Genomic DNA, 72089 nt, shown 5'->3' with positions numbered 1-72089 from the left:
CCGTAAAATTGAACACTATTTTGGATCATTTGTAATAAAGCAGGTTTAATCTCAAACTGGTTAGCATTTACCGGTGGACGTACTACTCCTTTTTGTGAACCATTTAAACTTGGAGTGACATATTCCATCAACCTCTGTGGTGGATTTCCCTCAGCCATAACTCTTGAATTTCTTCTTTTTTTTTTCTTCTTCTGTTGTGAAAGAAACTGTTCAATCTCAGGCTGATAATCCTTTAATTCACTGTTCGAAGATCTGGATATGAGGTATGTAAATTATGTGTTCCTGCAAAATTTTGAATAAAAAATAAGTATCTTAATTAAAATAAACTGTAAATCACATATAAGAATATTTCGTTAAATGACAGAACACCGTTCCCCGGCAACGGTGCCAAAAACTTGTTGCGTCTCTTTTGAGTTCCCGCAAGTATACGGATCGCAACGTAGTAATAAAAAATCAATCCCACGAGGAACGGGTTAAGTCCACTTGCTACTTTACTCTTAATGATATGTTTACAGAAATATGAATATAGAATAATTTTATTTAATTTCTAGTTATACTAAAACTAATTATTATTTAATTCTAGAGATAAGTGTGTAGTAATATACTTAGAATAATTAATCATACACAGGATTTTCTCCTTCTATGCTAAAGCTTGTAACATACAATAAATAATTCTTTAATTACATATGGTAAGATATAATTCAACCTCTCGGTATAGAATTATTCTATCTATTATATATATTTCTACTTATAATAGATACCTTATCTTGTTAAATATTAAACCTAGTACTTATTCTTTGATTATTTCAATAAGACAAATTCAACTTTGACAGAAATAAGTGAAATATGCATATGTAAATTCAACTAAGTGAATTAAATCTCTTTGATCTTTACTAAACTATTTCCTTCTGAGAATATAATTTAGTAACCTTGATTAAACAAAGATCAAAAGATAACTTAAGGAACTTTTATTGAATGATACCAATTGAAATTGTTGCTTTGCATAGAAAGGTTATGAAGAACAACATACAACAAGTCTATAAAACAAGAGAAAGAAGTAATCAAACTCAAGCCTCCGGAGGATATCACACCTCGAGGAACTTCTTGAGGTTCTTGGCACAATCAATAACAAGTGACTCTCTTCAACTTGCTCTAAGTACTACTATCACACTTCTCTCTTTTATACAATCTAATTCTTCAAAATATTAATCTGAATTTGTATCTGAATCTGAATATGAATGCTTTCTTCCTTCACTTGGATTGCTATTTATAGAGGAGGAGAGTGATGTTGGTTATGATGGTGATTGGTTGGCCAAAAGGTGCTTGAGGTGACTGCTTTTGGGAAGAGTCTCGACCCATGCATGGGAAGACATGTATTTCTGATGAAAGGACAGCAATTACGTCTCCTGGAAAACACGACTCGCGCTCGCGAGGTTAAAGGTCACGCTCGCGACTTTTGCTTCAAATGTCTCTACCTCTCAGGAGTGCTTCTCGCGCTCGCGCATATGGATGTCTCGCTCGCGACTTGCGTTTTGGTGCCTGCTGAGTCTTCTGGGGTGTAGGTTGCACGCGCGCGACCTCAGGTAGCGCTCGCAACTGGGCATTCTTCTTGTTGCGACCTCCTTCGCATCGCGAAGGCTGGTTTAGGAACTTCTTCTATTTTTTATCAACTTGTTTTGGTCTCTTTTTCTATATAAAGCAAGCTTTTTTCATTCCTTTGCTTCAATTGTGTTCCTAAAATTACTTTGAAACAAAAACAACACGAACAAATGTAAAATATATAAAAACATCATGCATTCATGCAAATTATATGAAAATAACATAACAAAATTTGCCCGCTTTGCGAGGCTATCAACAACCCATATTATTTTCTGAAATTTCATGTTTCAATTTATTTTTGTTATTTTTGTTACAATTTTCCCAAATTTCTCCATAATTGTTCCTCTGTTTCAGTCAGAATTCTTTCAGGTTCGAGTTGAAGTCCACAAGATAGCACGCCCTAGCCGTTCTCAGTAACACAGTCGTGGTTCACGGAGGTGAAAATCACTCTTGAAGGTCAGAGGATAGCATGCCCTAGCCGTGCCCTCCGGCACGCCCGTGCCGCAAAGAAGTAGGAATATCCTTGAAGGACGGAGGCTAGCATGCCCGAACCGTGCTACAAGACACGCTCGTGCGACAAGAATGGAGAAAATCGCTTCGCAAGTCAAAGCCGCGCACGCCCAAGCCATTCCCTCCAGCACGCCCGTGCCAGGTAAGTCAAGTTTTCCTCTACAGGTCAGAGCCGCGCACGCCCCAGCCGTGCTTCCCAGCACCCCCGTGCCAGCAAACCGCCTCAGAGAGTCAGAAGCGCGCATGGCCAGGCCGTGCCAGGTAGCACGACCATGCCACGATCAGATCTGCGCATTAAAACGCACCTCTATTTAAAGCGCACGCCCTCATCCCCTCTTTTCCCACAACGCACGCCCTAGCCGCCTATCCTCTTTCCTCTGTTTTTCCCTCTTTTTTTTCTCTCATCGAAGCACACCAAACACCAAATTCCTTCACCTTTCTCCTTCACCATGCCTCCCCGATACAAGCGCAGCCGACCTGCCTCTTCAGTGGCCGCTCGACAATGACCCATTGCTCGACCTTCCACTGCTTCTCCTCCACTCGTTCCACCTCCTACGACTCCAGCTCCTCCTCCATTTGAAATTGGCTCACCAGAATAACAAGAAAGGTACACCAAACTTTCTCTTCGCCCTATTTTACCCAATCGTTTTATTGATGAGAATGCATTAGCACAAGTGGGGCTTAGGGATGCTATTTTAGAACCCCTTAGGCGTATTGGGTGGGAACAATTTATCAACATGAAAGACCTTGTTTATGCAGCTCTCACTTTAGAGTTTTTGAGTTCTTATTCCTCCCTTATTCGCCTGTTTGATTTCCCTAGCAAAATTGGATTCCGATTGTTTGGGAGAAATTATGAACTTTCTGTAAATAAGGTTAGTCATATATTTGGATTTCCCACTGAAAATGCTCATTATCGAATATCTACGGAATTTAATGATCGCAATACATGGAATGATCTGACTGGGGAACATAATTATAGTCCTAGGTTTTCGAAAGCCTCAAAATTGAGAAACCCTGCCCTGAGACATATTCACAAATTCCTAGCCAGCACTATTTTTGGGTGAAATGAGAGTGATGGGGTATTGAGCTGCACGAATTATACTTTTTATGGGCAATTGATCAGGGGATTTTATTACATGTTGGTTATTGGTTATGTTTGCGATGGGTGAGGGTTGCACGAGCAGATAAGGGAGCTATTATGATGGGGTGTTTTGTAACCCGGATTGCAGCATATCTGAGAGTTTGGAACCCCTCTAGACCAGTTTATGCTAGTGTGGGAGGAGGAAGAGGCACTAGATTAGACTTAGATGTCATGATTCATATGAGGCTGGTTGAAAAAGTGGGAGATTCATATCGGATAGTGGGTTCTCGAGATGAGAGTTCTGATGATGAGGAGGCTGAGGATGCCGGTGATGCTAACATGGAGGAGGGTAATCTGACTCCTTTTGGTACTTTTTCTGGTGCAGGTACTTCTGGCGCTGGTCCATTTTTTCAGGGAGCGTCAAGCATGTCCAACGATGAAGTCCTTGCACGGATGATGTCCCGAATGGACATGTTCAACATGCACCTTAACGGAATGGAATCCATGATTGCTGACAGGTTCCAGTCCATAGAAATTATGCACGGGAGCCTCGACTCTCGTATTGATACTTTGCAAGGCCAACTCCACACTGTTATTCAGTTATTACAGCCACACCCGCCTCCACCACCGGAATCTTGATAGATTTTGACTTCTTCTCGTTTGCTTTCTATTTCGATTTTTGTTTTTATATATTGGATATTATATCTTGAATTTTTGTTTCCTTTTGTTGTTGTTTCCATTTCTTTGAATATTATATATTCTCGTATTTTTTTTCTTTTTAGTGTTTTTCTGATTTTCTAGCTATGCTACATTCTAACACCCAGCTCTATTGTATTTTTCAATACAATGATGGTAATGCTTACTACACTCTCTTATTCTTTTCTATTGCTAATATGATAAGTTTAGGGAAGTAGACTTATTTTTGAACACATTGGAGACAATGTGCTACATTAAGTTGGGGGAAGGAAAATTTTAGTTAAATTTTTATTTTAATTTTTTTTATTTTCTTTAGCTTAACATGGTTGGAATAATTGTCAGCAAGCTTGAAAATTATCATAATTTAGTAACTTGTGATAAATTTAGTTGATTTTCTAGTCTAGTATGTTTGAGCTTTATTTTAATTTTTGACTTAACATGATTCTTTGGTTTAACTATTTGTTTCTAAGATTATAAAACACTAATTTTTGTGAATTTTATGATATATAGATATGTTTTAATCAAAATTTATTTAACCTTGGCATTCCTAGAACAAATTAGAATTCATTTTGAGACAAAATTTTCAAAATGCTTACATTTAGAAGGAGATGATTTAGGCATTCTTTGTTGAAACCTTTATTTAGCCTAGGCCACCTAAGTTAAATTATAACATTTGCAACCAATTTGAAGCCTATATCCAAATTTTATTGTTCACCCTTATTAAGCCTAGCCATTAAACCAATTTAATTTCCTACTCTAAGTGCAATAATGTATAATTGAAGGATTTGATTTCTGTTAAAAACATAGCAACAAAAGGGAGAAAATTTTCATTAATGTGAAGCAAGTAGAAAAAAAAAACAAAGAGAAACACCCCATGAAAAAAGCAATCAATCAAAAATTTAAGTTTGGGGAATTAAAGCAAGGAAGAGATTATCAAAGTATTATAAAAAGACCTTGCCAAAGTATCTCAAATTTTGAGCTAGTGAAGAACTTCAAGAATTAATCTCTCTTTACAAAGAAAATTTAGTTTTGATATAATGAAAATCTTGATATTATACATTTTTTGTGCTCTTTGTCTATCTTCCTATCTTTTTTCTTTGATCGCTAAAAAAGTAAATCCTTAATACCCCATTACAACCTAAATAAAGACCTTTTGACCTTTTTAATTGTATGCATTTCAATTGTGGAGAAGGGATGACTAATTTTGCATATGGGAATGTTGAACTTAAAAAGGTTAAATAATTTTTGTAAAAATTCATATTCTACTTATCATAGGTTGAATAAATATTGGTGTTAAAAAATCTTTTTGACTTATGTTTAAATTGAGGAATGTGTTTCATCAAAAATTGAATTTTTGCTTGAATATAATTAGCATAGAAAACACTTGATTTATTCGCATATTAATAATTTTGATATCTTTTTGAAATAGTGAATAATTATCTCCAACCATAGTAAGCTAGTTTTGATAGTTGTTCTTTTATTTTAGTTTTGTTGCTTGAGGACAAGCAATGGTTTAAGTTTGGGGAATTTTGATAGGTGTTATTTTTACAGTATTTTTAATATAGTTTTTATTTGGAATTTTAGAAATTTTAATCACTTTAACTAATTTTCACTTCGTTTTATTTATATTTTTGCTCAAAGCTTCCTTGAATCATAATTCACTTGATCTTAAAGAAATTTGCAGGGTTTTGGCACAAAAAAGAGCATTATAAAGCAAAACACTCCGGCTCTGCACGCCCAGCCCGTGCACATTAGCACGCCCGTGCTAAACTTAAGGAAAAACAAGTGGAGACTCAGACTCTAGCACGGCCAGCCCGTGCTATCTGGCACGCCCGTGCCTGAAAGGACCTCAGGGCGTGCTTGCTTAAGCATGCATGTGATGCATTTTATCCTGGAAAGTCAGAGCCTAGCACGCCCTGGCCGTGCTATGGAGCATGCCCATGCCATAAATACTTTTCTGAACGTGTCGCAGAGCACGGCCCGTGCTGAATCATCCATAGAACTCAGACTCTGGCATGCCCTAGCCGTGCAGAACAACACGCCCGTGCTACGAATTTAATGCTGTCTTGAATTAAAAACGCCAGCCAGTCTCTCTAACTTACATGGGCCCACCTCAGATATTTTCCTGACGTGCAAATCAAGATCTAAACCTATTTAGGAAGATGAAAGAGTCCTAATTGAGAAGAAATCCAAGCCTAATCAGTGTGATCTCCAAAAAGATTTCATACTTAATAAGGATTCTATTTCCTAAACGGAGTCGGATTTTCTTCCAGGAGGTCTATGTAAAGAGAAGAGCCATTCAGTGTAGAGGGATCTCTTGTTCTATTATTTTTCTATATAGTTCTCTCTCTCTCAAAGACTTCAAGCATTCAAGATTCCTGCCAAGATTCAAGGAAGTCACCCACATATCTGTTATCTAGTTTTTATTTCTAAACTCTTAATCTTGTTTTACCTTTCATTATTCATATTGATTATGAAGTTTTATTCAAGTATTATTGAGTTTTATTTAATTAATATGTCGAACTAAATCCTCATACTAGGGATTTGACGTAGCTTGAATTCTTTTCCAATTTATAATATTAGATTTGTTTTTCTTTGTTCAAAGTATAATTTATTATTGAACTTAATGCTTCTAGGCAGAGTCTCTCCCCTAGATTGATTTATTTCATTAATCACTATCGGGAGAAGGGTTTTTGATATGAAAAAGGTAATAAATTACATGAGAATAATAACTTGATGCGGAAGCTATATGGTTTGACTCATGGGGGGTTTTCATAAGTTAATGACCTTAGGTTATGAATTCACAAAACAAACCATAAAACTTAATGATTTAATTCATGTTTGATTGCGCTATTGGAAGATAGGTAATTAGATCGGGTAAAATAGCTAAAAATACATCGGGAGAGCTTGTTAGTGATTTTTGGGTTGTTTCCCCTACTTGAACAATTAAAATTGATTAACGAACTAATAAAATAAATTGGATAGAATTAAATGAATTCAAAATCCCTAGTTGCTTTAAATCCTTGATTTCTTTTCGTCAAATATTGTTGCTTGATTTCTTTTTATTCTCTTTTATTTGTTTAATTTAATTTCTTAAAATAATTCCCCTTATTGCTGTTTAAATAATAATAGGTTAACATAATTTTGGTACTTGGTATACAATCCCTGTGGAGACGATATTCTACTCATTCTATATTCCTTGTTGCGATTTTCGAATACTTGCGAAAAATCACTGTCAGGTTGCTTACCAATCAAACTTGGACTGAACTTGAACTTCTTTCATCAACCAGTTGTTGGAAACTTTTGGGGGTTCAAAAATGACTATAGCAGAAATAATGGCAGTATGAACAAAGACAGCTTGCATAAGCTTAGCATTTGGGAACTCAGAAAAAAAAAAGTTTGTATTCATTTCTAATGTACTGAATGTTGAGTCAGATTTTAAGCAGTTTTTTAGATTATGCTTAGGCAATTTCAAAATTTCTTAAAGACTTAGATAATGTATAAGCAATCCTTTAAATAATAGTTAACAAGGAACCTTGGCTTAAAGACACAAGTCAATTGTTCCTATAAAGAAATTCTCACCCTTGTTTTTCTCTGTTATGCCATTTTTCCCTTTTCCTACGAAGAAATTCTCAGCATTTTTTTTAATGTATAATTTCCCTCATTTTACTTCCTCTCAGTTGCATTTTCCCATATAATACCATGCATTTTCTCCGGCAACGGCGCCAAAAACTTGACAGCTTATTTCGTAAGTGTACGAATCGCTACAAGTAATATATGATGAGTAAGAAATCGTTCCCACGAAGATTGTATTCCACCTACCAAAATTATGTTATCTCGTTATTATTTAAACGATAATTGAGAGAATTGTTTTATAAATGTAAAATAAACAAGAGTCAAGTAAACAAAATTTGATTAAAAGAAATCAAGGAATTGAAACTACTAGGGTTTTGATTTCACTTAATTCTATCCAATTTATTTCATTAGTTCATTAATCAATTTAATTTTTCAAGTAGGGGAAACAACTTTGAATTCACTAACAAGCTCTTTCGATGTATTGCTAGCTATTTTAATTCCATTTAATTACCTATCTTCCAATAGCGCAATCAAATATGAATTAAATCATTAAGTTATATAGTTGTTTATGAATTCATAATTTAAGGTTGATAAATCATGAAAACCCCCCATAGTCAAACCATATAGCTTCCGCATCAAGTTATTATTCTCATGTGTTTTATTAACCTTTTCATATCAAAGATCCTTCTTCCGATAGTGATAATTGAAATAAATCAATCCAAGGGAAAACTCTGCCTGGAAGCATTAAGTTCATCAATAAATCATAACTTGAATAAGGAAAAATAAATCTAATTGCATAAATTGAAAAAGAGATTAAGCTACATCAAACCCCTAGTATAAGAGTTTAGTTAGACATGGCACTTAAATAAAACTCAATAATGCTTGATAAGTATTTCATAATCAATAAGAATAATGAAAGAAATAAACAAGATTAAGAGTTTAGAAATAAGAACTAGTAACAATTGGCTTGGATGGCTTCCTTGAACCTTTGCACAACTCTTGAATACTTAACTTCTAAAGAAGAATAAAACTATATACAAAGCTATAAAATGAGAGATGGGAGAAGAGATATGGAGTGGAGTGTTGTGTAGTAGTGTAATGTGTGTCTTTGGAATGGTTTCTTCTCCTCTTTATATAGACTTCTTGGAGGAAAAGCTCTAAACCAAGCCATAAATTTCTCTCAATTATGGCTTTCCATGTGCATATGTTTGAAGCTTGACTGGCATGTAAAGAAAGTATCCAAAGTGAGTTATGAAAATGGTAGGAATTAGTTGGCAACTTTTGACTCAATTTAGGATCCCTTGCTTGGCACGGGCGTGCTGAATGGCACGGTTTGGGGGGTGCCAGGCTCTGGAAGTCTGGAGGTCTCAGCACGGGCCGTGCTGTCTAGCACGCTCTGAAGAGGGTCTTGTGGCACGGGCGTGCGCCTTAGCACAGTTTAGGGCATGCGCACCTCTGGAAGTCCAGGGCATGTGTAGCATGGGCGTGCTTCAGCGGCACGGGCCAGGACTTCATCTCCAATGCGGGCACGGGCGTGCGCCTTAGCACGGTTTAGGGCGTGCTAGGCTCTGGAAGTCCAGGGCAAATGTGGCACGGGTGTGCGGCTCAACACGGGTTGGGGCGTGCGCGCCTCTGACTCTTTGCTTGTTTTGCCTTGCTATTAGCACGGGCGTGCTGATGAGCACGAGCTGGCCGTGCTAAATTTTATTTTGCCTCATTTTTGTCCTTTTCTTGCAAAACTCTACAAATTTTCTCAAGATCAAGTGAGTTGTGTTCCGATGAAGCTTTTAAGTAAAAACATAACAATATTACATAAAAACTAATTTAAATAAAATAAAAATACTAGAAATCTTAGTAAAAATTAAAATAAAAATACTATAAAAATTAACACTATCACTATGCATGCTGTTAGAAGCACAAGACTCTTTGTATATTGACTGGTTTTGACCTCCATGTTGTTTTACAATCTATTATGAACATGTTAATTCATGGATTGAAAAACTTATAATGGTTGATTTTTCAAAAATAATTATGTGAATATGTTGTTGATGTCTAATACATTGTAAATATATATTCTGTATAATTAGTACATTTCTCAAATTTAATGAAGTTAATTTTTTTTATGACATGGTTATAAACTGCAGAACCAAAGTTAAAAATGGTGTTTAATATATATATATATATATATATATATATTACTCTCATATCATGTCATTGTTTATGGATAGAAATGAGAAAATATTCTTGGAGGCCATTTTCATGATTCAGCAAATTGATAATAGATGCATGCATGGTTGTTTGATGTGATGAGATGACTACAACTAGCCACATGCCTTGCCTAAGACACAAAATCAAATACTTGAATAAATCCAACCTATTAATAATCTAATTAATTCTATAGGTCTCGATCTATCTAAAGCAAATTTAAATATAAACATATTTTTTTGAAAGATTTGGAACTGGTATATAAATGTTAAACTATTTAAAGAATTTAATTATAAATAATTTAAAATAAATGAATACACGCTACACTTCCATTCCATCCCTATTAATATACATTGCTTATCAGTCACTCCTATTTTCTTACCCCGTTAACTTGTTATTTCAACTCTTTTGTCTTCAGTTGAATTGAAACTATTTATCTTATGAAGCCAATAATCAAAATCCACTAATATTATCTCTTCTAATTTTAATTTTCTTATTTAAAAATATAAATAATTTTTTTATTTATTAAAAAATTCTTATGAGAGTAAATTTTATGTCAAATTTAATTGAGCATTTATAATATTTGATATTATTATGAATAAGTTATATTAAAAAAAAAATTCACTTGTAAAATTATAAACAGTTTTATACAGAAATATGTCTTATCTTTAACTTGTGTGTGCGTATTGTGTGTTTTTAATTTAAGTATTTAACCAATAAAAAAAATCAACTATAAATATTTAATTGTTAATAAATAAAAATATTAAAAATAAATTCCAATTCCTAAACCAAAGAAACTAGTTAGTAGAAACAAGATCGTGTGGGTGGGAATTGGAAAATGGGAAGTGGGAATGTGCACTTTGTATGGTGAAAGGTGGACATTAACAACAGTCTTTCAATTTTTTATTGATTATGGTGTAATAACAAAATAGTTATTGACTAACATGTAATTGATTTTTTTGCTGCTTACTTTATCGCTACATCCATTCCACTAAAACTATCAAAATTTTAATTTTTCTCACTTCATTTTTCATTTTAGAAAATTAAAGAATCATTAATTATTTTTTCAAACTTTATCCTTATACGTTTAAGTCAACATCACTTATTTAAAGAAGGAAGAAAATTCAAAATGCCCCTTAAACTTAACACCAATATAAAAATTAGGGGCGAGTAACAACCAAGTCAGGTTAAATAAGAGGGAATGATTTCACTGACTCAACCCCTTTAAAAATTGAATCGGGTCATTCGAGGCCTGTTTAACCCGATTTTTAATTAAATATTTTTCTATGAGTTGAATACATTTTTTTTTTTTTTTGACATTGAAATATTGTTCATATATTATTAAGAGAAGAAACGAGCAATACAAGCGGGAACAATATCCCAAGTTCGAAAACAAGCCCCACTAGGAACTGATTTAGCCAAAACATGAGCTATATCATTTGCTTGTCTTCTAATCCAAGCCAACGTGACATTAGGCATTTGGACTAAGAGCAACTTACATTCAGAGATGACAACTCCAAACTCAGATAAGTCTTGGACAGAACTCCTCATAGCATAGTAAACTTGCAAGCAATCAGTTTCAATCTGAAACGGCAAACTAGAGTAGTCCGACAGCAACCAGGACAAAACATGTCTTAGCGCTTGAGCTTCTGCTAATGCTGGAGAAGAACAACCCTGTAATGATGATGCTGCTGCTGATACAAATCTGCCATGACAGTTTGAAATTACGGCACCAAAAGCTCCATGGCCAACAGAGGGGAGGAGTGCTGCATCAAAATTTATTTTAAAGGTGCTAGCAGGTGGTGGGAGCCATAGATTACCTGCAAAAACACCTATACCTGAATCAGATGACTTCAGCTGGGCTTTCTTCCAAGAGGCTAGCATGCTTCTGGCTCGAGTAATCACATGATAAGGTCCTTCTGCTACTTGGTTCCATTTCAACTCATTACGGCTCAACCAAACACTCCAAAGTCCCATAAGAAAACTCTCAAAGGACTCAATCTCCCACACCTTGTGGAAATGTTCCAACATCTGTATGAAAGTTGGAAAAATTCCAATATTGAGCTGAACACCAAAAAACTGCCAACAAAAGCTTGCTCTTGGACACTCAACAAGGGCATGGGCTAATGTTTCAGCAGCACCACAGTAATCACATCCTATATCAAGCTCCAATCCCCTTCTCTCCAGAGTTGCTTTAACTGGCAGAATGTCTCTACAACACCTCCAGAGGAAATGCCTCACTTTCATCGGAACTTTCAGTGACCAAAGAGCTTTCCAAAAACCTGACCTCCAAACCTCTTCAGGTTGCACATAATGAGATGCTATTAACCTGTATCCGGATTTCACAGAATATATCCCCGAGTCTGTCCAATGCCATATAAGGATGTCGTCCTGAACGGTTGTAGCTAAAGGAATAGAGGTAATGGCTTCAGCAATTGAAGGGTCGAAAAGACCATTTATCAGTGGCAAATTCCAAGCATGATCCCCTTGTGCCAAGATAAGATCTGAAACCCTTATATGTTCAAAACCAGGAAGGATAGGCAAGTTAACCCGAAACTGATTATCCCTCAGTAGCCACGGTTCAGTCCAGACATTAACTGATTGGCCATCTCCAATTCGCCACCGAAAACCTGAACAAATAGCATCCTTAGCTGCACAAATTCCTCTCCATACAAAACTTGGATTTCTGCCAGCGCCTGCACCAAGGAAATCCCCACTTGGGAAATATTTAGATTTGAAAGAACTATAAAAGAGAGAATTTGTATTGTGTAAAAGTCTCCAGCAGTGCTTTCCTAGCATGGCTAGATTGAAGCTTCGCAAATGTTTAAAACTCAAACCGCCTTCTTCCTTTGCTACGCACAGCCTTTCCCAACTCAACCATCTCATCTTCCCTCCCCACCAATAAGAATTCATTAACCTCTGTAACTCCTCTAAAATAGATACCGGTATAAGGAAAGCACTCATACAGAAGGAAGGAATAGCTTGAGCCACAGCCTTTATTAGCACCTCTTTACCCGCTTTGGATAAAAGTTTCTGGTTCCAACCACTAACCAACTTCCTCACGCGATCCTTTAAAAAAGAGAAAATACGCCTCTTGTCCCGACCTACTAAGGAGGGCAGGCCGAGATATCTTCCATGGTTCAAAGGAGCAATCACATTAAAAACCCCTTTAACAGCATCCTTATCCACTTCAGAAGTATTAGAGCTGAAGAAAATACCTGATTTTTTCCAATTTACTGCTTGACCCGAGGCTGCTTCATAAGAAATTAGAGTATGTTTAATCTCTAGAGCTTGAATTCGTGATGCCTCAAAAAAGAACAAACTATCATCTGCAAACAACAAGTGAGATAACCGAGGAGCAGTTCTCGATACTCTACAGCCTTGGATACGACCTTCATTTTCAGACCTACTAAACAGCTTTGACAGGCCTTCAGCACAGAGTATAAATAAATAGGGAGATAATGGACATCCTTGTCTCAATCCCCTTTGTGGGATAATTGGACCAACCTCATCACCATTCACTCCAACCCAGTATTTAATAGAGGAAACACACAACATGATCAAGTCAACCCAGCGTTGACTAAAACCTAATCCCTGCATAACAGCCTGTAGATAGCACCAATTTACTCTGTCATAGGCTTTAGAAATATCTACTTTCAGTGCACAAGCTCCTTGTCGACCTTTCATTCTTGTTTGCATAGAGTGGATTAACTCGAAAGCAACTAACACATTATCTGAAAGCAGTCGGCCCGGGATAAAAGCTGACTGAGATAACGAAATAAGACGAGGGAGAATGGTCTTCAGCCTGTTCGCCAGTACCTTAGCAAAGACTTTGTAAACGACATTACAAAGTGAAATAGGTCGGAGGTCCTTCACTGCCTCTGGTTCCTCTACTTTCGGAATCAACACAATTAAGGTATCATTTAAATTGTCCGGAAAAACACCTGTATTGAACCAGTCTCGACAACCTTGAACAACATCATGGCCCACAATATCCCAAAACCTCTGATAAAATCTAGGATTTAGTCCATCCATCCCTGGGCTTTTATCCGCATGCATTTGTTTCACTGCTAATTTAACCTCATCCACTGAAATATCTCCAAGTAGCATAGTATTATCATTATCCGAAACCAAAGGAGAAAATAAATCCACAACAGGACTTAAGTTGACATCTCCTGCCTCGAAAAGATTAACAAAATAATCCCTGACCATACCTGTCAACAACTTGCTGTCATTTATCCACTCGCCAGTAGCATCCTTCAGCCAAAAAATCTGTTGAGATTTCTTCCGTTTTTTAGCAGTGGCATGGAAGTACCTAGAGTTCATATCCCCAGATTTCAACCAAAGGGATTTCGCTAGTTGAGACCAGAAGACCTCTTCACGGTGCAGAACATCATCAAGTTGACGCCGCACAGTTTCGAACTGTTCAATATTCCCACTGAGCCGAAGGTTCTCAAGCTGCACAGTCAACTGTTTTGCATCCTGTCTAAATCGAAGCTTGAGTCGCCTACCCCAACTCTGTAAATGGTCGCCACAAACCTTTATCTTCCCTGTTATATCAACACCATCAGAACTATTCCAACTCTCTCTAACCACAACATCCACATCAGATTCCTCTAGCCAGATATTCTCAAACCGAAAACGTTGAGGCCTTCGGTTTTCAATTCTTGGGGAAGTAAGAATTAAAAGAGGAGAGTGATCGGATTTACTGGAGACTAAATTCTGAACCTGATAATTAGGAAAGTGATTCTGCCAAAAGACATTTCCCAAAGCTCTGTCTAATCTTTCCTCCACCCGATGTTGACCACGGCCGTGAGCCCAAGTATAAGGATATCCCGACATTCCCAAATCAACCAGACCACAGTCAGCCACAGTGTTCGAGAAACCCTGTAATAAAGATGGAGGATGAGGAAGACGCCCTTTCTTTTCTTCAGCGTACATTAGGTCATTAAAATCTCCACAAATGAGCCAGGGGAGATTGTCCAACCGAGCTAAGGAGCGAAGAACATTCCATGAAGCTTGTCGACGGTATCTTTCCGGCATTCCATAAAAGCCAGTGAGGCGCCAAATAAAACCTTCAGTTGCAACAATTTTCATATCAATAAAATTTGGAGAATAACGGATAACTTCTAAATTAACAGGAGAATTCCATAAAATGGCTAAACCACCACTGTGTCCCATGGCATCCACAGCAAAACAACAATCATAATGAAGTCGGCAACGGATCTGTTCTATTTTATTCAAAGCAACTAAAGTTTCAGATAAAAAAATAACAGTTGGCTTATGACATCGAATAAGTTCATTAAGTGCATATACTGCCCGAGGGTTGCCAAGTCCTCGACAGTTCCAACAAAGAATATTCATGGTGTGTGGTGGGCCTGGATTTCAGGTCCCACCGGAACAAGGATAGCATCTGAATGAACTCCAAGAACATTTTCTTCAAGAGAGTCATCCGCAACCTCCATATTTGTTTCTGCAGAGTCATGTAAAATAATCACATGGTCAACCCTGGCCCTTTTTTTCCTTCTGCCACAAGCATCATTTCATCTTCATTTAAATTCTGACCCACCAAATCAATTACTCCACCTGCAGAGTTCTTTGACACAAGCCCATCATTTGGTCCATTTTCAAATAAATTAGCTGTGGTTGAAAATGGTAAGTTGACTTTCAAATTTAAAGGATAGTTATGATCATTGGAACCACTAGGAGCATGCAACTGCACAGAAGCATCAATCACTGAACCAGCATATGGGTTATCTGAAATTTTATTACCATATTTGTCATGGAACCAACGCCGATCATCAGCTGCAGCACCTCCTTGCCGGACATTCGCCCTGAGCCAAGGACCCCAACCCCTCTCCACTTCGCCGTCGACTTGAAATAACACTTCACAAATACTGTCACTATGACCTAAACGACCGCATATGAAACAAAACGTGGGAAGTCTTTCATAGGAAAAAGTCACAGTGAAAATATGTCCGTCTACCCTCCTCATCTTCTTCCACCTTTTGATCGGTTTTCGAATATCTATAGCAACTCGGATTCTCATATACTCCCTCCTCTCCCTGTTTGGTTTACCAGTGTCAAATGAAATAAATTTACCAATGAAATCACCTATCTGTTTTCCAAATTTCTCAATCATCATACCCACTGGAACTCCTTTGATTTGAGCCCAGACCTCCACAAAAAACAATTCGACAGATCGAGGATCTTGTCCGTGTTTGATCTTTTCAAGCATAAAAAGTTGGTTGTTGAACGTCCAAGGCGACCCATTCCAAACTCTATTAAAATCCACGTTATGGAAAAAACGAATCAAAAATACCTTTGGATCAATCTCCTCAAAATGGATTCCTCTACCTGGTTGCCAAATTCCAGCCAAGGTGGACTTCATAGCACCCAAATTTACTCTTCGATCGGACAAAAGACGACCCACCAAGCACAGTGAATAGTCAACTGGTATCTCCTGTATTACTGGGGCATCAATGATAGCATCCTCATCATCCTCAATTGTTAATGCTACAAGGTTCGGAACCTCATTTGGAGACACAGAAGAAGTAGCCATAATTTGAAATAAAAGACTGCTACGCAAGAGACGCAAGACAACTCTGATCAAATAAAAGCTGCTCATGCGAAAAATACGCAAGACAGCTCACATGCGAAAAATACGCAAGACATAATGATGAGAAAAAGAAGACCTTTTGCAAAAAGAGAGAAATTTTGTCAAAAGAGAAAATGATGATGTTGACGTTACAATAAGCTTTTTCAATTTTATTTCCTTGGATCCGTTACTAGGTGAGGTAAGTGAGGGAAAAAGTGAAACTCACTTTTTTCAAACGGGAAAATTTCTTCCTTACTATTACATTCCCACCACACAAATTCCAAAAGAAAGTCAAAAAAGTAGGCCGCCAGTTGTGCGCCATGAATTCAACCCTATTGTAGCCTACGTGATGAAAATTGACAGCACTACAACTTCCCCTGTGGCTCCACTGCTACTGCAACTGTACACACCGGCCGGAAAATCGAACCACCGAAGATTCTAGCAGCAAACACTCCATTCTTCGTGTTCTTCTTCTATCGTCTTTGGTACCTTCAATGTTCCTCGGTCGTGATTGAATACATTTTTTAATATGGCTTTTGCACAATCAAAATTTTTATTTGGATCCTACACAATTAAAAAAGTTGTGTAGAAAAATAATTGTTGCTCAAACAACCATAATAAAGAAATCATAAAATAAATCAAACCATAATCAATGTCAAACATTCGTAATGAAAAAAAATATAATACAATCAAACCACAATAATCACAAGTGCTAGAAGTGCTAGTTCAAGACAAGATTAGGTCAAACATGTCTCTTCTCTTCTATTATCTTCTCCTTCTTCATCTCTCTCTTCTGATCATTGAAAAACCCAATCTGGCCTTTTTTTACGAACCATAAAAATACCTTCTAGTTTTGTTGTAGCTTTTATTAAAGAGCTGGAAACTCATTCACAATTGATAAACAATACACATTTTGTCACCCACTACTTTAGCTCTACGATTCCAATGTTTTAGCCAAATGTCACAATGACTTTACTCAAAACGACTGTATCCTCTATTTTGCCGCTTGATACACAAAGCTCCTCGTCGCCTCCCTTCTCGTATTTATTTCAATGGGTGCTTTTTACGCTACAATAAATATAATTTGTTTAAAGGATCAGTGTCTGTTTCTTTTTACATGAGATTTTCTTCACTAGCACTTCCCATGTCAGAACATTACTGTAAGCCTCTTTCCTTCATTGTTGCCCATCACAAAGTTAATTTTTTTAATGTCATAAACTTTTTAACATTATGAAAATATAGAGTTTAGTGGGTCCAAGTACAGCCAAAATGTTTTTCCTATTACCTACATTAATAATTAAAAAAAATATATGAAAATGAAATAACAAGCAAAAAGTTTATGGATTTTGTATATATTTCGTTTTTCTTGGACTTGCAATTTCCCTTCCCCTTTTGATCTACATTATGGTTGCTGCCTTGAATTTGAGAATCAACATTAGCCTGCAAAGCCTCAATTTTGCTCTTACCAGACTTGCTGCCATTATCTTCCTCATCACCTTCACCATCCAATGCAATTCTGATATTTGAAGCCTCTCCTTTTAATTGCTCGTCTTTCTTTGAGAACATTTGAATCAGGAAAGGTTCCATGCTTGGCCTTCTTGACTGCAACTTGTTGACAAGTTCTCCAATTGCTGAGTTGTCATTCCGAAGTTTCACCTCACTGAACAGAAAGAGATAATTATAGTCTAATGCATGCAAAATTATAGCTTTCATATTAAAAGTGAAAAAATAGACAAGGGTATTGGAAAGTGAAAAGTATTTTAGGCAGGGAAGTGAAAACTTGAAAAATATAGTCAAATACCATATCGTCGCGTTTGAATACACTTTACATTGTACTTGAATACTTTATATAGAATATGCAAATATATACACTAGCAAAAATACATAATAATCCAAAAATGAATTCAAAAATACGGTATAAACAGAAAAACACAACATAGAAAACAAATAGTCACAAGCCAGTCATGTGGCACCATCTATGGCAGTATAGCCACAGATGGTGTACATACCTAGCACTGCTCTGGATATTACCATCTAGCCTTATTTTACCCAGCAGCAATGAAGAACATTCAACTATTTAGAGCCAAAAGGACTGCTTGTATTAAATTGAGCAGTACATTTCTAGGCCACTTCAAGATTTGCCTATGGTGAATGGAAAAGGAAGGAAAAATAATACTATTGACAGTTAGGAATTGGAGAATGTACAAGAGTTTAGATTTACCTCACATCTAATGCAGTATTTAATTGTTTCAATTCATCAAGCATGTTTACAGCTTCTCTAAACAGACTTTCATTTTCACCATCAGGGTTACTCAATATCCCATGATCACTTAAAAGTTGAATAGTTTTCTCTATGTCTTCCTGAAAGATAAAATCACAAGAAGATAAGCCTGAATATAATAAAATGTAAGCAGAGAGAAAAGAATTTGACATTACCTTCACTTTTGGATCATTTATTAAATGTTTTGCTGATTTTAAACTTTCAAATAGTTCCCAACTATGGCCAAGGGTCAAAGGATGGGTAACATTGGATTTTGCTTTAATGTTTGAATTCCTGTCTGCAGCAAAATTGATAACAGAAGATGAACTGGTAGTGCCCACATCAACTGATCCTCTGTTATCTACAGAATTTTCATTTCTCTTTGGAAATAAGTCTCTAAATATATCCTGAATGATCTGATTGGCCTTCATGTATACAAAAATAGCATCCGGGCCAAAATTTCTTGGATAACTTTTACCCAAACTGACAATTACCAGATTATTGTCAATCTTCTTCAATGCTTCAGCTAACACATTTACATCCAGAGTAAGAGAATTACGCTTCCTTCTTTTCTTAAGAACATTACCAAATTCCCGAGGTAATTGTTCTGTTATGTCGTTCCTTCCCAGCAAGTCATGAAGCATGTTTTCGCACCAACCAAAATTCAAAAAAAGCAAACACACTATCACAATCAATCTCAACATGACAATTGCATAGCCATCCTTCATATTACTGTGACATTTTCTGATCCACTCCATTGTATCTTTCTTATTATAAAGAAACTGATGGATGATGTCAACTATACGTTTTAGCATACCTTCTATAGATTGTGGGGCTTGTTCCGCTAATCTAGAAGTTTGGTTGCCATTGCCTTCCTCATAGATAAGCCATTCAACAAAAGAAGATTTTGTAGTGAGGAAGTATCCACGGAAGCAAGATAACAAAATCAGTTGGCGGTCAACAAGGTATAAGAAACAACCTGGTGAGATGTAGTCATATTCTTTACGCCAGTTGGCACTGTAAGCATCCACCAGAGCTTCCTGCAGAAACCACTTGAGAGACAGCTCTCCAGGTACTTTAATGTTATTGCTTGAGACATTCCTGCAGAGATCCTTAATCAAATTGTTCCAAGAATCATTCCATTCTAATCCACCCATGATTTTCTCATAGAATTCATTACATAGCTTACCAGAACCAAGAATCACTAATACTATCTTTCCAAGTTGCCCATGAGACAGCTTACCCTTCAAGCTAACATTTTCAAAAATCATTTCTTTGAAGAGATTTCTGAAAGTCTCAGTTCTTCTGAAAGAAATCATATTCTGTTTCAATGATTCTCTACAGTCTAGAGGATAAATGCAGGCAAAGGATTGTTCAACTGACATGCTAATTAATTTCTGCAGCTTATTGTTATCACGATAATGTCTGTCGAGAAACTTGGAATTCAAAAGAAATTTTGAGACCTCATATATATGAGAAAGAGACCTGCTTTGGCAGAAGAGAGAAAATGAATTCTTAACTGAGAATTTATATAGGGATTCAAGATTAGTCAAAACCTCCATGCCAACAGATATTAATTCAGAAGACCAATAACTACGAGAAGCAGAGATAAACTGGCGAATATCTACATAGCTGAGCTTTCCAATCCTTTTTATATATCTGCTGTCTATTTCTCTCAACCATTCTGCATCAGAGTTTATAAGGACATATATGGCATTTAGATTATTTAAATGTCTTTGCACACCCAAATAATTCAAGCAGAATTCTCCATAACTTGCATATGCACTCAGATCGTGAGTTTCAAGGCATTCGAGATACTCAAATACATGAACAATCTTAGCCTTCCAAAATATCCAGGAGTACATCAGAGTTTCAATGGAAGCCTCATCTTCTGATAGTCTCTCTTCCAACAAGTTTTCTAGATCAAGAACCAATTCATTTTCCCACACATACTTTGAGCTATTTACTTGAAAATGGGCATCAAGAATCTTTCGAGCTGATAACATTTCACCTCTGATACTCTTAAGTCTCTGAGAAGCATTCAGATGTTGTTTCATCATGGACAAGTTACCTAGATCATGCAACAAAATTTCAGATTCCAGACATACAAGCTCATAAAATTGGCTTGACTCGGTCTCTGCAAATGACTTTGCCTTTGCCAAGAGCTCTTCCTTTTGTGGAAAACGCTTTAAAGGCCAGCCTTTGCTCCCAGATGACCACAGAGAATTCGCAAACACATAACATATAATAAGCATAGCTGCACGCTTAAGATCTCCAGCCCTTCCAAGTAGATCAGCCTCAAGTAGAAGTTCACCTTTCAACTTTGCAATCTTTGCTGCCTCCATAAAGTTGCCTGATTCTTCTTCCAGTGACAGAAGCTCATCAAGGCACTCTAAAGCATTCAAGAAAGTTCGAATTGAGTCCATAGAATCAAAGGTTCTAACATATCTCATCATGGCTCTATTATCATTGAGCTTATGATAATGAAGAGCACATTTCTCCAGAAACTCTTGTTCAATTTTGGCCATTTCTTTGCTTCTTTTAACCATATATTGATCCGCAGTCACTTGTTTCCAGCATTGAATATATTGCAAGCCCATGTCAAAGAGTTCTCCTTTCAAACATGCAGACAAGCAATCTGAGAAATGGTTACCTGTAGCATATACTTCTGCTGCAAGCTTACAACATCCAGCAAGACTGAAACATTCTCCAGCTCTTTCAATAGCAGATTCCCCACATTGCAAATAAATTTGACCTACAATGGAAATAAGTTAAGAAGTAGAATGCCTATGAATATCAGAATGGAACATAATGATTATTTGTCAAGATCTTAGTGATAAACTGCAGTTTCAGGACAAGAGCATGATTATTTGTTAATTTTACCTGCCCGCTCATACTGCTTTAAAATAAAAAAACATTCTGCAGCAAGCTCCACCTTGCCAATGGATTCGAAAATTTCAGCAGCCTGCCCACGGGCTACAGAAGCCTCTTCAGGGTTTGAAGCATGCATTCTGTCTGCAGTTGCTTTAAGCCCAGCAGCCTTCGCTACTTTTTCACCATATGTATCTCCTGCTCTTACAAAACACATTGTTGCCATCTCATAGTTACCCTCACGTAAAAGCTGTGTGCCAGAATGAAAAGATAGATAAAAGTTACACTTACTCAGATAGATCAGAAAGACATAGTGTCCTTATCCATAAAAGAAAAACCTGATGGCAACTAATATTATAGTTAGATAAAGGGGAAAACATTGTACTCAACACCTCCAAGTATAGGCTCTCAAATTTGCATAAATTTAGTGGACAAGTTCATTTACATCAATCTGAAAAATCTCCCATCATTATGACCAACATTATCAAGCAACAGCTTTCGCATAAAATGAATTATCTAGTACTAAGAACATTAATGACAACAACAACTATGCTAGCTACAAGTGATTCAGATAAAAATCACAGAAACAAGATGCAGCTACCTTGTAACCCCTGGACTTCCACTCTTCTGGACTGCTGCTAACTTGCATTGCTTGTGCAAGTGAGTCATCCAGTGTCCTGACTTGGATAAGGGCTTTCTTCTTCCAGTAATCAAACATTGGTTTGGACAACTCTTCTAAATTCTCACAAATCCATAGTCTTTGTCTTGTACGAGTGATTGCAACATATAACTGCTTCAACTCAGAGCATAAGACATTGTGTTTTGCCATATTGAAAACAGGAGAGGACTCATCAAGTAAATTTTGCTCCTTCATGTACTCATAGACAACTCTCCATTTATTTCTTAGAGGTGATGAGCCGAAAAAGTTGTACAACAGTACATCCTACAAAAGATAACATTACAAATTATAAAGTAGATAACAAATAGGACATAAGGAATTTTGAATATTTCACAAGAAAATGATTATTCAGCACTGAGTGTAACACAGTTTAGTTTGTATCAATATGACCAACAACAAGTAGAAAGCCAAAGCTGTAATGAGATAAAGAGCACCATAGGACTTCTATTCACTTTTTCATTATGTTACATTTTATTCTGGTCCAAGAAATATTACTGTTGAAATCTTTGTAATTAAAGTCAATATTGTCTTTCCTAGTTTAGGTTTATTGTCTTTCCTAATTTAGGTTTATTCCTATTTAGATTTCTTCCTATATTGGAACAATCTTGTGTATATATATAGTGGTGTAGAGATTGAAAATATAACACACAATAAAAAGAAATTCGAAATATTCTTTCAACATGGTATCAGAGCCATTGCCGTGAATTTTTCGGCAACGGTTTCGGTTTGAAACAGGGCTGAGATATACACAGTGCCGCCGGAGTTAGGAGTTGGCCGTCACCGCCCAGCTCAGAAGGAAGAGGGACCGCCGATCGGCCCTCCGTCCAAGCCGCGTCGCCGTCCAACCACGCGCGTGTGCACACGCGCCGCCAGAAGTTTTCGGCCGTTCTTCACGCGCCGGCGCGTGCGGCTGTTTCCGGTGAGCTCCGTCGACGTTTCTTGTTCCGGCGGCCTCGATTTGTTGTGGCGTTCTTCCCTTGCTGGTTCTTCAGCACCAGTTTTTGCTTTTTTGCAATTTTTTCTTTTTTGGTTTATTTCTGCCGCTGCTAGTTCTTCGCCACTGCTGCTCAAAATTTTTTTTCTGACAATATGGCTGATGGAAAAAAGGTAGATATGGGTTTTCACTCAGAGAGCCCCTCTCTTCAGATTAGTCCAGTGAAGTTAGATGGAACAAACTACCTGGCTTGGTCTCGATCTTGCTTATTATTCATTGAAGCAAGAGGTTTGCAGGGATACCTTGATGGTGGCGCAACTAAACCAGTTTCGACAGATCCAGGCTTTAACAAATGGAAATCCGAGAATTCTCTTATTATGTCTTGGTTAATAAATTCCATGCAGCCAACTATTTCCCGAGGCTATTTGCTTCTTGATACAGCTAAGAAGATATGGGATGCCGCTTCACAGACGTATTCGCAAACTGGAAACTATGCTCAGAAGTATGAATTGCGACAGAAAGTTCATGAAACCAAACAGGGAGATCTAACTATCGCTCAGTATTTTGCTGAACTTAGTGGGTTATGGCAAGAACTGGATTATTACCAAGACTTTCAAGCCAAATGTACTGATGATGCGACTCAAGTTCAGAAGTTGATTGAAGCAGAACGTGTGTATGATTTTCTGGCTGGCCTAAACAACGAGTATGATCAGATTCGAGTCCAAGTTCTTGGACGAGATCCTTTTCCATCCTTGCGACAAGCATATTCTTTTGTACAGCAAGAGGAGACTCGGAGGAATGCAATGGTTCACAGATCTACAATTGATAAAGCAGGGTTGATTGCTAATTCTGCAAATAAACATATACAGGCTGCCAAGAACGGTTCTTCAGACAGAGATCAATTATTTTGTGACTATTGTGGTAAGAACAGGCACACTAAGGAGTTCTGCTGGAAATTACATGGACGCCCAACTAAAGGGCGTGGAGGAAAGCGGGTTAGTTCTTCTAGACTGCAGGCACACATATCTGATGGTGGAGCTTTATGTGAGGAAACATCTACTACTGGTAGCTTTTCTGATAAGGAAATTCAGTCCCTGAAACGATTGTTGTCACAACTTGATTCTTCCTCAACTCAGACTGCAGCTTCTAATTTTGTTAATTCAGGTAATGCTTTTCTTACCTTTCTTGCAAAAATTGCAAAACCCTCTTGGGTTATAGATTCAGGAGCAAATAAACATACAACAGGCTCTATAAAACATTTCCTCACATATTCTAAGTATCAAGGCACAGAAAAAAATTCGCATTGCGGATGGCTCCTTAGTACCCATTGCTAGCACAAGTTCTATTAACTGTACTTCCAATATTAAACTCTCCTCTGTTCTTCATGTCCCTAGATTCCCTATTAATCTGTTATCTGTTAGCTTAATCACAAAAGCGCTTAATTGCAAAGTAACCTTTTACCCTACTCATTGTATATTTCAGGAACTGAACACGGGGAGAATGATTGGCAGTGGTAGCTTGCGCGATGGACTATATCTGTTGGATGACGTTTGTCGTTTTTCAAATTCGGATACCGGTCAAGCTTTGTTAGGAACTTCTAGAAATCCTTCCCATGAAGTTATTCAATGGCATAGGAGATTAGGACATCCCTCTTTTTCTGTTTTAGGACGTTTATTTCCCACTTTATTTGCTAAGTGTGATTTCGATTCATTAGTATGTGATGCTTGTGACCTTGCCAAACACATCAGGCATTCTTATTCTCAAATTAATAATAAAAGCTTGATTCCTTTTGCTACTATTCATTCTGATGTATGGGGTCCTACTAAAACTATCTCTCTTTCTGGTTATAGGTGGTTTGTGACCTTTATTGATTGTTGTACTAGATTAACTTGGGTTTATTTGATGAAAACAAAAAATGAAGTTTTTTCGTGTTTTCAGAACTTCCATAGAATGATTTGTACTCAGTTTGATGCGCATGTTAAAATCCTAAGAACTGATAATGGTACTGAATACATGAATGCAGTTTTTCGTACCTATTTAGATTCTAATGGTATTATACATCAAACTAGTTGTGTCAATACTAGTGCTCAAAATGGAGTCGCGGAAAGGAAAAATAGGCATTTACTGGAAGTAACTAGGTCTCTTATGTTTACTATGAATCTTCCCAAACCATATTGGGGGGATGCTATTTTGACTGCTGCTTACCTTATCAATCGTATACCTCTTCGTACTTTAAATTTTAAAACTCCATTAGAGGTTCTTCAAGGAAAAAACTCTTATATTGTACCTCCTAAAGTCTTTGGTTGTGTTTGTTTTGTTCATCAGAATGGTCTAAGCAAATTAGATCCTAGAGCCTTGAAGTGTGTGTTTGTTGGTTACTCTGCTACTCAAAAAGGATACAAGTGTTATCATCCTCCTTCTAGAAAATATTTTGTGAGTATGGATGTTACCTTTCGGGAATTTGAGTCTTATTTTCCTTCCCAATCACCTCTTCAGGGGGAGAAATATCAGATGGAAGAGGTGATGAATGACGTTCCTTTCCAGGGGGAGTTTCCTGTAGACATAGATAGTAGGAGAGAACAACCCAAACCTCTAGAAAGATTGGATAGACCTGATTTGAAAACCTACACACGACGAACTAATACAGATACAACCATGGAGCATGAGACCTCTGATCAACCGTCTTCTCCAATTTCAGGCTCTGAAAATACAGCTGAACAAGAACTTGGTGAGTCTTCTTTAATTCCTGATGATTCTGATCCTAATCTTGATTCTAGCCCTTCTGACAATGACCTTGATATTCCTATTGCTCTTAGAAAAGGAGTTAGAACATGCACTAAACATCCCATCTCCCATTTCATCTCCTATAATGCTCTGTCCCCTTCCTATAGAGCCTTTGTTTTGTCTGTTTCTTCTGTTTCTATACCGCAGGATTGGCAAGAGGCATTACAGGACCCAAAATGGAAGGCTGCAATGGTTGAGGAGATGAGAGCTTTGGCAAAAAACGAGACATGGGATCTTGTAACTCCTCCATCAAGAAAGAAGCCAGTTGGATGTAAATGGGTGTTCACAGTTAAGCATAAGGCAGATGGTTCCATTGAGAGGTACAAGGCCAGATTGGTAGCTAGAGGGTTCAGTCAGACCTATGGAGTTGATTACCAGGAAACTTTTGCCCCTGTAGCCAAAATGAATACAATTAGAATTTTGTTGTCTTGTGCAGCCAATCTTGACTGGGAATTACATCAGTTTGATGTTAAAAACGCTTTTCTACATGGTGATTTGAAAGAAGAGGTGTATATGGAGATTCCTCCTGGATTTGATGATGACAAGACCAGAGGAAAAGTTTGCAAGCTGAAGAAGTCATTATATGGGCTGAAGCAATCACCAAGGGCATGGTTTGAAAGGTTTAGTAAAGCTATGCTTTCTTTTGGGTACATGCAGAGCGATGCTGATCATACTTTGTTCATTAAACATCATAAAGGTAAGATCACATTGCTTATTGTTTATGTTGATGATATAGTGATGACTGGAAATAATGAAGAAGAAATGACTCACTTGAGAAATTTGTTAGCTAGGGAGTTTGAGATTAAGGATTTGGGAAAGTTGAGATATTTCCTTAGGATAGAAGTTGCTAGATCAGAAAAAGGGATTTTTATTTCTCAAAGAAAGTACATCCTTGATCTCCTTAAAGAAACTGGTATGTTGGGATGTAAACCCGCAGAATCACCTATTGAAGCCAATCATAAGCTTCAAGCTGGCGTGGGAAGTTCAGTTGATGTTGGCAGGTATCAGAGATTGGTCGGGAGGTTGATTTACCTTGCCCATACTAGACCAGATATTGTCTATGCTGTAAGTTTAGTGAGTCAGTACATGCATGACCCTCGGGAGTCTCACTTAGAAGCTGTGCATCGGATTCTAAGATATTTAAAATCAGCTCCTGGTAGAGGACTTTTATTTTCTAAACATGGCCATTTGACAATAACAGGCTATACAGATGCGGATTGGGCTGGTTCTCTTGATGATAGGAGATCAACCTCAGGATATTGTGTTTTTGTTGGAGGAAACCTTGTCACATGGAGAAGCAAGAAGCAGGCTGTTGTTGCAAGGTCCAGTGCAGAAGCAGAATATAGAGCTATGGCACAAGGAATATGTGAACTCCTATGGTTGCGCAGATTAATGGAAGAGTTAAAGTTGATTGAAACAACAAATATATCATTGTTTTGTGATAGTAAAGCAGCCATCAGTATTATGAATAATCCAGTCCAGCATGATCGAACTAAGCACATAGAGATTGATCGTCACTTTATAAAAGAGAAGGGTTTGAATAGCAAACTGTTTCATCCTTTGGTTTGCAAGTTGGGCATGAGTAATATCTATGCACCAACTTGAGGGGGAGTGTTGAAATCTTTGTAATTAAAGTCAATATTGTCTTTTCTAGTTTAGGTTTATTGTCTTTTCTAATTTAGGTTTATTCCTATTTAGATTTCTTCCTATATTGGAACAATCTTGTGTATATATATAGTGGTGTAGAGATTGAAAATATAACACACAATAAAAAGAAATTCGAAATATTCTTTCAACAATTACCCTGGAAAAATCCTACAATAGTTGATCGATAACTGAATTATCAAAACAATGCATTATGATTTCAGGACATACAAAAGCAAAAAGTATAATTCAAAACGAGAACTCAAAATGCCAAATGATTGTAAACAGAATAAGCAAATCCTCTAACAGCATTAACAAGTAAAATAGGAAAAAAAAAGGAAAAAAACTAATACTGACCTGAAACTCTAGGCCCTTGCACTCCATTATAGTCAAGACAAGGGCGTGTTTCCCAACATAGTCATGCACTTCTTTCTTTGCCGAATCATCACGTACTAATATGACTTGTTCTGCTCCAAACCCAACAAAATTGGTCACTTCGTTCCCACTGCCCCCAAATATAGTCACAATTGCATTTTCATCATTTGTCGCTTCAAACCAAATTGGGGCTTCACCAAATATAAGACTAGTTTCATGGCTTAAAATATCAACAAATGAAGGGAAAAAACGATAAAGAAGGTCAATAACACTTTGAGCTAACTTGAGAATACCAGCATGGGTACGAAAGTTCTGGCTCAAATGAAAAATTTTAGATACTTGACCTTTCTCCTTTCTTCTGTCATATCCTTCACTTTTTGATCCTAAAACAAATTCACTGTAGAACACAGATCTTATGTCTTCAAACCTAAAATCAATGCCCCTTGCAATGGTTTGTGCTGTGTCACCAGAAAAAATGAAGCCCTCAGTAACGTTTCTGCAAATGTGCTTGAAAAGAGCAATCTGTCTCATTGTAAGATCTTGAACTTCATCAATATAGACAAAATCCATTATGTCACCCTCATATTTTCCATTGCTAAGCCTGAGATGAAGATCAATCACAAAATCAGCTGTATCAAAATCTCCATTTGCTATCTTCATCTTTTCATAATCTTCATAAATGTCATATATCATTTCTCTCTTCTCCCTACTTAAAGTCGACAGACGACCCTCAGAACGAGTAACATAATCTTTTCTTGCAAGTCTACCGTCACAAGATTCACCTGATTGCAAACCTCCTTTTATGTGAGACATTATCTCAGTAAAGACTCTAGATGAGTCCAGCTTCTTTGTCATCTGTGTATTGAAACGAGGCCAATAAATTGAACAGAACTTATCATAGTTAACTTCCCTTGTTGTTATGAAAGTTTGTAGGGCAAAGGATTCCAGACTTCCCATTTTTCCATGTAAAAACTGCCTCACATCAGGAAATCTTTCAAAATATGAATTGCCTATTGTTCCATCAAGCATCATCAAAAATTTGTGGAAAGTTATAGTAAGAGGATATAAATTGGAAGGAATATCGATAAAAGAATCTGGGATGTCCTTGAACGGTGCTATACCATCAATATCTTCCATATCAACGGAATTGCTTTCTGCCATATATTTCCCCCCCGATGCAAAGCTGTACGCATACAATAAAGCTTTTGTAATAAAACAAATCTCCCTGTAAAAAACTTCTTCATGTATTCACAGGTAACTAACCTATGTAAGAATTTCATCAATCTAGATGTCTTAAAAAATGAATACAGAAATTTATAGAATCTCTTGTAAATATTAGATGAAATTTTAGTCATTTCTGTATTCTGAAATCTTAGACAACCAATTAGTCATGTTAGAGAAAAGAAAGATATATATAAGAAGAGATTGACACATCTAACAAATATAGAAATGTCTAAGATTTCATTTAATATTTACAAGAGATTCTATACAGAAACAGTATCAAGCACATCCACGAAATAAAGAAATGCAAACTCGTATTTTAAAAGTATTTGTTCTACTAGTTAAATATGTTTACGCACCTTTTCAGCTGTGAAACATGATGTTTTACAGCATAACAAAGTGTAGAACTGACTGTCACAAAAAGCTGGTGCAAGACGTTCTTATTATCTTCTCTAACGCTGTCCTCAACCTTTTTTTCATCAGAAACATTGTTTCTCCAGCAGGCATCCTTTGACAAATTGCCAATGTCTTCACCAAATCCTTCAGTTGCCATATGGAACTGTTGCTCTTTCTGAAACAACTTCATTGTTAAAACAGTTGTTTTCCCAGTCCCTGACCGTCCTAGAATAAAAGTAGTTCTTTGGAACACAATTACTTCCAACTCTTCATCTGTCACTTCAAAAGGGAGTTCTAATTCTTTACCGTCACGGTCAGAAAGCAAGTGTTTCACAACTCCAGATGACAAGGAGTAGAATTTCATTAGCAACAAACTATCACTCACTTTGGAGTTTTCCACATAGCATCTAGAATCAGAAGCACCAAAATTTGAATCATTCCCTGCTTCATTGTTGATAGGACTCTTATAACGGACAATATCAAATGAGGTTGACCAAACTTTGGGAACTTCCAAGTCTCTAGACAAAACAAAATAAAAATAACACAATATAAGGAAATAATGCTTATTTGGTTTGTTCAGAAAGGAGTTCACATAGATCAAGGAAAATGACTGCAGGTTGAATTTAATGTCAACAAAAACATACCCTTCCAAACATTTCGCATTGCAACGATTGATGAAATCATCTGTGTGTCTTTCAAAGATCCCACTGAGACGTTTAACCAAACTCGGAATATCTTCCAAGGGTAATATATCCCAGACCTTCAGAACTTGAATGTATTTTACTTCCTTCACTATATCAACTGAACAGATCACATACAGTTCTTCAACCTTGAACTGTTTCAAGATTTGAGAAGAGCTTTCACAAGTTAAATCCACATTTATTTTCTTGGGACGCCATCCACTAGAAAGTCTTAGCAGAAGGTTCAAAACAGAAGGCTTTGTCCGTTTTGCTCTCAGCTTTCCAAATGATCTTCTAAAGTATTCACTGAAAAGAACCTGGGGATGCAATGAATTGACATGAAAAACATTTGCTCTGATTAATGCAAAACACATGGATGTTGGAGATGAGATTACACAATAGGAAAAATGTGAGGAATAGAATAGGTTTGACTACAGGTAAGTACCTTCCACCTGGCACATTTGAAAAGCACACTATTTCCATTAAGCAAATCATCAAGTTGATCAAACTCTTTCTTGACGTCTAGAATGGCTTTAGCCAATTCTTTATTTTCATCAGCATTAAAGAAACATTGACGATGTTTTGCATCACGAATTAGCATTTCCCAGATAGATCTACTTCTAAAAAGTGTTCTTTCATTCCCTAAAATCCAAAGGCAATGCCTGAATGGACAAAAAAAAAATGCTAAGATATTCAGTAACATACACTACACTCACTACCATTTCAAATTAGCATTTTTAGTCCTAAAACTATTATTAATGAAACAAGTTAAGAGTTTGAGGGAGCATAGTTTTCATAATAGAACAATTAAAATACTGAAGTGCGACTAAATTTTAAAATTTCAATGACTCAAGTGGATTTCAATTTAAATTGTTTTGAGTGTAAATTGCAAAGATAAAATCTATAATTTTACAATCAAGGACTAAAGTGCAGAATTGTTAACAAACCATAAGGATCAAAATATCTATTTTGAGAAGCTTACCCAGGGAGAAAATGAATACCAGTTAAATGCTTTTTATTGACAGTTATTATTAGAACTAATAAAGAGAAAGGTAGTAGAAAAAGAGTTGATCTGAAGTGCTACCTAGCCCTTGTAAGAGAAACATTAACTCTTCGAGGGTCAGACACAAACCCAATACCACCACTACTATTTGATCTCACTGTTGATATTATTACAATATCTTCCTCACCACCTTGGAATCCATCTATTGACTGGACTTTCACTGAAAAGCCATCAACTTTTTCATACTTGGAACTAAGTTTGTCTTGAATTGCAACTACCTGAGCAGCATAGGGAGATATAACGCCGATGCTGAGATTCTGTTTTAAGCCATTCCATGCTGTACATAAATAACAGGCAAGGATTCCAAATGAGAATCAATCTAAGACTCACTGCATGTTTTTCAACAGATCAGATATAGTATTAGCACAAAAAAGTTGCATAGAAGCAAAATAAATATTATCAACTTCATGGCATTATTTACTTTTTTTTTTTTTTAAATATGCATTATATCCTTGCTGCACTCTTCGACTTCTCACACAAGATGAATTTCTACATTATTGTCAACTATTTTACTCTGCATGTTTCTCCTTTATTGGATAAAACAAACATTGAGGTTCCAAATACAAGAAGAAATAATTGGTTAAGGATTAACTGGTTTGGCATATAACCTCATGTAAGACTTTATTTAAGAAATCAGCAAAAATTGGCTGACGGCATATTTTGCATAAAATATTGAATCCAAAATATCAGAAACAAGAAGAGGATGTTAAATGCCACCTACAGTGAGTACTCTTACTTGAATTACCAACTTCTGAAGAAAAAGGAAAAACAAAAACGAAAGGGCATTCAAAACTACTGGTAGATAAAATGAATAGCAGAGTATACAAAACTTGTGACTCGTAGATAATTTTTCCATTTGTTAAAATCAAGCAAATAGCAGGACAATGCTCGCTGCTAGTGATTCAAAAAAGATCTAGTTTAGTTCATAAATTTACAGAAAATTATAACAAGTAATCAAACTAGTTGTTGCATATAACATGGTCATTAAGTTTGTGAAATATTAGGCCATACAGGGAGAGCGAAGTTAGCATTTCAATGCAGTGTAAACTATTTCTTAAAATGTCAGTATTAAAAAATGTAATAACAGCATAAGCCAAGCAGGAAAAATATGAATTTTATAAATCACGAATAACAATTTCCAAATCAGGATACAAATAAAATATCGGACTCCCACTTATCATACCTTTGTATAGGCAATGAATTAATTTCAACACAACAGCTGCCTCAGCCATATTTCTTTGGCTACGTCCAACATCATCCACCTCTTCTCTTCCACCAGTTACATTTATGAATGAATAGGGACCAAACATTTGCCCTGGAAGATAACATTTCTCATAACTTCTTATCTTAACATTTGGTGCATCGATGATCTTATTAGAGTAGAAATTTGAATTTGGGAAGCTACTAATTGATGGATGCATTCTGTACTGCATTTTTAAAAGGTGTTTCGGATGACCTAAGAAGCTCAACCTTTCAAATAAGCTTCTTCCAAAGCCAGCTTCATAAGCAAGCTATAGAAAAAAAAAATGACATTAATATAACAAAACAGGAGTTTTTAAAAAATAAGAAATACAAAAAAAAGAAAAAGAATAAGAAAAAGTTAGGAATTATATCCGTACATTGCTCTCAACAGTAGCTGGTAACTGGCATTCATCACCAATAAGAATGGCATGTTTAATACCGGGAAGCTGAAGGGGAATTATCGATTCACATTCTTTCAACTGGGCTGCTTCATCAATAACCAATAAGTTCAATGGTTGCATTGCCAATGAATAGAGTTTATATGAACTAGATGCTGTGCAGAAAATTAAGGAAGCTGTTTGAAAGCAGAATCCCTCTATAGAATACTTGCTCATACCACTTGGAAGCTCAAGTTCACTGAAAGAACTATAGAGAGTTTCTAAAGTGGAAAGGCATTTGGTTCTATGCAAGTACAATTGTAATGAAATATCTGCAAAATATTCAGAAGAATCCCCATCTAACTCCTCCTGTGCAAAAAGCTTCTCAAGTTCTTCAGAAATTACATCATCACGAAAGAGCAAATTTTCAAAAGAGCCCAGTAAAATAACAAGGGTTTTTACACTTTGAATATTATGTTTCAGAATGTAGCTTTCAGGTATATGAGTGCATAAAGTAAGGACACATCTTTTCAGTTGTGATACAGTAGAGCAGAATCTTTCTCTCATGAATTCAAGAAATGATTTATGCTTTCCACTGCAAACCTCAGCCCCATTACTGCAACTTTCATCTTTTTTCTTATTTTCCTGATCATAATCCTGCTCTTTGATCAATTCATTTTGCAAGAAAATATAGTACTGACAAACACAATCTTCAAAAAAATTTATTGTCGCAGTGAAACAGTACCGCCAACCAGTCGAAGGTGCAAAGCACTCTGTAAGCCTCTTAACACGATAATCCAAATATATGTCTTCAATATCTGAGTTGACTTTGAGCCTGTCTTTATGCCCGAATAAAAGAATATTTCCTAAAGAACAAAACAAAGCATCAGTTGCTGAGTCTGTTTCAGAGGATTCTGTCACCAGCTTTAGGACCCTAGAAGCCAATTCTGTTATAGCAACATTGGTTGGGGCACAAATCAGGACCCTACATTTCACCCTTAAGAGGGTAAAGAGAAACATACTAATGGTTTTAGTTTTCCCTGTCCCTGGAGGGCCCCAAATAAGTTCCACAGCAGACCTGTGATTGCACTGCGTTCTACAAAGACAAGCCAAAATTGCCTCAGTTTGAGATTCATTCAATGTAGATGATAGATTCATAACGATATTTTCATCCCAGGTTCCAGTGTTCTGCATGGAACAGAGGCTGCAATTTTCCTCAACCTGTTACATTACATGAAACTCCAATTTAAACCCATTAATATAGGCGGCATTTCAAATACATGCAAGGAAACTGCTCAACAATTTTGTTTGGAAAATGAATAAGAAATTACTGAATTGAATAAAAACAGATATTTAATCTCACTATACATAAGATATAAAAAGGGTGCTGAAGAGCATCAGTAAGATGATTTATGCACAAATCTATTGTAAGTTTTAAGTAAACTTTCAGAATCATTTTCACAACAATTATATTCAATCCCCTTACCATTGAATTAAGGCACAGAACTTCCTTAATGATATCCAAATTTCCAAATGTGTGCAATCTATTCCATATTCTTCTGTTAGTGGTCATATTTGTCAAGAAAATCACAACAAAAGATTTCTGCATTTCATCAATAACTCCAATGTCCTTTGATGGCCTGACTTTAAAACGAGTAGATGATGCACTAGCATCCTCAATCTCATCCTCTGGTATATTGGTGACCAGAGCTAAAGTCCATGTCCTTCCCGCCCTTTGCAAATCAGAAACGGTTTCAGGTTTAATGTCTGCCAGAAGAACAACATCTCCAGGCAATGTTTTGTAAAACTCCTTGCGGCGATCACTGAAACCATTTCTCCAATAATCAATCTTAATATCATAAAACAATGTTTGATTACGCCTGCTCCGAGACAATGAAATAACTTCAGATGTTGGTGCTTTGGAAATAATCTCCATACTTGAATGCAGCCGTGCCCGTGTTTCCTCCAATAAGGGAAGTACATATGATGAAAAATAATGCTTAACCGATTCAAACAAATCTGGAATTGCTGCCACCTACAAAAAATTGAAATATCACCGTGTTATGAAAAGCTAGAGATGAAATTCTCAAGAGTCAACTGCTGCATTGATGACTGAAAATATGTAGTCTGAATGCCAGCATTGAGATTACTCTCCAACAGCATATGATTATCAGATCAAGAAACTGGAGATAAAAGCATCGCCTACACCTTTGGAGAGTTTTAAAAGAAGGGAAGACAAGTATTGACTTCAAAAATGAAATGAACTCGTCAAGCGGATAACATGGATCAATCTAGAATATAACTTTGCAAGAGTATTAGTTGTTCTATTCAACAACAAAGAATTTTGTCAAGTTTGTTTGTTACTTTGTTATATATTAATAACAAATGAAAACCCTTCAATGATATGCCTGTTTTAGCTGTTATTATTGGAAGATAAGCAAATATGCTTGGCATTTTGCATGAGCAATCATTTCTCAAGAAGACGAGAACAAAATACATTTTAAGTGATAGTTAGAAGAAAATTATTGATTCGCTCAACTATCAAGTTCTTTTTGAGGCATGAAGCAACCAATACTGTGAAACAACAAATGATGCCAAGTATGCACATCAACTTATTATGACTCAACATACCCAGCTTTATCATCAATCATATGGATAAAAGAATAATAAAACAGTGAAGATCTCGTTATACACCAATTACAGTATGATCTGTTGCACTTCCCCATCCAAGAAGTATAAGTATCATTGTGAAACAAGCACCTTGATATCCTAAACCGTCCCAATCCCAGACTTCACTCTATAAAGCATGCAAATCTAATGGAATGAATGAATTTCCGTTGATTGTTTGTTGAATTTTCAGTCAATTACATTGAAAATCAATTCGTTCTACATTGATATACTCTAACAGAACGTACAGGAACAAAACTTATTACTTCTCATTGATTACATTGCCATTTCATGGCATCATTGGGACCCATCACATTCTACCAAAAATACCAAGTTATTTATTCAGATTGAGTTAGAGCTCCTTCCACATGGCTCTAATCATTCTAGTAAACTTTTGCAGCACATTCACATGCAGAGAAAGGGAAGGAAGGCAAGAAAAAGCAATCAAAAAACTGAATATTGGGCCACTCCAAGCCCAACCCATCAAGCATATCAGCAAATAGAACAGTCATAAAACTGAACACGACAATAAAAAAAAGGGAAATTATTATTTCATCCTGAGGTTTTACTAAATTATTTAAGTAGTCCTATTGTTTGGTTAAATATCCAACACATCCTTCACATTTTGCTCCGTTAACCTAAATAGTCCTTCTGTACTTTTTTTTTTTTTTTGTGTTTTTGCCGTCAAATCACAAGAAAAGGCAACAGAGTGTTGAGAGGGATCTTTTAAAATGACAAATTTGCCCTTAATTTCAAAAGGGCTTGTCACGAACAATTCACAATAAACACAAAACCTCTTTGAACCTATTAAATTGATAATAACCGCGAATGATAGAGTTTCAAGAAACCAACGTTCTATCCGGCATTTGATCGAACGTCTTGTATGCCAACTACAATTCACACTTGGATACGGTCAATCTATAAGTGGTTCTTGCGCTTACATGACATCTCCCTCAGAGACCCAAAAACAATCCCTTAACGGTCTCCTCGTCTCAAAGTATGCCTCCACTGCCGAAACTCAAACGCTCTCAGGAATTCCTTACACAATCATGCCCTTCAGCTCCTTTTTCGCCTCTTCAAATCTCCCCAATCCCAACCATGCCTTCATCGCCAAAACAGGGAGACTAGCGTGTTGTGCACTACCATCGCTGCCTTCTCTCAATACCCTAACGCGCTTAATCACACTCATACTCTCTTTTTGCAAGTGTATCGCCGAGATGAATCGAACATCTTGGTCTCGAGATTAAAGTTTAACTATTGGGGTTTTCTCATTAGATCACTGTGCATTAGTGTGAGTCTATATTCAAGGATGCAGAGACAAGGCTCCTGATGCACATCACAGGTTTACTTCCCTGGCTCTATTTACATCTCAGCAAGGACACAATTGAGAACCTCCTTGCTTGTGTTTCATCACTACTATGCAACGAATGGTTCCAAAGCACTCAGCTTTAGCTTTTGGGCACTTGTTGTGATGCTGTTCATGCTCAACGAATGCCCTTTAATAATAATGATAATAATAATAATAATAATAAGGTATTAAAGTGTTTTTACTGTGGTCTAACGGCAAAAGTATAAAAAACTAGAGGAAGGACTATTTAGGATGAGGGAGCAAAACGTCAAGAATGTGTTGAATATTTAATCAAACTATAGGACTATTTAAATAATTTAGTAAAACCTCAAGGATGAAATAATAATTTTTCCTAAAAAAAAATAATAATCCAAAAGCTGCACATGATTGTAATAAAAGGAGCGAAAAAACCGAACCTTGAAAAGTTGATCATTGTAAATGTCCTCAAGAGACCAGGAAAATATGGTAGTAATGAAATCACAGTCATCAGGAATTCCTCTATTTTTGCTTGAAGTCTGTACTTCCATCATTTTTATTTGAATTATTTTCCTTGCTCTATTGTCTCCTTAAAACCCACATAAGAAATTTTATTTCTTAGCAATAGAGGAAAGATACAAACAACGAACCCATAGAGTATATTGGTTTTATCATTTAAAACCCATATGAGAAAATGCAATTTCTTTGCCGCAAAGGAAGGAATAAGGAGACTCATGAAAGCAGAAAGTAACTACGATTCTTTCGTAGTACAAGCACTAGTATGTATATGTTGTGCGGTGCCCACTCAAGTGGGACCCACAATAAATTTGAAAGGAAAATAAATTGAAAAAGAAAAAAGAAAAACAACACGTTTTGATTTATTTTCAAAGGTTGGCATGCCTTTTGACAAACTTGAGTGTCGTGCATTGGTAATGCACGACTCTCTTAAATTCTCTTTGAATCCTCTCCTATAAATAGAGGATATGAGCCAAGCTCAATGCACACAGAACACCAGAAACGAGAGAGAAAATGTAGTGAGAGAGTGTTACCGTTTTAGGATGGGTTCCTAAAACGAGGGAGAGAAAAATAGTGAGGATTATTTTGGGGTGTTTTTGGGAAACACTTTGTGTGCCACTATTTTTGTATTACTCTCTTTGTGTACCTACTATTTTTTAATAGTGGAAGAATTATTCGGAGTTTGTCCCGTGGACGTAGCCCTAAACAGTTGAGGGTGAACCACGTAAATTTCTGTGTGTCCCATTTCTATTTTTCCGCTGCCGTAATAATTTTCTCTTAATTGGTTGAAAGGGTCCAACGAGTGGTATTAGAGCTGATGCCCAACAACTGGTATCAGAGCTGATTCCTAACGGTATAAAAAGAAAGAGATTTGCATTAGCCATTAGCAATAACCCTTCTCATCTTTTGTGTTGCTTTTGATCAAAGAAAAACGAGAACGCTTCCGCTGACCCATAGAAGACTTGCTTTCAATTTTTACAAAATATCTTGGTCAAAGGAAAGAAAATATCCGTCTTTCAAATTTCAAACTCTGTCTTGTCTTCCCAATTCCCATGCCCAAGCTGAACTTTTTTTTTTTTTTTGGGTGGAAGCCGAATCGTATTCTATTGAAACTAGATTGAATTAAAGTCGTAAACTTGGAAGTTGTACGAATCAGAATCAGGCTTTAATATTATTGCACACTGATATATTCTATTCATTTTTGAAAGATGATATGATATGTACATTTGTATAGGATAATTAAACATTAATTACTAATATATTACTCCCTCAAGGGGAAGGCTACCATTTGTATAGGTTGCTTGCCAATCAAACTTGGACTGAACTTGAACTTCTTTCATCGACCAGTTGTTGGAAACTTTTGGGGTTTAAAAAATGACTATAGCAGAAATAATGGCAGTATGAACAAAGACAGCCTGCATAAGTTTAGCATTTGGGAACTCAGAAAAAAAAAGTTTGTATTCATTTCTAATGTACTGAATGTTGAGTCAGATTTTAAGCAGTTTTTTAGATTCTGCTTAGGCAATCTCAAAGTTTCTTAAAGACTTAGATAATGTATAAGCAATCGTTTAAATAATAGTTAACAAGGAACCTTGGCTTAAAGACACAAGTCAATTGTTCCTATAAAGAAATTCTCACCCTTGTTTTTCTCTGTTATGCCATTTTTCCCTTTTCCTACGAAGAAATTCTCAGCATTTTTTTTAATGTATAATTTCCCTCATTTTACTTCCTCTCAGTTGCATTTTCCCATATAATACCATGCTGTGCATGCTGTTAGAAGCACAAGACTACTTGTATATTGACTGGCTTTGACCTCCATGTTGTTTTACAATCTATTATGAACACGTTAATTCATGGATTGAAAAACATATAATGGTTGATTTTTCAAAAATAATTATGTGAATATGTTGTTGATGTCTAATACATTGTAAATATATATTCTGTATAATTAGTACATTTCTCAAATTTAAAGAAGTTAATTTTTTTTCTGACATGGTTATAAACTGAAGAACCAAAGTTAAAAATGGTGTTTAAAGTTGCCATCCATATATATATATTACTCTCATATCATTTCATTGTTTGTGGATAGAAATGAGAAAATATTCTTGGAGGTCATTTTCATGATTCAGCAAATTGATAATAGATGCATGCATGGTTGTTTGATGTGATGAGATGATAAACTATAATGCTATCTAGCTGTGTTTGTTTTTAACACACACGAACCATGCACTACTAATTTCTGCTATATATAACTTAATTAATTTCTTAATTTCTACATATATTTTCCTTTTCTTTTCTCCTTTTATATAGTTCCATCCAATAATAAACTATAATGGGTATTTCACATTGACTTTCAAGATACATTTTAACTCTCAACTCTATTGCTGCTCACTCTTAAATCATAATGCTAATTAATAAAGAAAAAGAACATATATAATGTATGTGATGACACTTTAATGCAGATGTAGACAAAAATAATCTACTGGTGATGAGTGATATTTGTTCCTACCCATGTTTTTTTTTTCTTGTTTATGAAATTTTCTTGTTATTTTATGAGCTAAAAAATGAGAAATTTATAATAAAATTTTGATGTGGGATGGGATAAGAAAGTTGCATAAAGATAGTAGGACCCTTTTGGAGAGTTAGAGTGAAAAAAACAGAAAGAAAAAAAAAATCCCACATGACAGTTATTTGGTAATTCAATTCTGGCATTTGTTCAAGTTTCTTTCTTTGTTTGTTTGATTTGTTTCTCTTTGATTTGGTACTTGGAATTGGAAGCAAGGGGCGGGGAAGGGAAGGGGCCATATTTACTCGCATATGATCATCATATAATGGCTGTCAAAGAGAAAGAGAAAGAGAAAGAGAGAGAGAGAGAGAGAGAGAGAGAGCCATGAAATATTCTTTCTCTTGGGTTAGCAGTATCCATCACAAGGTCACGGTGGAGTGGAGAGATATTCTTTTCTAGAGACCACTACTTAAATTTCGTGCATGCACTCCACTTTAATCTTTATTCCATCTTGGGTTCATTGCGCGTTGGGTTAAGATATCTATTTAAAATGCTTTATTTGAATCCAACTTATTTTTTAATCAGGTATTTAAATTTGGTATGTATATATTTAAAATTTTATTTGTATCGTTACAAATTCATTTATCACGTATAGGTGATGCACTTAAGCGCCGTCCATTTTCGAGTAGTTGATTCCGCAGGTGAATTACTATATACATCTTAGTGGATTTCGATTTCCATAACCATTATCATGCAGTCTTAATCAACCAACACTTTTTTCGGTTCATCCTGCACCTCCATATGTGTTTAACTAAAATGGTCTACTTGAAGCTCTCAACAACTATCTCCTTTCCGGATTCTAGATTAGTACGCAGTGGGGCACCGTAATCCAGTTTTTGATTCATTCCACAATGTCAATTTTGCTTATCAAAAATAGCCAAGTCAGAGCTTTCAACAACTATCTGAAGGTGTCCTATTATGATTGGATAAATCAAATACTTGAATAAATCCGACCTATTAATAATCTAATTAATTCTATAGGTCTCGATCTCTCTAAAGCAAATTTAAATATAAATATATTTTTTTGAAAGATTTGAAACTGGTATATAAATGTTAAACTATTTAAAGAATTTAATTATAAATAATTTAAAATAAATGAATACACGCTACACTTCCATTGCATCCCTATTTATATACATTGCTTATCAGTCACTCCTATTTTTTGACCCCATTAACTTGATATTTCAACTCTTTTGTCTTCAGTTGAATTGAAACTATTTATCTTATTAAGCCAATAATCAAAATCCACTAATATTATCTCTTTTAATTTTAATTTTCTTATTTAAAAAATATAAATAATTTTTTTGATTTATTAAAAAAATTCTTATGAGAGTAAATTTTATGTCAAATTTAATTGAGCACTTATAATATCTGATATTGTTATTAATAAGTTATATTAAAAAAAAATTTCACTTGTAAAATTATCATAGTTTTATAAAGGAATATGTCTTATCTTTAACTCGTGTGTGCGTATTGTGTGTTTTTAATTTAAGTATTTAACCAATAAAAAAATCAATTATAAATATTTAATTGTTAATAAATAAAAATATTAAAAATAAATTCCAATTCCTAAACCAAAGAAACTAGTTAGTAGAAACAAGATCATGTGGGTGGGAATTGGAAAATGGGAAGTGGGAATGTGCACTTTAACAAGAGTCTTTCTTTTTTTTATTGATTATGGTGTAATAACAAAATAGTTATTGACTAACATGTAATTGATTTTTTGCTACTTACTTTATCGCTACATCCATTCCACTAAAACTATCAAAATTTTAATTTTTCTCACTTCATTTTTCATTTTAGAAAATTAAAGAATCATTAATTATTTTTTCAACTTTATCCTTGTACATTAAGTAAACATCACTTATTTAAAGAAGGAAGAAAATTCAAAATGCCCCTTAAACTTAAGACCAATATAAAAATTAGGGGTGAGTAACGACCGGGTCGGGCTAAATAAGAGAGAATGGTTTTATTGACCCAACCCCTTTAAAAATCGAATCAGGTTATTCGACGCTTGTTTAACCTGATTTTTAATTAAATATTTTTCTATGGGTTGAATACTTTTTTTAATATGGCTTTTGCACAATCAAAATTTTTATTTGGATCCTACACAATTAAAAAAGTTGTCTAGAAAAATAATTGTTGCTCAAACAACCATAATAAACAAATCATAAAATAAATCAAACCATAATCAACATCAAACATTTGTAATGAAAAAAAAAAATATAATACAATCAAACCACAATAATCACAATCATATACCATAATTTTCCATCTTTAAATCATAACCAAACCATAGCAAATTAAAAAGTCCTAATTAAGTACTTAACATACATAATAGAAATAAAAAACATGAAAACTTAAATATTATATTTTTAGTTGCTCAAGAAAAATACACGTCATCTTCAAGAAAAAATTAATTTTATAAATAAAAGAAGAAAGCAAGAAGAATGAGTCATGTGAAAAAACACTTGAAAAAAAAATTAATATTTTCATTATTTCTGGTAGGATCGAGTTAAACAAGGTATTTAATCGATCCACCCGATCCAAATAAGAGAATACATCCCTCAAATTATCTAATCCGATCTGACCCAAAAATCATTATAACCCTATATTTTCGGTTTGGTCGGACCGGGTTAGGTTGTTCGGGTTTTGCATAACCCTACTATAAATTGTCCATTTTTTACCTTTTTTTGACAAAATTCCCACCACTTGGGCTTAAAGGTAAAAATTGTCCATTTTCTTCTTTCTCCAGCCTCAGTGTACTTCACGCGGTCAAATTAAACTAACCTTATTTTTATTAATAAAAGCATAAAGTAAGGAAAGACAGTCCAAAATCTCCTCCTCGTCTCAATGCAGTCTTCACTTTCAAAAGACTACCATGTCAAACATGTATCTTCTCTTCCATCATCTTCTCCTTCTTCATCTCTCTCTTCTGATCATTGAATAACCCAATCTGGCCTTTTATTACGAACCATAAAAATACCTTCTAGTTTTGTTGTAGCTTTTATTAAAGAGCTGGAAACTCATTCACAATTGATAATCAATACACATTTTGTCACCCACTACTTTAGCTCTACGATTCCAATGTTTTAGCCAAATGTCACCATGACTTTACTCCAAACGACTGTATACTCAAAGCTCCTTCGTCGCCTCCCTTCTCGTATTTATTTCAATGGGTGCTTTTTACGCTACAATAAATATAATTTGTTTAAAGGATCAGTTTCTGTTTCTTTTTACATAAGATTTTCTTCACTAGCACTTCCCATGTCAGAACATTACTGTAAGCCTCTTTCCTTCATTGTTGCCTATCACAAAGTTAATTGTTTATATAATGGGAGTATAATTATCAGGACACTTCCCATGTTTGTGCAAATTTTAAATTATTATACATTTAATAGAATGGGAGTATAATTAGATTTTTATGACATTAAAAAAAGTAAATAATTACATCACAACAAATATAACACCACTTGAATTTTTTTTTTTTTTTTTCCTTTTGATCTGTATAGAAATAGCAACTCATATAGGAGATCGCTTTTCATTAAAGAAAAAGAACAAGAGAACTTTAATCTCATGTAAAATAATAAAAAAAAAAACAATTAAAAAAAAAAGACAGATTTGCAAGAACTAAGGTTAACGTTTTAACATTATGAAAATATAGAGTTTAGTGGGTCCAAGTCCAGCTAAAATGTTTTTCCAAATTACATACATTAATAAAATAAAAAAAAAAAAAAAAAAAAAGATATGAAAAAAAAAAAAAGTTAATGGATTTTATATATATTGCCCTGAATATACTCGGAGCTGTTTCAAGTTTTCTTGCTCTTCTTTCTACCTCTCTCCCCCCTTTTGTTTTTCTTGGATTTGCTATTTCCCTTCCCCTTTTGATCTACATTATGGTTGCTGCCTTGAATTTGAGAATCAACATTAGCCTGCAAAGCCTCAATTTTGCTCTTACCAGACTTGCTGCCATTATCTTCCTCATCACCTTCGCCATCCAATGCAATTCTGATCTTTGAAGCCTCTCCTTTTAATTTCTCATCTTTCTTTGAGAACATTTGAATCAGGAAAGGTTCCATGCTTGGCCTTCTTGACTGCAACTTGTTGACAAGTTCTCCAATTGCTGAGTTGTCATTCCGAAGTTTCACCTCACTGAACAGAAAGAGATAATTATAGTCTAATGCATGCAAAATTATAGCTTTCATATTAAAAGTGAAAAAATAGACAAGGGTATTGGAAAGTGAAAAGTATTTTAGGCAGGGAAGTGAAAACTTGAAAAATATAGTCAAATACCATATTGTCGCGTTTGAATTCACATTACATTGTACTTGAATACTTTATATAGAATATGCAAATATATACACTAGCAAAAATTCATAATAATCCAAAAATGAATTCAAAAATACAGTTTAAACAGAAAAACACAACATAAAAAACAAAAAGTCACAAGCAAGTCATGTGGCACCATCTATGGCAGTATAGCCACAGATGGTGTACATACCTAGCACTGCTCTGGATATTACCATCTAGCCTTATTTTACCCAGCAGCAATGAGGAACATTCAACTATTTAGAGCCAAAAGGACTGCTTGTATTAAATTGAGCAGTACATTTCTAGGCCACTTCAAGATTTGCCTATGGTGAATGGAAAAGGAAGGAAAAATAATACTATTGACAGTTAGGAATTGGGAGAATGTACAAGAGTTTAGATTTACCTCACATCTAATGCAGCATTTAATTGTTTCAATTCATCAAGCATGTTTACAGCTTCTCTAAACAGACTTTCATTTTCACCATCAGGGTTACTCAATATCCCATGACCACTTAAAAGTTGAATAGTTTTCTCTATGTCTTCCTGAAAGATAAAATCACAAGAAGATAAGCCTGAATATAATAAAATGTAAGCAGAGAGAAAAGAATTTGACATTACCTTCACTTTTGGATCATTTATTAAATGTTTTTCTGATTTTAAACTTTCAAATAGTTCCCAACTATGGCCAAGGGTCAAAGAATGGGTAACATCAGATTTTGCTTTTATGTTTGAATTCCTGTCTGCAGCAAAATTGATAACAGAAGATGAACTGGTGGTGCCCACATCAACTGATCCTTTGTTGTCTACAGAATTTTCATTTCTCTTTGGAAATAAGTCTCTAAATATATCCTCAATGCTCTGATTGGCCTTCACATACACAAAAATAGCATCCGGGCCAAATTTTCTTGGATAACTTTTACCCAAACTGACAATTACCAGATTATTGTCAATCTTCTTAAATGCTTCAGCTAACACATTTACATCCAGAGTAAGAGAATTACGCTTCCTTCTTTTCTTAAGAACATTACCAAATTCCCGAGGTAATTGTTCTGTTATGTCGTTCCTTCCCAGCAAGTCATGAAGCATGTTTTCGCACCAACCAAAATTCAAAAAAAGCAAACATATTATCACAATCAATCTCAACATGACAATTGCATAGCCGTCCTTCATATTACTGTGACATTTTCTGATCCACTCCATTGTATCTTTCTTATTATAAAGAAACTGATGGATGATGTCAACTATACCTTTTAGCATACCTTCTATAGATTGTGGGGCTTGTTCCACTAATCTAGAAGTTTGGTTGCCATTGCCTTCCTCATAGATAAGCCATTCAACAAAAGAAGATTTTGTAGTGAGGAAGTATCCATGGAAGCAAGATAACAAAATCAGTTGGCGCTCAACAAGGTATAAGAAACAACCTGGTGAGATGTAGTCATATTCTTTACGCCAGTTGGCACTGTAAGCATCCACCAGAGCTTCCTGCAGAACCCACTTGAGAGACAGCTCTCCACGTACAATGTTATTGCTTGCGTCATTCCTGCAGAGATCCTTAATCAAATTGTTCCAAGAATAATTCCATTCTAATCCACCCATGATTTTCTCATATAATTCATTACATAGCTTACCAGAACCAAGAATCACTAATACTATCTTTCCAAGTTGCCCATAAGACAGCTTACTCTTCAAGCTAACATTTTCAAAAATCATTTCTTTGAAGAGATTTCTGAAAGTCTCAGTTCTTCGGAAAGAAATCATATTCTGTTTCAATGATTCTCTACAGTCTAGAGGATAAATGCAGGCAAAGGATTGTTCAACTGACATGCTGATTAATTTCTGCAGCTTATTTTTATCACCATAATGTCCGTCGAGAAACTTGGAATTCAAAAGAAAATTTGAGACCTCATAGATATGAGAAAGAGACCTGCTTTGGCAGAAGAGAGAAAATGAATTCTTAACTGAGAATTTATATAGGGATTCAAAATTAGTCAAAACCTTCATGCCAACAGATATTAATTCAGAAGACCAATAACTACGAGAAGCAGAGATAAACTGGCGAATATCTACATAGCTGAGCTTTCCAATCCTTTTTATATATCTGCTGTCTATTTCTCTCAACCATTCTGCATCAGAGTTTATAAGGACATATATGGCATTTAGATTATTTAAATGTCTTTGCACACCCAAATAATTCAAGCAGAATTCTCCATAACTTGCATATTCACTCAGATCGTGAGTTTCAAGGCATTCGAGATACTCAAATACATGAACAATCTTAGCCTTCCAAAATATCCAGGAGTACATCAGAGTTTCAATGGAAACCTCATCTTCTGATAGTCTCTCTTCCAACAAGTTTTCTAGATCAAGAACCAATTCATTTTCCCACACATACTTTGAGCTATTTACTTGAAAATGGGCATCAAGAATCTTTCGAGCTGATAACATTTCACCTCTGATACTCTTAAGTCTCTGAGAAGCATTCAGATGTTGTTTCATCATGGACAAGTTACCTAGATCATGCAACAAAATTTCAGATTCCAGACATACAAGCTCATAAAATTGGCTTGACTCGGTCTCTGCAAATGACTTTGCCTTTGCCAAGAGCTCTTCCTGTTGTGGAAAACGCTTTAAAGGCCAGCCTTTGCTCCCAGATGACCACAGAGAATTCGCAAACACATAACATATAATAAGCATAGCTGCACGCTTAAGATCTCCAGCCCTTCCAAGTAGATCAGCCTCAAGTAGAAGTTCACCTTTCAACTTTGCAATCTTTGCTGCCTCCATAAAGTTGCCTGATTCTTCTTCCAGTGACAGAAGCTCATCAAGGCACTCTAAAGCATTCAAGAAAGTTCGAATTGAGTCCATAGAATCAAAGGTTCTAACATATCTCATCATGGCTCTATTATCATTGAGCTTATGATAATGAAGAGCACATTTCTCCAGAAACTCTTGTTCAATTTTGGCCATTTCTTTGCTTCTTTTAACCATATAATGATCCTCAGTCACTTGTTTCCAGCATTGAATATATTGCAAGCCCATGTCAAAGAGTTCTCCTTTCAAACATGCAGACAAGCAGTCTGAGAAATGGTTACCTGTAGCATATACTTCTGCTGCAAGCTTATAACATCCAGCAAGACTGAAACATTCTCCAGCTCTTTCAATAGCAGATTCCCCACATTGCAAATAAATTTGACCTACAATGGAAATAAGTTAAGAAGTAGAATGCCTATGAATATCAGAATGGTACATAATGATTATTTGTCAAGATCTTAGTGATAAACTGCAGTTTCAGGACAAGAGCATGATTATTTGTTAATTTTACCTGCCCGCTCATACTGCTTTAAAATAAAAAAGCATTCTGCGGCAAGCTCCACCTTGCCAATGGATTCGAAAATTTCAGCAGCCTGCCCACGGGCTACAGAAGCCTCTTCAGGGTTTGAAGCATGCATTCTGTCTGCAGTTGCTTTAAGCCCAGCAGCCTTGGCTACTTTTTCACCATATGTATCTCCTGCTCTTTCAAAACACATTGTTGCCATCTCATAGTTACCCTCACGTAAAAGCTGTGTGCCAGAATGAAAAGATAGATAAAAGTTACACTTACTCAGATAGATCAGAAAGACAGTGTCCTTATCCATAAAAGAAACACCTGATGGCAACTAATATTATAGTTAGATGAAGGGGAAAACATTGTACTCAACACCTACAAGTATAGGCTCTCAAATTTGCATAAATTTAGTGGACAAGTTCATTTACATCAATCTGAAAAATCTCCCATCATTATGACCAACATTATCAAGCAGCTTTCGCATAAAATGAATTATCTAGTACTAAGAACATTAATTACAACAACAACTACGCTAGCTATAAGTGATTCAGATAAAAATCACAGAAACAAGATGCAGCTACCTTGTAACCCCTGGACTTCCACTCTTCTGGACTGCTGCTAACTTGCATTGCTTGTGCAAGTGAGTCATCCAGTGTCCTGACTTGGATAAGGGCTTTCATCTTCCAGTAATCAAACATTGGTTTGGCAAACTCTTCTAAATTCTCACAAATCCATAGTCTTTGTCTTGTACGAGTGATTGCAACATATAACTGCTTCAACTCAGAGCATAAGACATTGTGTTTTGCCATATTGAAAACAGGAGAGGACTCATCAAGTAAATTTTGCTCCTTCATGTACTCATAGACAACTCTCCATTTATTTCTTAGAGGTGATGAGCCGAAAAAGTTGTACAACAGTACATCCTACAAAAGATAACATTACAAATTATAAAGTAGATAACAAATAGGACATAAGTTAAGGAATTTTGAATATTTCATAAGAAAATGATTACTCAGCGCTGAGTGTAACACAGTTTAGTTTGTATCAATATGACCAACGACAAGTAGAAAGCCACTTCTCTCTTTCAATTAGGGAAAGGGTTTTGTTTATTTGTGACAATAAATAGTAAACAATGAACAGATCTCCTCCAAAAGAAGACGAAAATAGATGAGAGTGAACAAGGTCAAATAATCATTAGCTCTATGTTTGATAAGCTGTAATGAGATAAAGAGCACCATAGCAATTCTATTCACTTTTTCATTATGTTACATTTTATTCTGGTCCAAGAAATATTACCTTGGAAAAATCCTACAATAGTTGATCGATAACTGAATTATCAAAACAATACATTATGATTTCAGGACATACAAAAGCAAAAAGTATAATTCAAAACAAGAACTCAAAATGCCAAATGATTGGAAACAGAATAAGCAAATCCTCTAACAGAATTAACAAGTAAAATAGGAAAAAAAAAAAGAAAAAAACTAATACTGACCTGAAACTCTAGGCCCTTGCACTCCATTATAGTCAAGACAAGGGCTTGTTTCCCAACAAAGTCATACACTTCTTTCTTTGCCGAATCATCACGTACTAATATGACTTGTTCTGCTCCAAACCCAACAAAATTGGTCCCTTCCTTCCCACTGCTCCCAAATATAGTCACAATTGCATTTTCATCATTTGTCGCTTCAAGCCAAATTGGGGCTTCACCAAATATAAGACTAGTTTCATGGCTTAAAATATCAACAAATGAAGGGAAAAAACGATAAAGAAGGTCAATAACACTTTGAGCTAACTTGAGAATACCAGCATGGGTACGAAAGTTCTGGCTCAAATGAAAAATTTTAGATACTTGACCTTTCTCCTTTCTTCCGTCATATCCTTCACTTTTTGATCCTAAAACAAATTCATTGTAGAACAGAGATCGTATGTCTTCAAACCTAAAATCAATGCCCCTTGCAATGGTTTGTGCTGTGTCACCAGAAAAAATGAAGCCCTCAGTAACATTTCTGCAAATGTGCTTGAAAAGAGCAATCTGTCTCATTGTAAGATCTTGAACTTCATCAATATAGACAAAATCCATTATGTCACCCTCATATTTTCCATTGCTAAGCCTCAGATGAAGATCAATCACAAAATCAGCTGTATCAAAATCTCCATTTGCTATCTTCATCTTTTCATAATCTTCATAAATGTCATATATCATTTCTCTCTTCTCCCTACTTAAAGTCGACAGACGACCCTCAGAACGAGTAACATAATCTTTTCTCGCAAGTCTACCGTCACAAGATTCACTTGATTGCAAACCTCCTTTTATGTGAGACATTATCTCAGTAAAGACTCTAGATGAGTCGAGCTTCTTTGTCATTTGTGTATTGAAACGAGGCCAATAAATTGAACAGAACTTATCATAGTTAACTTCCCTTGTTGTTATGAAAGTTTGTAAGGCAATGGATTCCAGACTTCCCATTTTTCCATGTAAAAACTGCCTCACATCAGGAAATCTTTCAAAATATGAATTGCCTATTGTTCCATCAAGCATCATCAAAAATTTGTGGAAAGTTATAGTAAGAGGATATAAATTGGAAGGAATATCAATAAAAGAATCAGGGATGTCCTTGAACTGTGCTATACCATCAATATCTTCCATATCAACAGAATTGCTTTCTGCCATATATTTTCCCCCCGATCCAAAGCTGTACGCATACAATAAAGCTTTTGTAACAAAACAAATCGCCATGTAAAAAACTTCTTCATGTATTCACAGGCAACTAACCTATGTAAGAATTTCATCAATCTAGATGTCTTAAAAAGTGAATACAGAAATGTATAGAATCTCTTGTAAATATTAGATGAAATTTTAGACATTTCTGCATTCTGAAATCTTAGACAACCAATTAGTCATGGTAGAGAAAAGAAAGATATATATAAGAAGAGATTGACACATCTAACAAATATAGAAATGTCTAAGTTTTCATCTAATATTTACAAGAGATTCTATACAGAAACAGTATCAAGCACATCCACGAAATAAAGAAATGCAAACTCCTATTTTGAAAGTATTTGTTCTACTAGTTAAATATGTTTACGCACCTTTTCAGCTGTGAAACATGATGTTTTACAGCATAACAAAGTTTAGAACTGACTGTCACAAAAAGCTGGTGCAAGACGTTCTTATTATCTTCTCTAACACCGTCCTCAACCTTTTTTACATCATCAGAAACATTGTTTCTCCAGAAGGCATCCTTTGACAAATTGCCAATGTCTTCACCAAATCCTTCAGTTGCCATATGGAACTGTTGCTCTTTCTGAAACAACTTCATTGTTAAAACAGTTGTTTTCCCAGTCCCTGACCGTCCTAGAATAAAAGTAGTTCTTTCGAACACAATTACTTCCAACTCTTCATCTGTCACTTCAAAAGGGAGTTCTAATTCTTTACCCTCACGGTCAGAAAGCAAGTGTTTCACAACTCCAGATGACAAGGAGTAGAATTTCATTAGCAACAAACTATCACTCACTTTGGAGTTTTCCACATAGCATCTAGAATCAGAAGCACCAAAATTTGAATCATTCCCTGCTTCATTGTTGATAGGACTCTTATAACGGACAATATCAAATGAGGTTGACCAAACTTTGGGAACTTCCAAGTCTCTAGACAAAACAAAACAAAAATAACACAATATAAGGAAATAATGCTTATTTGGTTTGCTCAGAAAGGAGTTCACATAGATCAAGGAAAATGACTGCAGGTTGAATTTAATGCCAACAAAAACATACCCTTCCAAACATTTCGCATTGCAACAACTGATGAAATCATCTGTGTGTCTTTCAAAGATCCCACTGAGACGTTTAACCAAACTCGGAATATCTTCCAAAGGTAATATATCCCAGACCTTCAGAACTTGAATGTATTTTACTTCTTCCTTCACTATATCAACTGAACAGATCACATACAGTTCTTCAACCTTGAACTGTTTCAAGATTTGAGAAGAGCTTTCACAAGTTAAATCCACATTTCTTTTCTTAGGACGCCATCCACTAGAAAGTCTTAGCAGAAGGTTCAAAACAGAAGTCTTTGTCCTTTTTGCTCTCAGCTTTCCAAATGATCTTCTAAAGTATTCACTGAAAAGAACCTGGGGATGCAATGAATTGACATGAAAAAAATTTGCTCTGATTAATGCAAAACACATGGATGTTGGAGATGAGATTACACAATAGGAAAAATGTGAGGAATAGAATAGGTTTGACTACAGGTAAGTACCTTCCACCTGGCACATTTGAAAAGCACACTATTTCCATTAAGCAAATCATCAAGTTGATCAAACTCTTTCTTGACTTCTAGAATGGCTTTAGCCAATTCTTTATTTTCATCAGCATTAAAGAAACATTGACGATGTTTTGCATCATGAATTAGCATTTCCCAGATAGATCTACTTCTAACAAGTGTTCTTTCATCCCCTAAAATCCAAAGGCAATGCCTGAATGGACAAAAAAATGCTAAGATATTCAGTAACATACACTACACTCACTACCATTTCAAATTAGCATTTTTAGTCCTAAAACTATTATTAATGAAACAAGTTAAGAGTTTGAGGGAGCATATTTTTCATAATAGAACAATTAAAATACTGAAGTGCAACTAAATTTTAAAATTTCAATGACTTAAGTGGATTTCAATTTAAATTGTCTTGAGTGTAAATTGCAAAGATAAAATCTATAATTTTACAATCAAGGACTAAAGTGCAGAATTGTTAACAAACCAAAACAATCAAAATATCTATTTTGAGAAGCTTAACCAGGGAGAAAATGAATACCAGTTAAATGCTTTTTATTGACAGTTATTATTAGAACTAATAAAGAGAAAGGTAGAAGAAAAAGAGTTGATCTGAAGTGATACCTAGCCCTTGTAAGAGAAACATTAACTCTTCGAGGGTCAGACACAAACCCAATACCACCACTACTATTTGATCTCACTGTTGATATTATTACAATATCTTCCTCACCACCTTGGAATCCATCTATTGACTGGACTTTCACTGAAAAGCCATCAACTTTTTCATACTTGGAACTAAGTCTGTCTTGAATTGCAGCTACCTGAGCAGCATAGGGAGATATAACGCCGATGCTGAGATTCTGTTTTAAGCCATTCCATGCTGTACATAAATAACAGGCAAGGATTCCAAATGAGAATCAATCTAAGACTGACTGCATGTTTTTCAACAGATAAGATATAGTATTAGCACAAAAAAGTTGCATAGAAGCAAAATAAATATTATCAACTTCACGGCATTATTTACTTTTTGTTTTTTTTAAATATGCATTATATCCTTGCTGCACTCTTCGACTTCTCACACAAGATGAATTTCTACATCATTGTCAACTATTTTACTTTGCATGTTTCTCCTTTATTGGATAAAAAAAACATTGAGGTTCCAAATACAAGAAGAAATAATTGGTTAAGGATTAACTGGTTTGGCATATAACCTCATGTAAGAATTTATTTAAGAAATCAGCAAAAATTGGCTGAAGGCATATTTTGCATAAAATATTGAATCCAAAATATCAGAAACAAGAAGAGGATGTTAAATGCCACCTACAATGAGTACCCTTACTTGAATTACCAACTTCTGAAGAAAAAGAAAAAACAAAAACGAAAGGGCATTCAAAACTACTGGTAGATAAAATGAATAGCAGAGTATACAAAACTTGTGACTCGTAGATAATTTTTCCATTTGTTAAAATCAAGCAAATAGCAGGACAATGCTCGCTGCTAGTGATTCAAAAAAGCTCTAGTTTAGTTCATAAATTTACAGAGAATTATAACAAGTAATCAAACTAATTGTTGCATATAACATGGTCATTAAGTTTGTGAAATATTAGGCCATACAGGGAGAGCGAAGTTAGCATTTCAATGCACTGTAAACTATTTCTTAAAATGTCAGTATTAAAAAATGTAATAACAGCATAAGCCAAGCAGGAAAAATATGAATTTTATAAATCACAAATAACAATATCCAAATCAGGATACAAATAAAATATCGGACTCCCAGTTATCATACCTTTGTACAGGCAATGAATTAATTTCAACACAACAGCTGCCTCAGCCATATTTCTTTGGCTACGTCCAACATCATCCACCTCTTCTCTTCCACCAGTTACATTTATGAATGAATAGGGACCAAACATTGGCCCTGGAAGATAACATTTCTCATAACTTCTTGTCTTAACATTTGGTGCATCGATGATCTTATTAGAGTAGAAATTTGAATTTGGGAAGCTACTAATTGATGGATGCATTCTGTACTGCATTTTTAAAAGGTGTTTCGGATGACCTAAGAAGCTCAACCTTTCAAATAAACTTCTTCCAAAGCCAGCTTCATAAGCAAGCTATAGAAAAAAAAAATGACATTAATATAACAAAACAGGAGTTTTTAAAAAAGAAGAAATACAAAAAAGAGAAAAAGAAGAAGAAAAAGTTAGGAATTATATCCGTACATTGCTCTGAACAGTAGCGGGTAACTGGCATTCATCACCAATAAGAATGGCATGTTTAATACCGGGAAGCTGAAGGGGAATTATCGATTCACATTCTTTCAACTGGGCTGCTTCATCAATAACCAATAAGTTCAATGGTTGCATTGCCAATGAATCCAATGAATAGAGTTTATATGAACTAGATGCTGTGCAGAAAATTAAGGAAGCCGTTTGAAAGCAGAATTCCTCTATAGAATACTTGCTCATACCACTTGGAAGCTCAAGTTCACTGAAAGAACTATATAGAGTTTCTAAAGTGGAAAGGCATTTGGTTCTATGCAAGTACAATCGTAATGAAATATCCGCAAAAAATTCAGAAGAATCCCCATCTAACGCCTCCAGTGCAAAAAGCTTCTCAAGTTCTTCAGAACTTACATCATCACGAAAGAGCAAATTTTCAAAAGAGCCCAGTAAAATAACAAGGGTTTTTACACTTTGAATATTATGTTTCAGAATGTAGCTTTCAGGTATATGAGTGCATAAAGTAAGGACACATCTTTTCAGTTGTGATACAGTAGAGCAGAATCTTTCTCTCATGAATTCAAGAAATGATTTATGCTTTCCACTGCAAACATCAGCCCCATTACTGCAACTTTCATCTTTTTTCTTATTTTCCTGATCATAATCCTGCTCTTTGATCAATTCATTTTCCAAGAAAATATAGTACTGACAAACACAATCTTCAAAAAAAATTTTTGTCGCAGTGAAACAGTACCGCCAACCAGTCGAAGGTGCAAAGCACTCTGTAAGCCTCTTAACACGATAATCCAAATATATGTCTTCAATATCTGAGTTGACTTTGAGCCTGTCTTTATGCCCGAATAAAAGAATATTTCCTAGAGAACAAAACAAAGCATCAGTTGCTGAGTCTGTTTCAGAGGATTCTGTCACCAGCTTTAGGACCCTAGAAGCCAATTCTGTTATAGCAACATTGGTTGGGGCACAAATCAGGACCCTACATTTCACCGTTAAGAGGGTAAAGAGAAACATACTAATGGTTTTAGTTTTCCCTGTCCCTGGAGGGCCCCAAATAAGTTCCACAGCAGACCTGTGATTGCACTGCGTTCTACAAAGACAAGCCAAAATTGCCTCAGTTTGAGATTCATTCAATGTAGATGATAGATTCATAACGATATTTTCATCCCAGGTTCCATTGTTCTGCATGGAACAGAGGCTGCAATTTTCCTCGACCTGTTTCATTACATGGAACTCCAATTTAAACCCATTAATATAGGCGGCATTTCAAATACATGCAAGGAAACTACTCAACAATTTTGTTTGGAAAATGAATAAGTAATTACTGAAATGAATAAAACAGATATTTAATCTCACTATACATAAGATATAAAAAGGGTGCTGAAGAGCATCAGTAAGATGATTTATGCACAAGTCTATTGTAACTTTTAATTAAACTTTCAGAATCATTTTCACAACAATTATATTCAATCCCCTTACCATTGAATTATGGCACAGAACTTCCTTAATGATATCCAAATTTCCAAATGTGTGCAATCTATTCCATATTCTTCTGTTAGTGGTCATATTTGTCAAGAAAATCACAACTAAAGATTTCTGCATTTCATCGATAACTCCAATGTCCTTTGATGGCCTGACTTTAAAACGAGTAGATGATGTACTAGCATCCTCAATCTCATCCTCTGGTATATTGGTGACCAGAGCTAAAGTCCATGTCCTTCCCGCCCTTTGCAAATCAGAGACGGTTTCAGGTTTAATGTCTGCCAGAAGAACAACATCTCCAGGCAATGTTTTGTAAAACTCCTTGCCGCGATCGCTGAATCTATTTCTCCAATAATCAATCTTAATATCATAAAACAATGTTTGATTACGCCTGCTCTGAGACAATGAAATAACTTCAGATGTTGGTGCTCTGGAAATAATCTCCATACTTGAATGCAGCCGTGCCCGTGTTTCCTCCAATAAGGGAAGTACATATGATGAAAAATAATGCTTAACCGATTCAAACAAATCTGGAATTGCTGCCACCTATAAAAAATTGAAATATCACCGTATTATGAAAAGATAGAGATGAAATTCTCAAGAGTCAACTGCTGCATTGATGACTGAAAATATGTAGTCTGAATGCCAGCATTGAGATTACACTCCAACAGCATATGATTATCAGATCAAGAAACTGGAGATGAAAGCATCGCCTACACCTTTGGAGAGTTTTAAAAGAAGGGAAGACAAGTATTGACTTCAAAAATGAAATGAACTCGTCAAGCGGATAACATGGATTAATCTAGAATATAACTTTGCAAGACTATTAGTTGTTCTATTCAACAACAAAGAATTTTGTCAAGTTTGCTTGTTACTTTGTTATATATTAATAACATATGAAAACCCTTCAATGATATGCCTGTTTTAACTGTTATTATTGGAAGATAAGCAAATATGCTTGGCATTTTGCATGAGCAATCATTTCTCAAGAAGACGAGAACAAAATACATTTTAAGTGATAGTTAGAAGAAAATTATTGATTAGCTCAACTATCAAATTCTTTCTGAGGCATGAAGCAAACGATACTGTGAAACAACAAATGATGCCAAGTATGCACATCAACTTATTATGACTCAACATACCCAGCTTTATCATCAATCATATGGATAAAAGAATAATAAAACAGTGAAGATCTCGTGATACACCAATTATAGTATGATCTGGTGCACTTCCCCATCCAAGTATAAGTACATTGTGAAACAAGCACCTTGATATCCTAAACCGTCCCAATCCCAGACTTCACTCTATAAAGCATGTAAATCTAATGGAATGAATGAATTTCCGTTGATGGTTTGTTGAATTTTCAGTTAATTACATTGAAAATCAATTCGTTCTACATTGATATACTCTAACAGAATGTACAGGAACAAAACTTATTACTTCTCGTTGATTACATTGCCATTTCATGGCATCATTGGGACCCATCACATTCTACCAAAAATACCAATTTATTTGTTCAGATTGAGTCGGAGCTCCTTCCACATGGCTCTAATCGTTCTAGTAAACTTTTGCAGCACATTCACATGCAGAGAAAGGGAGGGAAGGCAAGAAAAAGCAATCAAAAAACTGAATATTGGGCCACTCCAAGCCCAACCCATCAAGCATATCACCAAATAGAACAGTCATGAAACTGAACAAGACAATAAAAAAAATTAAAATCCAAAAGCTGCACATGATTGTAACAAAAGGAGCGAAAAAACCGAACCTTGAAAAGTTGATCATTGTAAATGTCCTCAAGAGACCAGGAAAACATGGTAGTAATGAAATCACAGTCATTAGGAATTCCTCTATTTTTGCTTGAAGTCTCTACTTCCATCATTTTTATTTGAACTATTTTCCTTGCTCTATTGTCTCCTTAAAACCCACATAAGAAATTTTATTTCTTAGCAATAGAGGAAAGATACAAACAACGAACCCATAGAGTATATTGGTTTTATCATTTAAAACCCATATGAGAAAATGCAATTTCTTTGCCGCAAAGGAAGGAATAAGGAGATTCATGAAAGCAGAAAGTAACTAGTATTCTTTGGTCGTACAAGCACTAGCATGTATAAAAAGAAAGAGATTTGCATTAGCCATTAGCAATAACCCACCTCATCTTCTGTTTTGCTTTTGATCAAAGAAAAAGAGAACGCTTCCGCTGACCCATAGAAGACTTGCTTTCAATTTTTACAAAATATCTTGGTCAAAGGAAAGAAAATATCCGTCTTTCAATTTTCAAACTCTGTCTTCTCTTCCCAATTACCATGCCCAAGCTGAACTTTTTTTGGGGGTAAGCCGAATCGTATTCTATTGAAACTAGATTGAATTAAAGTCGTAAACTTGGAAGTTGTACCAATCAGAATCAGGCTTTAATATTATTGCACACTGATAAATTGTATTCATTTTTGAAAGATAATATGATATGTACATTTGTTCAGGATAATTAAACATTAATTACTAATATATTACTCCCTTGCGAGGAAGGCTACCATTTGTATAACCCGTAATATTATTTCGGCTCATCGAGCCTTGAATCAAAAAAATATATATTACTCTCTTTATCCTAAAAGAAAAAAAAAAAAAAGTTCATCTTTCTATTTTGATCCATCTTAAAATATAGTCCTATTACTTTTTTTATATTATAGATAATCTTTAAATTATTTATTATGTTCTTATTAAGTTTTATCTTATTTTTAATAATCATCATTAATTAATTAATTAATTAATTACTTTTTACAAGTCATCTTCTTTCAAATTCATACTCTCTCTGTCCTATAATATAAATCGTCTAAAGTTTTTACACGAGTATTAAGTAAATAATTAATTCCCTTAAATTTTAGCAAAATCAGGATAATTTGATAAGTAATGATAAAATTATATCTCAAGACATTTATACAATCTACTCAATTAATGGAAAAGATCTATTACTTTTTAAAATATTTATAACACTCATATTTTAGGACAGATTGAGTATGTTATTTAATAAGTAGATTTATTCTTTTCTTTTTTCCCTCTTGAATTTTAAAAGTCATCGATGTTGGTAACTCTCATTAAATGCATTTTACATTTTCCATTTTATACTATCAATATACTCCCTCTATCCCAAAATATAAGTCATTTTCAGTGATTATTTTTCAAAATATAAGTCGGTTTGAGTATTTTAAGAAGTAATAAATTATGTTTTTCCAATGTTACCCTTATTTATATTAGATACAATAAATACTTTCATAAGTAACTATTAGTTTTGAGATAAATAATAATTTGATCAAATTACCATTGGTTTTCTAATAATCTATGCGGATTAATTGTTTTCTTAATTCTTGTGCAAAAATCTTGAGCGACTTTCATTTTGGGATAGAGGGAGTAATTTTTATTATTTCAATATAATAATTGTTCATTTGTTATTTAAGATGTATGTTCCAGATGCTTGTCACATTTGAAATTTCACATCCTTTGAAAAAATCATTAAATTATTTGAGTAAATTAAAAACCATTAAAATGAAATAATAATTATTGAATCAAATGAGAGAAGTATTATAAAAAAAAAAGTAATAATTATGGAATAAAGGTCATTTAACCCTAAATTTGTATAGAAAGAGCAAAAAAACTCATATTTTACATTTTGAGCCAATTTCAACAGCAACTCATACAACATAGGCTAATTTAACCCATTTTGAGCTAGAAAACATGCGTGAAGTCACGTTGTCAAAATCTTTTTTTTTTTTTTTTTTCTTGCGGTTGTTCCTTTTAGCACATATCCTAAATTCTCTTCTCATCTGCAAATTGAAATTCATAAAATCAAAGAATTAGTCAGCAAACCCGTACTTCTATTAATAATTTTCATAGAATTAGTAAATATATATTTCTCATAAAGGATCCAATCCAATAAAAGTAACAAAAACGTCAAAAAAATGACCCAAAAGAAAACCCTAAACACTGCAATAACACAATCCAAGAAAAGCAACAAATTCGAAGAAACTAAAAGAGAGAAAAAAAATAAAGGAAACCACTTTGATTAACCATCTTGTAATATAGTTTTTTATTCCAAAGTTATGTTTCAAAGTTGTATCGAAATTCTCTAACAAAGGATTTCGATGACAATTAGTTGGATTTTTTCAATTAAAAGAAGAAAACGCATGATTAATGTCTTGATGATGGTTACTATATGGATTCGGCGTAAATAACAGAGTATACGTAAAAAAACAAAAAGATTAATAAACAATACTATTTATGCATAGAATTTTGCTTTGGTAATGATTAACAGTGGCCATGGAGAAAAGAAAACTCAAATCAAAAAGATAGGTTGATACAGATAAAGATTTGACAAAAAAAAAAAAAAAAAAGAGAGAGAGAGAAAGAGATTAGGAAAGAGTGTGATTGCCTATTCTTCTTTCATTGTAGAGATGGATAGTTGTGGATTTTGGTGTTTGTGAAATAATTGTGAATTTTAGGGTTTGTGAAAAGGGAAGTTGGTAATTTGCTGGAGTTCAAAGGCTCTATTTCTGCTCAGCATGCGCTTTGACTTATATTTAGATGGATTAAATTGAACTATTTTATGTGAGTTGCTGTTGAAATTGATCAAAAAGTGAAATATCTTTTTGCTCTTTATATGCAAGTTTAGGGCCAAATTGGCGTTTATTCCTTATTGAATCAAATGTGAAAAGTACTATGTAATAGAGGTAGTATATGAATGATGGATTAATGCTCAATTTACCCTCGAACTTGGGCACACATACAATTTGCGAAAAAATAAAAATTTTTTTATACAATTTTCCCTTTCAACTTACACCAAAAGATCAAAATGCCAAATTTTTTAAGAAAAATTTTTTATAGTTTTAACTCATAAAAAATTACTTAAAAATTAAAAATTAGAAAATAAAAATTATTTAAAAATATAATAATTATAAAAATTTACGTTATTTGATTTAAAAATAATTTAACCAGTATTTATTTTGAAAAAAAATTATAAAATTAGAAAAAGATTTGATTTATATTGAAATATTTGGTTAGAAAAAATATTTTTTATTTTTTGGTTGATTATTTTTTTAATTATATTTTATTTAGATCAAATATTTAATTTAATTATTTTTTAATAATGTTTGATTTGTATCAAATAATTTTTTTTTAGGATAAAAATTGTACAATTTGTACTTTTGCTATAAATTTGAGAGGAAATTTTGCACAAAATGTTAATTTTTTTGGCAAATTGTATATTGTGCCCGAGTTTAGGTGACAAATTGAGCCTTATTCTAAATTTATTTATTTTGTCTCTATTAATGGTTTAATCAAATAATATTCTTTTTTTTTATATATATAGATTTAGGGTAACAAAGTTGAGGGATGAAATTATGATTTAGCTGCTTTTATTTATAATGACTGAACACTCGACTTATTATTTAAGAGATCTGAATCCTTTTCACTTAAATCAATCCTGTTGGTATTTCAATATTTAGTTTAACCAAATACATTTCAAACAAAAATTTATAAAAAAATAATTTATTAAAATTACATTATATTATGATTTAAAAAAAATAAATATGGTTTTTTATATATAACTATGATTGAATTTGCATTTTATGTGTTATAGAAAAATAATACGATGATATCTAAAAGGTTTAAAAACTAATTTTATATTTATAATTATATTATTATCTTTTATAAAATTATTTATGATTTTTATAAATTATTTAAAAATTAAAAAAGAATTATTATCTAACTGCCATGCAGTTATCAATCCGGCTGGATATTCCGCCCTAGTTTGAAAACATTGGAGATTTCATTTCACTTTCTCATGCACACGCACGCCCATTCTTAGGGTTGTGCAACTCCGGTGTTGTTATGGTTCTTTAAGAGAGATCGAAACGGAATAAAAAATTCAGTTCTTAATTTTAAGAATCGCAATCAGAACCGAAGGATGAAGAATTAGAATCATACTAAATTAAAATTTCAGTACAATTTTTGGTTTTTCAGTTTCAGTAGTTTTTTTATTTTGGTTTCGGTTTTCCATTAAAAATTATTATATTTAGGGCACATAAATGTTCCTTTATATAAAAATATTATAATATCAAAATAAAATTACAATATATGCTAATTAAGCAAAAGAATCAAATCATACCAGGATAGAAATTAAAAAAATAATGGTCAATATTATATAAATATTTATGAATTATCATATTATTAAAATATTATCTATAATAAGAGATGATATAACTCATCAGATATTATTTTTATGTGGGATAAATAATTTCAATTTATACTACATTTCTATTATTAATAGATAGTACCAACTGATAAAGATTTTATTAATAAAAATCAGTTTTTTAGTTTGCTTCAATTCAATTTGATTCTGATGCGATCTCATTATGTTTCCTTATAAGAACTAGAACCAAAATTAAAAAATAAATTACATTCAGTTCAATACGGTTTAAATCTTATGATATCGATTTTTTAAGTTTCAACTCGATTCAGTAAGGTTCCTCGGTTCGATTCGAATTCCCCCTAAAACCATGCGCAGCTGTATCCCTTATTTTCCACAGTGCTTGACATGGTTTGATGCAGGTCCACGCATCAGAGTCTGAAACCAGTAAGTGGGTTCCGCAAAGCCTAATACGTACCTCCACGTGGCCTCCATTCTTTTCCTTTCCCTCCGTCAATAACTTGTTATTGACAACTTTGCCAATCAAATCAACCCAAGTAAGAATTGAAATTGAATGGTAGTTGTGGTCAAACCGGTCAAACTCCAACAATCTAACCGAAGGAAATAAAAAATGCCGCCATCCGCAAACAACTTCTCCGACGGTCCCGCCGCCGCCGCCTCCGCCGCAACTACATACACAACCATCCCCATCTCCCCAGCCGACGTCATTTCCCGGTCACTTCAGAACTTCACCGCAACCGTTTCACGCCTCCGCCCATGGCCCGAACTCATCGCATCTGGAGCTTTCAACCGCCCGGATTCATTCGCCACTGCGTTAACCCGGCTCCGAATCAACTCCCTCTACTTTCGCATCAACTACGCCATCATCGTCTCCGCCTGCGGCGCCTTATCTCTAATTGGGTCCCCTATTTCCCTGATCCTTTTCGCTTTCATCTTCGCTCTCTGGTTGCTCCTCCACTTTTTCAGAGAAGACCCACTTGTCCTATGGGGCTATCAAGCTAGTGATCGTCTGGTTTTTATAGGTTTGCTTTTGGTCTCACTTTTGGCGATTTGGTTAAGCGGCGGCTTTTGGAGTTTGGTTTTGGGGGTTGCGATAGGGGTTTTGATATGTGGGGCCCAAGCCAGTTTAAGAAACTCTGATGGGTTGTTTCTTGATGAACAAGAAGCTGCTTTTAGACCTTTGATCGGTTCAGTTTCTGGGTCTGGGTCTGGATATGGAGCTGTTTCTGGCTCTGTACCTGATCGTCGTGAATTTACACTTGGATAAAAACTGACGTACTTTTATAACTATAATTGTTTGATTCTTTAATGAACCTTCAGAGTTTGTGTGCTTTTTATTGGATGTACCTGCAAGTTAGTTTTGTTTTTAGACAAAGACTTCACCAGTGAGCTTTGAAATTTTTTGATACTTTTTCCTTCGTTTGTGCTCCAGTTTGTCTGGTTGTTGGGATTTGATTTAGGGGTTGTGATTTGTTTTGCTTTCAAAGTTTGATTTCTTCTTTTTGTTTTCTTGATTCAGCCTAACAACTGTAATTTTTTCAGTTTGAGTTTATAATGCTTTAGCTCATTTCTAATTCTTGTTTCCTTTTTCAATTCAATTTGGTTATGGTATCAAGTAATTCCCAATGCTGGAGATTCTTATAGAATATGGAGCTGTCATTTTAACAATGAACCGAGTTTTTAGCTCAATTGTACCGGAGTCATTTTCAGGTTACAAAGTCGAGTTTGTACTCGAGTCAATTAACCTGAATGGGGGTCTTTGCACATCATTCAGATTCAGACAAACGAGTTTACCATCCTCAACTACCAGTTCTCCTTTGTTTTTTCTGGCTGTCCTTCTCGCTCACCATAAATGACCCTTTACTTTTTTTTATTGAAAATCAGCCGGTATTCGGTACAGCCGATTAATCCACATTCAGGCACTATAGAGTCTCGTGAGGCGAGACCTCCTAACTCAGTTTTTTCCATTCATAACACTGCCTAATTCAGTTTTTTCCATTCATAACATTGTCGTTCGAACCCTAGACTACTATCACTTTCATTTAGTAAGATATTTGAATCTCCTTTGCAATAAGTAAATGACCCTTTACTTTGGTTGGTAATATGCAAATTTTTGTTTTTATGCCAATATCTGGTATCTTCCTCATTAGAGTTCAAAGAATCAAGGAACTTTACACATTTTAACATTTTGTCTTACAATTATCATAAATGAAATGTCATCAAATTGATAGTTTTTTTGAACTTGAAGTGGTCATGTGCTAAGGGAGAAACAATAAGCAGAAAACTTATGATTATATATTCTAACTGAAAATGATTACAATGTAACAAAACTGGTTACTCTAGATGCTTTAAGAAAACTATCATATCTTGCTTCTCATCCTTACTAACTTTGCTAGCGTTTCTTGCGCAGCCAAGGTTTGAGCGTGGCTGTGCCCAAGCATCACTGTCCGGATACTTATACAAGTCCTGCATAATTTTTCGCCACTATCAAAATGCCCTCCTCTTAGCAGCAACTTTGCTCTAGTTTCAAGTAAGGTAGCCTTCAGCAGTGTCACATCTTGCCACACATATTCATCCACTCTTTGATGACCTTGTATTTTCTTCTTCCAACAAAGTGAATCGTGGCACCAGTCTTGAATCTGTGATACGAATGACTTTTCCACTTCTTCAAGAACATTAGTGCACACTTTAAGAAGCTCTAGTGCTGAATTACATCTTGAGAAGGTTGTGAAGGCTCTAATTGCTAGTGGTATTGCGGTCTTCTTAATGTACAAAACCATATCAATTGCCTTCAGTTGGACAAGTGGGGGTTCGGATTTGAATCCGAAAACAAGGAATGCAGATGCCCATAGATGATCAGCGTTTATTAATGGGTTACCAATTTTTCTCACAGCCTGCAGTGTGGCCTTTGCAGCTGATAAACCTTCTTTTCTTCTTGCAAAAACTTGAGTTGTGGGGTGAAACTGAATCCAGCAACCAGGTTGTCTGTTGGCTCTTCGCACTAGTCCTAGTTTAATAAGAAGAATGGCTGGATCCTCTTCACTTTGGGGTGCTAATCCACAACCAGAGCAGCAGGTGAATGGAAGGCGTACACATTTTGTCCATTTTTTGAATCTATTTCCAATTGCAGACATATCCTTAGCTGCTGTTGCTAGCAAAGTTGCAGAAATGGGTGCTGGAGCAAACCAAGCACCAACAAGAAGCATTCTTGAGGCAAGAATGTCTTTTGTCTCATTGCTTTGCTGCAAGACAATGAGACAGAATTCTAGAAGCTTCATTAGAAAAGGATGATTTTTACAGTATTGCTCATCATTTATGCTCATATAGGAATATGCAGAACCATCTTTCAGCGAAACTTGATTCACAGCTTCGAAAAGTGCAGATGGAGAAATCGATAGCTCTGAAAGAAGTGATCCAATTACCCACAAACCAAAACTCAACCTTCCCAATTTCTCATCAAATTTCTGAAGAAATTCTAACTCCTCACTTGAGTATTCCTTTCTTTTTCTGCCTCTCATTAAGACCATTGCATCTGATAATGACAATGGCGGAAGCTGCATCATATCAAAATTCATTACTTTAGGTAGTCTGGTTGTGATAATCACATGTGACCCTCCAGTGTTTCTTGGAATCAAATCATATAAATCCTTTCCTTCCCACCATTCTGTTTCTGTTTCAAGATTATCAATAATTAGCAAATATGGCACGTCTCGAAACAATTCCCTTTTAATTCTATTGAATGCTTCAAATTCTTGCTCTTCAAAGCTTCTAATTCTCTCTCTTTCCTTTTCGCCATCAGCGCTCACATCCAAACCCAAATTGAGTGAGAGATTCAGTATGTTCTGTCTGAAATATCGAGCTTCGCCACCAACCCATAAGACCATTTTATATCTCTGAGAATATCTATAAGCAAATTCAAGTGCAAGCTCTGTCTTTCCAATGCCTGCAACCCCATTTATACAAAACACACTGCTGCCACTTAAACCCTTGTAATTCCCACTTTTAGATTTCTTGTACTTTGATCTCTTCAATGAATTCCTTCCCATTACTGGTTCAACCCAAGCCTCCAATGATGGTTCTTTGTATTTCCCGCCCAGCTCCAAATTAATGTATCTCCCTCCTTGATAACTGACTGTCTCACTTTCTTCACTTGCAAGTCCTTCAGATTGCCCACTGGATTCTCCTTTTATAATTGGAATAGAACACTTCTGTTCAGGACTATCTACACAACCAAACAAAGCAGTTTCAATCTCCATTATCTCTTTTTCTCTACCTACAAAAAATCTGTTTCGTGGAAATGGATGCTCTTCAAATCCTTCTACTACATCTTTCTCAGCTACACTTTTTCGCCCGAGCTTAGCTCTTAATAGCCCAGCAGTTTTAGCTACACAGCTTCTCCAGTTCCCTTCATTTGCTTCCAGCTTAAACTCATGGGACTTTAATAGTCCATCAATTGCTTCTTTGCACTCTTTATCAATTGAATGACAGTAAAGAAGACCCATGATTTCAGAAAGCTCCGTGTCAAAGAAAAGTGGTATCAAATTCTTCTTCTGAGCAAAGAATCTGATCTCTTCTAAGCTCAGATGGTTAAGAAAGCTTGAGTTAGTAACTACCGCAACTCCATAAGTAACTGAGCAGATAACTCTGTCCGCAATCTCTTGGCTTTGATCAGAATACTTAGCTCTATCAGCAGCAAAACAAGCAATGCCCTGAAGCTCCAGTTCAGATTTAAGCCATTTACAGAAACGAATAAGATTAGGATTCTGGCCATGGAATCCAATATAAACATCACAGCTTCTTAATTTGGCATTGGAGGCTGGTGAAACGGATCCTTTAAATGAAATGCGAGGGACAGGAAATGAGAAGGAGACACGTGGTGGTGCAGGATCTGGAGCTGGAACGCAAGTCGCATATTTCAGCTTTGTATCATTTGGGTCATCAGAATATTCATATTGGTCTGATGGGGGAGTATATGAGCTGCTTGGTATGTCATCCGATTGCGAACCTCGGTATGATGATACCGGTGGTGATGGGTGAGTGATTGGGGTTGATTTATCTTGGTCTTGGGCTTTGGGGGTTACGGCTCTTGGTGATATATATGGTGATTGCAAAGCCGAAACAAATGCTGAAGATGGTGGAGATATAAGGGAAGGAGAGTTATATGGTGATGATTCAATTGAGTTCTTTAAGTTTGGAGAAGGCATATTTGAATTTGAACAAGAAAGAGGAGTTGAGATTCCTTTACCAGTTCTGTTGCTACTGCAAGAAGTTGAAACCTTGATTTTTAGCCCAGTTGGAGGTTCAGGTTCAGGTTCCTGATGAAGTTTACTAGAGAGCGAAGTTTCTCTTTCTTCTTCATCCATGGCTTAAAGGAAAAAAAAAGGTAGATCTTGAATAATTCTTTTTAGAAATCTTAACTTCAAAATATTCTATCCTCCTCTAGAAAGCTGTGGATCCTGTACTTTGACGAAGAAACTCCACTATTATCATCTTCACAAGAAGCATTTTTGGCTGAGATGCTTTAGCTATTTCTCTAATGGATTGGATTCTCCTGCTGCCGTGAAACTGACAGATATACATTTAATTGAGTGAGTTGTTCTGACCAAAAGACTATTGCAGGAAAGAAGATGAATGCAACAGTAAGTAATATGCATACATAAGAAAAAATTTGCATGTGATGTTTGCACATATCACCTGTTATGGTGGGGGCCTCTCAGTCAGAGCCATAAAACTGTTCTTTTCTGCCTTTGAGATTGAATTTGACTGCAAGACTATAAACACATGAGAGAATAGCTCTTTCTTCTCCACACAACACATGAATGCTTGTATATGGGAAGCATAAGCATTCAAGCCATGTTTTTGTTTGTTTTCTGGCTCTGAATTAATAGATGATCGTTAGAACTTGTTTCACTAATTATTAGAAACTAATTATGATACTAACCCAAAAATAAATAAAACCCTTCAAATAATCACCATTGCTGCTTGGAACCCTCTTCAAAAATCAAAATCTCTCTCTTTCTTTCTCTCTCTCATACAAGCTGTGCAGAAGAGGGAATCTAATGTATAGGTTGGATCTGCAATGTCTTTTTGAACTTATATTAGTATTTTTTTTGGAACTTATAATATTAATATTAAGCAAGTGCTTGAAAAGATGTAGAGAGTTAATGGGTAGACATTATTTTATTTAATATTTATCTTGGGCTTAGCTTATTTCTTTTTGTTTTATGTGTTGTACATTATATAATCTATCAATTTTATCTTTTTAATTTACATGGGTTCTCATTTTGTCACAGAAGCCAAAAAAAAAATTGGTCAGAAAGAGCCCAGAGAAAAGGGCATTGGGAGGAGAACCATTATTCAATTTCAGACCTTGTTGATGGTGGTAGTGGGTCTTCAAATTGGCACTGCAATAAATTAATTGATCTTCTATGAAAATGTATGTACTCTTCTGACAAACTTTGATACTATTTTGCTATGGAAATTGGACCAAAGACCAGTCCAACTAAGTATTATTGATTTTCTCAATAGATTGAACATCATAGTTATATGTATACATATATAGCAGTTCTTTTATTTTTTTATCCTTTTGCAATCTTTTTACCTCATTCTTCTATTTTTCACCTAGAAAAACTACTAATATTAAGTTTAGCATTTTTTTTTGAATATATTTTTAATTGTTCTAATCTTTTTACTATGAAAATAAACAATTTCTGATTACTTTTAATCAATATGCTAAACCTTTTTTCTTTAAAAAAAAAAAAAAAAAAAAAAATACAAAAAGATACCTTTTGATTTATATTACTATAGTAGGAGTAGATAGATAGGTTTGGTTGCAATCCACCTTCAATTTAGATTTGTAGATTGCTTATCCTTTAATTACCTTCTCTTTATCCTATTTGAATTTAAAAATTGAGATTATGAGATGATTCTGCTTCAACAGCAATCCTATTCTCTTGTTGCTTAACCTGCATTCAAGTTCTTAACTACAATGCAACCATACCTTTTAGCTACCCTTCCACTTAGCATTATCTTATTTGAATCCATTATTCCATGTGCCTCTATAAAAGTAAAGTTTTACAAAATTCAAAGAATTTGCATTCTTTTTGTTTAATATGTGATTCCACTTGTATATATGTTTTGCTGAACTTTGTTATATTAGTTCAATTCAATTGCCTTTTGGTGTTTAACTAGTTGTTCCAATCATATTCTTACAAGTCAGCTTGTTAGTAACCTGCACTAAGTGCTTTTTAAGTTAAGAGTTTAAATAAGTACATGAGCTGCGCTAGCAATAGCATGAAAGAAATAGAAAAGGTAGCATTATGAGTCTCTTTTTCATTTTATTATTATTATATGTTTATATACATATATGGAACCTCCATCTTAATGCTAAATCATTGGCAGACAAAAGGACCTGTCATTTTCAAACCCATTAGCTTTTATTTATTTATTATTTATATTTTGCAATTATATTACACTTGTCAAAATATTACTACAAGTTTATCTTTCTTCCCTATTGTATGGTCTACGTGTCTTTACGCTTGAACTGGGGCGGCATGATATTCGAACGGTTAAACCATATTTTTTACCCAGAATTTTTTTTAATTGTTTTAATTGTTTGTATTTATCTATAATATTGAATGCGATATAATATTCCAAAGTAATGACAGATATGGTGCATTACTTTATATTTATTTGAAATGATATTATTTATGGATTTCAATTATTATTTTATATTAATTTCAAAATAAATTATTTGAAAATAAATTTAATAATTATTTACTTATTGAATTAAATTAATTTATTATTTATAACATTAGAGCATTAATAATATGATAAGATGATGATTTATCAACTTTTAAATATTTAAAATAAATTAATTTCTGTAGAGACGTTTTTTAGGGTTTTTAATTTTATTTTTCAGAGAAATGAATTTGGTTTTTTAGTTCGCTGGAAATTGAATTTGGAGAGACTTTAGGTTTTGAGTCTCTTTTTCTTCTTTTTTTTTTTTTGGGTATTTTAAACTTCGCAAATAGGTCTTGGTTTTTTGAAATGTATTTTCGTTTTTTCTTGGTAAATTTCGTAAATTTTATTTCGCAAGTATCAGTGGTTAATTCTTTTCCTTTTTTTTTTTTTAATTCTTTAAATATGAAAGGTATTTTGGTGTTTTTGTCTGGAGGTTAAAAAAATGTCAATTCAATCAAAAGGTAAACTTTTAGATTATTTGGCAATTTTAAAGCTTTTTTATCCACATTTGCGGCCACATGATAAAAAAGTGGGTCTTGCAGTTGTAAAAAGCGAGCTCTATCGGATACTACTAATTATAAATTTTTAAAAATTTATGCACTTAATTATTATTCTTTTCTGTGTTCAGATACCAAAATGAAAAAAAAAAAAAAGAAAAATTGAGACATTAAAAATATAATTATCCTAAAATGCAATAAATTAAATTTTTTATGAATTTATAATTTTTAAATTATTAATTCAACCTTATTTGCAGTTAATTAAAAAAAACATACTACATATGCTCTCTTTATTTAAGAAAAATTTCTTTTTTGGTTGCATTTTTTATATAGAGAATTTTACTCTAGAGCCAAGTTAAAAAGACTAGAATGCCTTTAGAATGTATGCGTTTGTTTTAAAATTGAAACTCAATAATCAAGAAAAGTGGCAAACACTAATATTGTCAGCGTTTATGTTTCAAGGGATAAGTTATCAGCTCACTTTTTGATTTTGTTTATAGTAACAGTTGTCGTTTATATAAATTTAGCCACAAAATTAAAGTTATGATATTAAAAAATCAAAATAATTGCCACATAAATACAAAGTCAACTTTTATTTGTATGTTGATGAATATATGTCCACTTTTATCATTGTAAATTTGGGTACAATCGTTAACGTCAGGAAAAAATATATGTTAGGCTTAATTAAGTTTAAAAACGATCACATTTTATTTTTAAAAGTGGGGGTGTGTTGGTTAACAGTTGTGAACATCTGTAAACCACTTTGTGGCCTTTTTATTATTGGTCTTCCGCTTCTGTAAGCCACTTTATGACCTTGTTATTATTAATTGTGCACTTTTCAGTAGTTATTATTTTCTGTATTAGATAACGGTTGTGAACTTCTGTAAACCACTTTATGGCTTTTTATTGTCAGTCGGGCACTTTTAAAAATATAGTACTTTGGTTTTTTTTTTTTTTCAAATCCTTGTAATGATTGTACGCTTTTGTAAGCCATTTTGTTGCCTTTTGTTAATAATAGTTGTAAATTTTTGTAAGTCATTTTGTGGCCTCGTTGTTATTAGTTGTGAACTTTTTTAATAGTTATTATTTTCTGTGTTTGACAACGGCTGTAAACTTTTGTAAGCCACTTTTGTAGCCTTTTGTTATTATTAATCGTGCACCCTAAAAATACAGTACCTTTTTTTTTTTAATTCTTGTAATGGTTGTACTCTTTTGTAAGTCACATTGTGACTTTTGTTAATAGTAGTTGTGAACTTTTGTAAGCAATTTTATGACTTTGTTATTATTAGTTATGCACTTTTTCAATAGTTATTGTTTTCTATATTAGGTAACAGTTGTAAACTTTTATAAGTCACTTTGTAGCTCTTTTATTATTATTTGTACATTTCCATAAGTCAATTTGTGCCTTATTATTATTAATTGTGCATTTTTCAAATTCTTATAATAATTGTACTCTTTTGTAAGTCACCTTATGATCTTATTATTATCAGTTGTGTAGTTTTCAAAATGTGAAGTCTCATTTTGCTAGATCGTCACTTTATAAAAAAATTGTAGTTTCAAACTCATACTAAAACTCTAATTTAGGTACAATTTAGTTAAGTCACAAAAGTTTTCTCACTTTCGAATTATAACTTGTTAAGAGGCCAGATATAATAATTCTCTCTCTTTTTTTTTTTTTTTTTGTTTTTTTTGGTTTCTAGGCACATATTATGTAAAACGTACTTATTGTAATAAAGTGTGATTGAGTTAATAAAAAAGCTTTGAAGTGATGTCCCAAAGAATGCAAGTAAGTAATAAATGCATTTCTTGGGACTGCCCTTTTGTGTTACCTATTGTTTTCATAATTACTGAAGAAATGAACTCTTCTTAAGGATATTTTAGGAAAAAAAAATTAATTTAACTAACTTTATTTATCCAAGAGTTTTTTCTTTTTTCTTTAAATAAAGAGAATGGAGGAAGTATTTTGTTCGTGAGAAGTTTTTGTATTTTGCACTTCTGTACTTAAACACAGTTCCATTTTTTTTTTTAAATCCTAATCAATTTGATACATTTGATATGATTTAATCTTAATATTAGAAATTTTTTTACCATATCTTTAAACTATTATTATTATTATTATTATTATTATTATTATTATTATTATTATCTCTATATTTAT

At 34.6% G+C, this 72089-nt stretch overlaps 3 protein-coding genes and 1 non-coding gene across 7 annotated transcripts; 1 reads left to right on the top strand and 3 right to left on the bottom strand.

Annotated features, from left to right (window-relative positions):
- Window positions 1-17002: 17002 nt before the first annotated feature.
- Window positions 17003-37501, bottom strand: LOC119370308 (uncharacterized). Of its 2 annotated transcripts, none has more exons than XM_089721584.1 (14): window positions 37223-37501; window positions 34278-34826; window positions 32792-34012; window positions 32356-32683; window positions 31194-31449; window positions 30555-30771; window positions 30074-30426; window positions 29393-29947; window positions 27795-28995; window positions 21998-22339; window positions 21409-21646; window positions 18702-21280; window positions 18487-18626; window positions 17003-17925 (listed from the first exon to the last, which is right to left on the bottom strand). In XM_089721584.1, the coding sequence occupies exons 1-14, from the start codon at window positions 37334-37336 to the stop codon at window positions 17556-17558; spliced, it is 8463 nt and encodes a 2820-aa protein (XP_089577710.1). In that variant the 5' UTR covers window positions 37337-37501; the 3' UTR covers window positions 17003-17555. The 2 variants fall into 2 exon arrangements, with proteins under 2 accessions (XP_089577710.1, XP_089577711.1); XM_089721585.1 differs by lacking the exon at window positions 37223-37501 and adding an exon at window positions 36311-37159.
- A 5983-nt stretch (window positions 37502-43484) lies between these two features.
- On the bottom strand, window positions 43485-57801 carry LOC105635694 (uncharacterized). 2 transcript variants are annotated; one of them, XR_016320915.1, is made up of 15 exons: window positions 57258-57801; window positions 55490-56038; window positions 53996-55225; window positions 53560-53887; window positions 52398-52653; window positions 51762-51978; window positions 51278-51633; window positions 50594-51151; window positions 50135-50196; window positions 48996-50023; window positions 48082-48423; window positions 47498-47735; window positions 44794-47369; window positions 44579-44718; window positions 43485-44016 (listed from the first exon to the last, which is right to left on the bottom strand). It is a non-coding gene; the product is annotated as an uncharacterized LOC105635694 (transcript). The 2 variants fall into 2 exon arrangements; XR_016320914.1 differs by having other exon boundaries at window positions 48996-50196.
- Window positions 57802-62117: 4316 nt separating this feature from the next.
- Window positions 62118-68270, top strand: PRA1.G2 (prenylated RAB acceptor 1.G2). Of its 2 annotated transcripts, XM_089721735.1 has the most exons (3): window positions 62118-67074; window positions 67264-67330; window positions 67985-68270. In XM_089721735.1, the coding sequence occupies exon 1, from the start codon at window positions 62302-62304 to the stop codon at window positions 62956-62958; it is 657 nt and encodes a 218-aa protein (XP_089577861.1). In that variant the 5' UTR covers window positions 62118-62301; the 3' UTR covers window positions 62959-67074; window positions 67264-67330; window positions 67985-68270. The 2 variants fall into 2 exon arrangements, with proteins under 2 accessions (XP_089577861.1, XP_089577860.1); XM_089721734.1 differs by having other exon boundaries at window positions 62118-67330.
- LOC149496350 (P-loop containing nucleoside triphosphate hydrolases superfamily protein) lies at window positions 63965-67054 on the bottom strand. The gene has a single exon (XM_089721733.1). It carries the CDS (start codon window positions 67052-67054, stop codon window positions 64052-64054), a length of 3003 nt encoding a protein of 1000 aa, XP_089577859.1. The 3' UTR covers window positions 63965-64051.
- Window positions 68271-72089: the final 3819 nt, after the last annotated feature.

This window comes from Jatropha curcas, chromosome 5, assembly GCF_041381405.1.
Source record: "Jatropha curcas cultivar XTBG-Jc1 chromosome 5, XTBG_Jcur_1.0, whole genome shotgun sequence".
Classification (NCBI taxonomy): Eukaryota; Viridiplantae; Streptophyta; class Magnoliopsida; order Malpighiales; family Euphorbiaceae; genus Jatropha; species Jatropha curcas.
This window is presented reverse-complemented; position numbering and strand designations above follow the sequence as displayed.

Excerpts from the sequence above, each read along its gene's own strand:
- LOC119370308 (XM_089721584.1), bottom strand. The coding sequence starts at position 37,336 with ATGATGGAAGTACAGACTTCAAGCAAAAATAGAGGAATTCCTGATGAC. Across the intron at positions 30,772-31,193 it reads GTTTCTCTTACAAGGGCTAG|GCATTGCCTTTGGATTTTAG; the intron begins GTAGCACTTCAG and ends TTGTCCATTCAG. Across the intron at positions 18,627-18,701 it reads TAAATGATCCAAAAGTGAAG|GAAGACATAGAGAAAACTAT; the intron begins GTAATGTCAAAT and ends TTTATCTTTCAG.
- PRA1.G2 (XM_089721735.1), top strand. The coding sequence starts at position 62,302 with ATGCCGCCATCCGCAAACAACTTCTCCGACGGTCCCGCCGCCGCCGCC.
- LOC149496350 (XM_089721733.1), bottom strand. The coding sequence starts at position 67,054 with ATGGATGAAGAAGAAAGAGAAACTTCGCTCTCTAGTAAACTTCATCAG.